We start from the raw sequence: 72,089 nt of genomic DNA, 5'->3' as shown, positions 1-72,089 counted from the left end.
ACCTACCTACTCGTAATAGTTTTGACGAACACATCTGTATACATGACTCATCGAAGAATCAATTCATCTTTCACAGGATAATATTTTCGATTCTATAACTAAATCAAGCAGATATTCTTTGATATTTACTAAGAAATAACTAATATTTTAGAAAATTACAGACGAGGTACTAACTTATATAAACAGTGTACACTTCGTATTCGTTGCATTTCATGCAGAATGCAAAATTTAGTTCTAAATATTATTTTAACTACTGTTAATTGTGTGAAAAGTGCATTATTCCATATTAACATACATATCTGTAATAATTACGGAGTTCCACGTCGGTTTTTATCGGTGGAATCGAAGTTAAAAACTGACGGTAGTTTCATTATAAAAAATTTCACTTGTAAAATTATGATTAAAAAGTGCTTGTAAAGGCTACCTTAACCAAATATATTCTGATTTGAGCCTTTAATTAGAAAATTCCATTTAACTCGAATTCAATTCAAATCAATTATTACGTAATTTATGATGCTTTAAGCGATGTTTTCGAATGCATACAATATCTATATTTAAAAAAAAAAAAAAAAACAATATAATAGATAGCCCACTTAGATTTTCTGTAATTATCTGTATAAAAAGCATATAAGTTAGTATATAACATAAGCTGTGACATACACACAATGCTATATATATAAATGTATAGATTACATAATTACATAACGAAGTTTTTGTACGCTTATATTTCGACGTTCGGTTACAAGGTCACCAATGTTGGTTTAGTCATATCTTTTCTTTTACTTTTTTCTTATACTTTTGCTTTGTGTTAATAATATCAATGTTACATGAATGACACTTAGTTTTTGTTGATTTATATGACTTTACATATCAAATAATTATAAAGAAGTTTTTTTCTTTACAATGACTTGTGCAAAAACGTTAAGAAAAATAATAAAAAATACCACTTTTTCTTATTTTCCTTCGTTGCCATCTAACACGGAGTTATTCAAAATCTCTACATCGTCAGGAAGTTAGTGAAAAATCAATTACAAAATTTTGCCTACAATTTTATAAGACGAGCTAGCATAAAAAAAGGGAAAACGTAAAAAAGTAACATTACTGTTGATATAAATTACAATAACATGCTTATATATAATATATGTATCAGCCTGCATATGTCCTTGTTTGATAAAGGCTTCTTTGGAGAAAGTTTGTTGCTCATTCCATCACTCAGTTGCCGCTTGACGAGACAGGATTTTATTCGATGCATGCAGCTTTCTGGACAATGTTTTCGTTCATGAGTCATGTGTTTCGTCTCCTGGACCATCCCGACATTTATGATGATAGCATGGGAGAAAATTTCAAACATATCAGAAATAAATTTGACATGAAATACTTTTATGACATACTTTTATATTTATGTGACATACTTTTATGCAATCCTGCTTAAAGCTTATGTTGCTTCTATTTTTATTGAAAGTATATTTTTAAATCGATTCGATTAGGCAGTTGATCAACTACAATCGAATCAAGCATACGGCCATAGATAGAATCAAATATTCTTTTACGTGACTTATATTGTGATACACGTTTTATTTAATAATAATGCACTTAGAGCTTATATAATTGGACGTGTGTATGCACGTGTCATAATTAAAAGGAAAACAGTTACATGAGACCGTTTGTCCAGTAAAGGGTTTCCAAGTGATCCCAAACTAAGTAGAGCTTGTACTATGGAAACCAGACAACTGATATACTACATATACTGCTTTTCTTTTGTAAATACATACTTATATAGATAATTACACCCAGACTCAGGACAAACAGACATGTTCATGCACACAAATATCTGTCCTGGGTGGGAATCGAACCCACAACCTTCGGCGTGAAAGGCAAGTATCTACCAACCACGCCAACCGGCTCATCATACATCATATTTAGTATTGTTGTGTTCCGGTTTGAAGCCAGTGTAACTACAGTCACAAGGATCACCTTAATTCTTAAGATTGGTGAAGAATTTGTTACGTATGGGATTGTTAATATTTCTTACATTGCCAATGTCTATCGCCAGTGGTGGCCATTTACCAACATTTGCCAGTATGCGTTCTAATTTTAAATAAAAAAAAACATAGTTGAAAAACTATTAGTTATTAAGATGGATGGAACAGCTAAAAAAGATTAAGCTGATTCGTTGCAAAGGTGTCTCGGTACATTAAAATTGTTCAATAAAACTTCGAACAAGTGTCGATAAAATTAAAACCTAACTTAGACAAGTTACATATAATTTTTTTTTGAGTATAATAACATTGTGTCAATTTAAATTTGTAGCAATACGAGTATATTATTTACCTATCGATTATGACCTAAAGATTTTTGCAATTATATATACAAATAACTAATATGAAGAAATATACTACAAAAACTTACTACAAATACTAATATGAAGAAATAAATAACGCCCCGATTTATTGCTTCTATTGGTAACAGGTGTCTGGTTAATTTTTCGCTCAGAAGATCGGAATTGTGATCCAAAGGGGAAATGCTGGCATTCTTGCTACAATTTTGCGCGTTCAATTTTTTTTCAATGATTTTTTAAATTTTGATTGTATCAATTTTAGGCTTCAATTTAAATTTATGCAATATTTATGTAATAAAAATGCTGTAATGCGACAGTTAAATAAAGACTATTGTTTGTTTTTGTTGCTTTTATTTCGCAAATGTCACGTGTGATGTTGTAAACACGAAGAATTTAGAGAATTGATCGGTGCGGTCGAGGACAGACTTAACTAAATTTGGAAGACATAATACTAGCAGATTATTTGTAAAGCCTCAGTTTAAAACATCTCAAACATAAATAATTAAATAAGAATAAGTTTTAAGTATAATAACGGTAATAATATAGAATAATAGGAAAATCACAAAACTATTAATAACTTAATTTGATTACGCCCAATGAACATATTTACATAAAAATGTACAATGTTTTAAATGATGACGGAGTTAGGGATAAGCAAATAGAACGGGATAAGGAACCTTCGTATAGGCTACATTAACATAGAGAGTGATCTCTAATCCTAATTTAGTTCGTGTATGTGTAAGGCGTAAATAACAAATAGTTCAAGCACCGTTAAAGTGACCTAACGATTAGCCTCTAAAAAAGGTAGTACGTCTCGGAATGTCTTGTTGTAACGATGCATAAAAACTTTGAATTTTGATGAAACTTTCCAAACAAAGTACAGAGAGAGAGAGAAAGAGAAACAGTGAGTTTTCGCTATAGGACGCACCTTTTTAATCGATTTTTTAATGGATCCATTAGTCAGTTATACTAGAATGACCTGGTATCTACACCTGCAAAAATAGCAACCGTTTTCCCTAACATAAAAACAATGCATTCCTGATCTTTAAAAAAAAACTCCTCCCACTAATAAATTACTGTTACAAGGGCTTAATTCTATCATCATTGAGCCTGGTCGCTTAATATTACAATGTACGCTTCTTTTATCGTATATTATGTCTATATGTAATTTATTAATTGTAAAATAATAAAACATACATTTGCGTCAAACTTGTTTCAAATAACCCTGTGATCTCTGATAATAGCTTGAGCATTTAATCCTTATATAAACAAATATTAACGTGTGATATTATAGGTATATAAGAAACACATATAATCATAAATATTAGTATAAATTGAATTTAGAATAAGGATTTTCTATCATCATTTAACCGTTGTAAAAATTGACCGGAAATATTCAGATATTTTTTGTCTGTTGAACATGTTTGCTCTTGTTTTTTTATTAGCTTGCTCTCTTCATATAGATGGAATAAAATTGATTGATTGCTTTGTTTTACATTAGCATATAAAGTAATTTCAAGTAAATTAAATTTTAGAATAGGAACCAAATGTTAAGCGTTCCTATATGCTTAAAGCGGCCGATTCCTTTACTCTACTTTAGAGCTGATTGCTTTAAAAACATTGTATGACTAAAATACAAAGGCTATAACGTCAATGCTGAAAATGTAGAACTTATTGACGTAAAATATGTCGTGGAATCCATATCGTCTTTTAAATCTTATCCAATGTGATTATAATCTCTTTGTTATTCACCAAACTTGTCAGACATTTGCAAATATTGCAATTGTAAGCATTGTCCTGAACTTAAAATACCTCTTGAAAAATACAGTTTGATTATAAAACTAGTTTCTAAAACTCTTTTTTAAATCTATTATTTACTACTAATTTATGTTTTGGAATACAAACATGTAGATTTTGTGGTGATACACTAGTCTTTCTACGAAACCGGACATATTGTATTCGAAATTTTATACGCAGAATATTCTTCTATTCTTTGATTTATTTGACTTTAAAATTATAATATTGCAATAAAATAGTAGCTACGTGACGCAGCAGTATCATGATACAAGGATTATTACAATCGATACAAAATAGGTCTTTTGTCCGCTTACGAGTCATTTAGACATTTTGTTCCAGTCACGTTTCGTCTACACTAGTTTGTACCTAACAGTGTTGCAGTTGTCATAATACATCTAGAGTTACCTGTATAATGATTACATGACAAAATTAGAAAATCAACTCAATTTAAATATATTTAGCATCCGGAATTGAAATGGATTTAACAAAGACCTCGAATTGTTCTTTATAAAAAAAGAACACCAAATAATACAAACTGTTATATTATTAATCATATACATATACCTATATTAATAATCATAATTACTCTTAAATATCCAAATAACACAATTTAATATTCCACAAATCACAAGTCACGACAATAATATGATTTCATTCATTGTGTCCACCAACATGATGGCTTGACGGTTTGAAATTAGCGCGCGTTCTTTTTTTTTGTAAGAAATCAACCTCTAGAATCAGCATTAATATGTGCAATAACCCATTACATGGTTACGTCACCTAATTCGGAATCTGTATAACTGTTTTTGTCCAGCAGATTCGAAGATGATCCCATAAGATTTCCGTTTTTTCAAAGGATGTAAGGGTGGGTACCAGTTACCACCCTAACCAACGTAAAATGAAGAGATTTTAAAGAATAGTTAAAACACTGTCGTAATGATAGGTTGTCTAAATAAGCTTTTTTTAATATAAAATAGGAAGACGGACGAGCATATGGGCCACCTGATGGTAAGTGGTTACCAAATGCCCTTAGACATTGGCATTGTAAGAAATGTCAACCATCGCTTACATAGCCAATGCGCCACCAACCTTGGGAACTAAGATTGTATGTCCCTTGTGCCTGTAATTACACTGGCTCACTCACCCTTCAAACCGGAACACAACAATAATAAGTACTGCTGTTTTGCGGTAGAATATCTGATGAGTGGGTGGTACCTACCCAGACGAGCTTGCACAAAGCTCTACCACCAGTAATTTACTTAACTTAACTCGATTATCGAATTATCTACTTACACGAACACACTGCTGAACATAGGCCTCTCCCAAGGTGCGCCAAAGCTCCCTGTCCTCCGCCTTCCGCATCCAGTTGGTGCCCGCCACCTTCTTTAAGGTCGTCGGTCCACCTGGCTGGAGGGCGCCCTACGCTGCGCTTGCCGATACGCGGTCTCCACTCTAGGACTCGTCTGCTCCAACGGCCATCGGTCCTACGACATACGTGACCAGCCCACTGTTACTTCAGCCTTCTAATTTTGTAAGCTATGTCGGTGACTCCGATTCTTTTTCGGATAATCTCATTTCTGATCTTATCCTTCAAAGATATTCCGAGCATAGCGCGCTCCATAGCACACTGAGCGACTTTGAATTTATGGACTAGTCCCGCAGTTAGTGTCCACGTTTTGGCACCGTATGTCATGGCAGGTAAGACGCATTGGTTGAAGACTTTTGTCTTCAAAAATTGCGACTTGACGAAGGTTGCCAAATGCTGCCCATCTCAAGCGAATTCTTCGATCGGCTTCCTTCTCGAAGTTGTTCCTACCGACTTGTATTATCTTTCCTAGGTAGGTATATTCGCTAACAACTTCGAGAGGTTTTCCCTCGACGTATATCGGTCCCGGCACGACATGCCTATTGAACATGACCTTGGTCTTGTCCAAGTTTATACCGAGACCGACACACCGGGAAGACTCGCCTAGGCTACGCAGCATTTCGGTGAGTTGTTCCAGCGACTCTGCTATGATGACGATATCGTCGGCAAATCGAAGGTGTGAGATGTACTCGCCGTTTACATTGACTCCGTACCTAGTCCAATCCAGCGTCTTGAAAACGTCTTTCAACGCGTTGGTGAACAGTTTCGGGGATATTACACCCCCCTGTCTCACCCCTCTGCGCAGTTGGATCGCCTTCGTCTTACAGTCCTGGATGTGGACAGTCATTGTAGCGGCGTTGTACAGACATCTCAGTACCTCGATATATCTCCAGTCGATATGACATCTCTGCAATGAGTCGAGCACTGCCCAGGTTTCGATGGAGTCGAAGGCTTTCTCGTAGTCCACAAATGCCATACACAGTGGCTGATTGTACTCTTCGGTCTTCTGCACAACTTTTTTCTTGTCACGTTAATAGTTTTAATTTAAGGAAAGTGAAACTGAGAATTGCTGTCACGGCTTATTTACTAAATAAGTATAGGTATAAGAGTTTGTATGTCGGTGGGTACTGTAGTATTTTGTTCTTATAATTATTCTCGTTTACCTTGTTGAAAACATTTTTAGGAAACCTTCGTGTGCAGGGTGGTATTCAGCCACATATCTATCCACAATCCTCACTAGAGCAGATTGGTGAAAAAGACTCAAGCCTCCTCTTTAAGATGGGAGGAATGAAACATTGTTTTGTTTTCTATTCAGAAATATACCTACCTAGAAAAATGTAAAGTATGGAAATATTTATTCTATTCGCTAACGTATCAAGACAACATGGTAAAACAATTTTTATTAGTCATGAGATTCATAGTATGAACTATGAATGCAACGCAAATGCAGTTGTTTACCATCCGTGACCCGCTTGTATAAGGCAAGCTTATACACATACCCTGTCATTGTCATACGATCCGCTAATATTGGCAATATCATTATATAAAAATTTAAATTGCCTTTGTTGTTACTCGACTCCGAGGCAGTCACGGAGATTGGAGTTTCTTGAAATTAATATAGATTCGAGTGAGGTTTCGGCAGAGTCGAATATCCTGAGAATAAGAATAAAAGAATCCTAATAATAAAACATGACTAAGCATGTGTGCGTTACACAAAAGTGCTATCCTACCAGCACTTAAAGAAAGAACTCGGTATGTACATCGCAAACTCGGATTGGAACGTCTATTAGTTGCAAACGAAGTCTTTTGGCTTGGCTTTTGTGGCCTGATCCCACACGTTATGACTTGTCATTTCTGAAGTGAAGTCCAATGAGGTCGATATCCCTATCGTACGTACGACGTACCCAGAGAGCAAAATTGCATTTTCTAAATCCTGTCCCAGGCGAAGCATTCTTGTGCGTTCTTTCTGGCTTTGACTTATGACGTCACAAGAAATGAATGAATATGGCCGACAGCAGCAGGCGGCGTAGTTTATAACAGGTTATTGAGGACTGGTTAATTTTTTTTTTGGTGAATATTTTAAATATACTTTTGTGGAGTGTTTTTTAAATACACTTTGGCATACATTTATTTTAATTTTATTATTTTTTCAATAAAATTAATATTTTCATCTCTTTTGTTTGGATGGTAGATTTAAAACTTTTGTTCAAAAACAATGAAGTTCTCTAAAATAGAAATCTATTACATTGCAAGGTAAACTGTTTAACAGAAACATTGTTATATTGAATCAACGTTTATAAGCAGGAATATCAGGTTTTCAAAACTTCATTATTAACGAGAAATTGTTAAGCTGTTATGATTCTTGTGCCAAAACAAGACTTAAATAATATATCAAGCTTGTATTTGATACCAAAACATTTATATTTTATTTCAGTAATCATACAATTTGCTCGATTTTTAAAATAATATTAAATTTTCTCTAAGTTTGTGTGTCCTCTCAGTATCTCAAATGTTGGCTAGAAAATATCTCTCAGTTCTCGTTGTACCATTTAAGTACAATATAGAGATTACAACAACAACGATTAACAATTTTGTTAGAACTCTTTTATTAGTTTTTTTTTTTTTAATCTAAAATAATAAACTATTCCTTATTACCGAAACTTCAGCTATTTACCATACGTAAGACGTTTTATAGCCCTAGATTTACGATAGATTCTTGAATAATTTATGTACGAAGACTCACGATTACTTACCTACTTTTTAATGTATTCGTTGTATGACTAGCACTCGGTAAATACAGAGCAAAGATATATCAAGGTTAACGAAGATTTGCACAACACTAATATTCGGTACTTATATACCTTCGTATATAATGTACTCTGGAGAAACACAAACGTCAAGCGTTCGATGAAGTATCGATAATCGAATTTTTGATGAAGATTTTACGATAATATACATAATACTGATTTTACATAATATGTGGTCAGTTTTACGCGATTGTGTGTGTGTGCGAATATTTCCGAATAGTGAATTGTTCTCGAATACAAATTAAGATTTGTCAAGGTCAGTATGTTTATTCGAAATTTTGCGAATTGTTGCGTTAATGTGTTAATTAATTTACATTAAATATTGTACGAAATATTCTAAAGATTTAATACCATAGATGACTGTGATAATGATTAAATGAGGATATATGTCAATTTAAAATTGACTTGTATATATTATTCAATAATATTTACGTAGCTATGGACAGGAAGTCAAAATAATTTTGATAGGTACATTTTAAAATGAATAGGTATTATGAATTATAGTTATTTTGTCAGAGTTGCCATATTCATGATAATATATTATCAATGTAGTAGTTATATTATAAAAAATATATTATTGCCATTATTATTTAATTGACAACCATTGCCTATTTATAAAAAAAAAACAAGTTTCTATATATAGATGTATTTTATTTATTTTTTTCGCTTTTCAAATGTTGTAGTATGTTTGAGTTACATGTATTACTTAAAATCAGATAAAAACTGTTGAAAGTGATATTTTTTGAAAAAAAATTGTGAATGTGATGTTAAACATTTATTGGTGTACTTATTTTAAAATCTTGGCATATACCTCCTAAGATATTTTGGGCATTGTCATTTTTTTAGCAAATATCAATCTTGAAAAATGGAGCGGGCGCTCTTATTGACATTTGGCGCAACTGCAGCTATCGACGTAAATACGTCAGTGCAAAATCTAGCCGCCTTACTTATATACGTATATAGTGAGAGATCACTTAAATACTGATATCTCTCTTTCTGTCATAATTGTTTTGCAATTTGAAAGAAAAAGACATGAATTGTTTAGCTAATTAATCCCTAAGCAATATGAAACCGTAGTTATCTAATGTCGACTACGTCAATCAGTCGCTACGCTAATGTGTGAGATACTGGCCTTATAGTAATGTATTTATGTTTGAATCTAGGGTACCGCTGTACTGAACTGTTACGCAATGATTCGAGAAAACAAACACTATACAACGTAACCAAATGTAAACATTCAACTGAAAGTGTTTGCCACACAATTTTGTTTGTGATTTTCCGTTTTGCAGTCTTATCATCAGTTGTCACCCAATAATAGATGTTATTCAAACATGTAGATATCGAATCACATAAACTTTTATTATTTATATATTAAAAGTATTTTTTTTTTTAGATTTTTTATCTTATTTTTAAGTAAGTACTACTAAATTTTAGTGATAAGTTAATAAAAATGGCAGCAATTTATTAATGATTTTTCTTAAGCTACTCCTGGAGTTTTAAGGAGTTTTAAGGGCAACAGCAATCATTCTCACCGAAGACTATCTGTGAACCACGAAGGTGATATTATCGTGTATAAGTTTGTGCGCAAACACAGGTGCACTCTATAGTCCCTCTCATAATCAGACGGCAATCCGACGCCACCGGAGAAAGATCAGTCTACGAATTTTCTAAGGCATGGGTTGCAAACAAACACCCAATCAGCGATTTTGTGCCCAGGTCTTCTGTGTCTGCAGCAATATGAACTACTAGACCAACGAGGTACTCAAACAAGTAACTATAAGGATATTTTTATTTAATAAACTACACTAACAATGGAAATTTATGTGTGGATGAAGGTCAATGTTTTTTTAATAGTCTGATGACAGAATACCTATTGACATTTAATGGTGACCTTACCTTCTGTTAAATATTTCAATCATACATTTTTTGTATTGTTGTATGTCTTGTATTGTTCCGTGATTTTTTTAATTTAAGCCTACAGATAACTAAACGTTATAACGAAGTATATAGGCAGGCTTGCGAATGGGCCACCCTGTGGTTGTCAGCATCATTCATAGACATTGGTACTGTAAGAAATATTAACAATTCCTTACTACGACAATGCTCCAGCAACTTTGGGAACTAAGATGTTATATCTTATGTCCCTGTTGTTACATTGCCTCACTCACTAGGTGAACGTAAGCGGTGGTGTTCACTTACCATCATTCGGCTGTACGCCAGCCTATTTTATAAAAAAAACAACCTTCTTAATAATAAGAATAATTTATTATACAATAGATTAAATCGTGTTAAGTACATTCTATCATTGCAGCCTACTAGCATCTTCTAAGATGTGACTAACAAAGCTGCAGCATTCAGCTGGGATCCGACACTTTATATAACTTATTTTAAGCGACAGTTTAACTCATTTAGTTCAGTGAGTTCATTTAATACCAGTTCTACTAACAAATTGTCACTTTATCGCAATCGAATCAGCGCAATCATTGCAGTGTAACCGTTTCCTTATTATTCTTTAATTTAGTTACAGAGTATTGGTATAAAAGTTAACAATTAAATTTGATTTTGACATAACGGTATAATGTTAACATCATATCGGTTCGGTTCCGATACGAATAAATATAGAATAATAAAAGATGGATTGGAATTGAATCGGGAACGTATCGTAATCGTTATAGATTGGTAGAATTGGCCCTCTGTTTTTGCTAAGTGCCGGGCGGGATATAGCTTAATGCGATTGATATGTCGGTAGATATTATTTAGTTTGTAGTCTGTATTAAGATATATATGTTATTAAATTGTTATAACATTGTCACTAAAGTTGTTGTAAATAATAAAAATAACATATTTATAATCTACGATACCATTTTTATCTGTTTTTTTTATCTGTTTCATGTTTTTTTAAACATTATATGTAACCTGTGTTGTGTAAGGATTATCATGTGTGGGTTCGGTCGTGATTATATTGTTTTTTTTTATTCATATTACTTGATAATATAATATTTTTATCCATGTATAATGCAGATCGAGAGATTCGATTATGAACATGATAATAATAATAACATACTATGTTTAGCTATTAATAATATTTTTATCGTACGTAAAATTGTCAAAGGTTTTGTTGGATTTGCGCAATAATAATTTTTTATCATAAATGTTGAATACATATCGATTAATAGCAAGAGAGTTAGCAGCCGCTTTATAATTACTTTCAAAGTTGTTTGTTTTGTTATTTCTAACAATATTAAGCGAAACATATTAAAAATTAAATACCTATGTCACTTTTCTGACTTACGCGTCAAAGTCTTACCTGCGATGATTTTTTTGACAGAAATCGGAGAGGCTACAGAGTCGTGTCAATATAATGCATATACCGCCCGTGCTGTGCTCCGCTTGCAGCTAAGTGGAACTCTTCTCAAATTATGGAAGTAGGTCTAGTCATCAAACTTTCAATATATTTAAGTAACTAAGAGAATATTTCCTCCAAAAGTCTGTTTTATATAAGTACATTACGCACACATTAGTACAGTTCACGCAGTAGGTATTTGTAGCTTTATATGATTCTCTTAATCATCAATCACATTGTTTCCAATTTTAAAATGTTATATTTGAATATATACGCTCATGTTTAAATTAGAATGATAGGGGATAGTAACAGAGCCAAGTCACTCAGATCATGAGGATTTTTAAGAGTATTGAATGCAGTATAAAAAGCTTTGGCCTCGCGCTTCACACGATAACCAAAGTGGTCGTCAGTTCTCAGTACATACAGTCATGAATCGGCAAAGTTGTAACAAAAAATATGTAACAGTCCAACAGATCCGTTATATATTTTTGTAAATAGATAACAAATCAAATAATTAATAATCTAACTGGATTTTAATATTGAAATGTATCCTTTTTTAATTATCGCTCAATTACGATCAAATATAATTTTAAAGCATTTAAATTATACAAACAAAATAGAATATCTAAAGAGAACACGCTACAAATGAATTTTATCATTGCTGATTTTGTTATAAAGCTTTTAATAAACCACTTTTAGACAGTTATCCTTGACCGAAATGAAATCGTGATCGAGTTAAATATCAAGCTTTTTGTTGGTATCGACTAAAAAAAACCTTACTTCACTACTCAACAGTGTAACATTTCTAACGTATAACAGGATTTGCTTATTATCATTCGCTATGATTTTAAATAGGATACCTATTCAATCGATGTAGGTGTTGAGGTAACGCGATTTAAATTTTAAAAACGTTAGCTCGTGGAACTTTCCACCCAGGGTCGTACAGCCTTTAGGTCATATTAATATTTTCTTAGCTATTTCATCTTTAATCTTGATACCTGGTGATCTGTAATACAGATCGATTCGTATAATTGACACAAGCTTCGCATACACTTATATCTATACGGGACTTGTAAGTTAATTTTCTTTATTTCGTTATTTTTAAATTGTAACATAATGTCTTGTTTTTCGTGGATATATAAAGACTTATTTATAATCGTAATGTTGTTTGTTGTAAATCGATGATACAGACGTATTCGTAAAAATTTCATTGTTTTTTTTTTGTTTCATTTTCAAACACCAAAAAATTATATATAGCCTGTATTAATTTTATTATTTACTTTATATATAAAATTGGCAAAGGTCATATTTCCATACAAGCTGAAATCATTTGAATTATTAAAGATAAATTTATAGGTTTACTTCGATACAGCGGGCTGATTGTTGATATATTTGCTTATGTAATAAGAATGACATCATCCAAAAAACTAAAACGTGACACTAACGCGAGTCGGTTATCGCATAGAACCGGTTTCATTTCTCGTTATTACTTTTTTGTTTTTTTTTAGTTAGTTCTTAACAGACTTATATTTTTTTCTTATTTATTTGCGGAAGGCAGGCGATAAAATAATAAAATCAAAGTATTCTTTATTCAAATAAGCTTCTTATTAGTAATTTTGAATCTCCACTTTACAGGATTAAATTAAATCAAAGGTACTCCTGGTTCCGAATGTTATTATTTATTTTTGTTTAAAAGATCCTTGTTTTTTTTATTAAGTATCTATTTTTATGGTTTTTTGTCAATAAATAAGCCTTTAGCAATATTTTTTATCGTACAATTAAAATTTATTGATAGGCAAGGTTAAGGCATAAGGGCTACAAGCAGGTGATGGTAATCGTCCCCTTGTCAAATATACACTGGCTTTGTAAGAACTAATTATATTATTATTACTAATTTTATCATTCTTATAGAAGTATAAATGTTTATTGGTAGTATAATTGATGAGTGGGTGGTACTTATCCTTGATTGTCTCTTTGAGCTAGTGGCTAGATATAAGACCGCAGACCCCGAGGCCCTGGATTCAAATTCCAGGTCGAGTCAGTAAAAAGCTATCGGAGTCTGGAAGTTGGAAGGGAATACACTCCCGTACCCCAGAAAGCACGTGAAGCCGTTGCGCCTGAACTCTTTCCGGTCGTATCGGATTGCCGTCCCATCAGATGATGAGAGTTAATAATATAGAATAGATAGGGAATAGAAAGTGCGCCAGCGTGGGCCCACACACTTCTGCACTATAATATGTCCTGCGCAGTTGGCTAATCTCTCTTTATATTGGCCGCCGTGGATGAAATCGGTCTGGAGGACATTATTATTATTTATTATTCCTAATACAATTTTGATTTCACCTCCAAATTACATCAACACTGTACTTATAAATCTGCGTCTCCATATTAAGAAAATGTCAAAAACTGTTTTCTCAAAATGGATTTGTATCAATATATGTAATTAGAGTTTGTCAACACAAATTGATACAATTTTGTTTCATTCTCGGTGTCTAGTTGACAACGTAATCAAATACACAGAATTAACTTCTTTCGTGGAATCGCACCCTTATAAAAAAAACACGATACATCTTAAAACACAAAGCCGAAATACTTAATACATATTTGAAGATCAAGCTTAGTTTACTCGTGGCCGTTGAATCACTCAACAATGTCGTTGAACTCGCTATTGTATTCGAATATCATTGCACACGGGACACGGGATGTCGTTTTGGTAATCTAAATTGCGGATCACCCTGTCCTTGAACAAGCCTCGTGGAAGACAGCAGGTGAAAAAACATATAACTTTAGATTGTATCGATTCGAATAGTACAAATTCGAGCGTGTAGAATGAATTTTAAATGTTTTTGTACGCTATAAGTACTTTTTTGACTTTTAATTTTTATTTGATAGAATGAACAAGGCCAAACATCCCAAATGTTGCAGATGTCTATGAGCAAAGGTGCCATAGACTAGCCACACATTTGCTCACTTTAAAATATATTTAATATAATTACGTCAATGATGATGACAGGTGCCTGGTTGTTGACAACTTTTGTACCTTTTTTAATTTATAAAGTTTAACATGAATACGATTTCGGGAGATCTTTGTCGCTTAATCATTTAGAGCATTTTAATAATTGGATGTGGGGATCTCAGTTTACCAAATCCAATTACGTACAGTAACAGTAACAGCCTGTTAATGTCCCACTGCTGGGCTAAGACCTCCTCTCCCTTTTTGAGGAGAAGGTTCGGAGCTTATTCCACCACGCTGCTTCAATGAGGGTTGGTAGAATACACATGTGGCAGAATTTTAATAAAATTAGACACATGCAGGTTTCCTCACGATGTTTTCCTTCACCGTCAAGCACGCGTTCTAACCACTAGGCCATCTCGGCTTTTTACGTACACTAAGGTTTAAAAAAGAAAGTACAGCCATTATATATTCTTTTGTGTAATTTACGAGAAATCGCTAATGTTAACTCTAGATTATGTTTAGTTCAGTTGTTTTCTCACTAGCCAATAGCATTACGAGTATAAATAAAAATATGATTTATTCAATCGAGATTTTATGTATTTTATCTACCACTGGTGGTAGGGCTTAGTGCAAGCCCGTCTGGGTAGGTACCACCCACTCATCAAATATTCTACCGCAAAACAGCAATACTTGATATTGTTGTGTTCCGGTTTGAAGGGTGAGTGAGCCAGTGTAATTACAGGCACAAGGGACATAAAATCTTAGTTCCCAAGGTTGGTGGCGCATTGGATATGTAAGCGATGGTTGACATTTCTTACAATGCCAATGTCTAAGAGCGTTGGTGACCACTTACCATCAGGTGGCCCATATGCTCGTCCGCCTTCCTATTCTATAAAAAAAAATTTAATCATGCTCGACCCTTGAAATTATGATTTAAAAAAAAAAAAGTATTTTTTTTTATATGAAGCTGAATTTACCCAAAATCAAGTCGAACATTAGTAATTTTGCTTATATATACGCTCTCAATATCCCGTTTCCTACAAGCTACCAGCTCGTTTCGGCTCTTGAAGATGGATCCTTATCATAATTTAAATAAGTGTCCCGAGTGTATTACGAACCAGATCAAAATAAACATTATTATATAAGTGTTTATTGAGCCTCTTTATATCTAACTACAATATAACGAAAATAATAATTGTTAAAAAGAAATCGTATTGATTCGAGACAATAATAAGCGTACAAATGTAAGGTATCTGTATGTACATAACTTTATTATTAATTTACGTTTATCCTAAAAACAGTCTACAGATAAGTTGGTATCTTTGGTAAAGGCTTTTCTATTTACTTTTCCTTGAAATGAATGAAATACAAAATACACACAAAACAAACTTACATTTTACTTATGTAACGCAGCAAGGAAGTCCTTTTATATATTGAATATTGTTATTATTGCTTAAACGTCAGTAGTGCGCTGAGATGACACGGGTTTTAATAAACATAAACATGCAGTGTGCGTAGACTCCTATTTATTCGTCAACATCAGCAGGTTATCAAACTTTGTTAACCACGGTTTATAATTATAATCTGTCGCTTATTGTTTATGTCGGTCGACTGTTGTGGCTAACCGCAGCCATCGTGACCCAATTTATGATTGATTAAAATATAAAATGTGCATTAACTTCGCATGTTATATTTTTATCGCATAATATTAATTAAGGCGAACAAGATATTATAAAGTGGCATCAAGTTAATTATATACTTAATTAACATATAAAAATTAAAAATAAATTTAAAAAATACAGAAATTCATGAAATTGCTTATTAATTGCGTTTTTAAATGTATTTAAATTGTGTTATGTATATAAGCTGACGATGAAATGTCATCTGTCTACTAAGATATAACACGTTATTTATAATGCTTTGGCGTGCAAAAATTGTCTTTAATAAAATAAAAATACGCCTAATCACTATACGCTTGTGTATTCTTCTATAAGTTTAATATGATATGGTACAAGGATTAAAAAAGCTTCTTGTATTTTTTATAGCAAATAGTTGTTTCTTATGTTTTCAGCTTACAATCAAAGATATAATATTTAGATATCGCCATGAGGTTGACGGCACTATCTCACCGGGCCTCATATGTATAAAACATAAGCCCAAGCATCGCAAAAACTGAATAAGCAATGTTAATTTATTTTTCCGTAACCTTGGTTCCGGTGACCGCACTAGAAGCGGACGAAGAAAACATTCGATATTTTTCCGTTCGGTCAAAGTAACTGTTTATATTTAAACTCCTACTTATAATATTATTTACTTTAAAAATATAACTGTAAGGTAAAATACTTATATGTAATTATTTAATATTATATCGTCAAATAATAAAATTTTATCCATGTAGTGACGGAGAAAGAATACATTTCACTGCCCCTCTCGTTCCCATGGGTGTCGTAAGAGGCGACTATATCTGAGCGACCATCTGCTCATCTGGTGGTAGGATGTTAAACATCCGCCTGGCTTGTTATTACCGTACGCATGGTGAAAAACTCGTGAAGTGGCTTGCAGCCGCGTTTCGAAGTCAGCCAGCGTACAGCCAGTGCCCGAGCGAGAATTGCCGCGATGGGTGTTGGTCCAATGGAGACGGCTGTTGAACCAATGCCGGGGGAAACTGTATTGACCTGTCGGACAGGGAGACCCGAAGAAACGGCTGTTCCGCTGGCCGCCCGTGCCGTACAGGAGCCCGAGCGTGCCTAACCACCTCGCGAGGCTGCCCCACCAGGCCACGCATAATCTCGGGGAGGACCGTCGTGCTGGTTGGTGACCGGAAGGTGGGGTCCCGGCGGCCACTTCCGGGGGGGTCCGGGGGCCCTTCCGTCCGGCGGGTCAGTGTATTTTTCCTTTTGGCAACCACTTGGGGAAACACGCCTCCACACTATGCCCATCCCTATCGTGGCAATACGTCGCTCGCTTCACGTCTCTTTTCCATTTTTTTTCCCAAATGGTAGCGCAACAAAACAGAAAAAACGGTCGTACAGCGGTGCATATCACCCCCCCCATACCCTCGCTGTTTGAGGTCGAGTTCTCTAACATCCGTGGACTCCACGCTAACCTCAACGCTGTCCACCACCATCTCGAGACTGCACGGCCAGCAATGTTGTTTCTCACGGAGACACAAATACTCCGTCCTGCCGATACTAGCTACCTTAATTATCCCGGCTACACGCTTGAAGAATGTTTCAAAGCGAAAGCCGGAGTATGCTTGTTCATCAGGACGGATGTTTGCTGTCACCGACTGCGCTGCTTGGAGGACCCCTCCTTCTCCATGTTGGCGGTACGTGTGGACCTGGTTCGTCAGAGTCGAGTCTACGTGTGCCTCTACAGATCCCACAATGGTGACTTGGAGACAAGCCGATTATTTGACCATCTTAGTCGGGTGGCAGATGCTGCGCAAGAGCAGTTTCCTAACGTGGCATTGGTGTTTTTGGGGGATTTTAATGCTCACCACGAATCATGGTTGAAATCCCTCAAAACTATCCATGCTGCAAGGACTGCTCATGCTTTTGCTCTCACACATGACTTGACCCAACTGGTTGATCAGCCCACCAGGATCCCAGACATTGATGGGCAAGGACCTTCTCTACTGGACCTTCTGCTGACTTCTCACCCGGTGGAATATCAGGTTGTGGTTCAGGCTCCTCTTGGCTCTTCGGATCACAGCCTTATATCTACCAGAGGGCCACAGGCCAAGCTGCCGCCACTAGCGGTATGCAAACGTCGCGTTTGGCACTATAAGTCGGCAGAATGGGACGGTATGCCCGATTACTATGCGTTGGTCCCTTGGAAGGAACGTTGCTTCAGTGGGAATAACCTGACAGCTGGTGCCGCTGCTGTTGCTGACGAGATCATGTTGGGAATGGAATACTACATTCCTAGCTCAGATCTCGTCAGTAGGGGTACGCGTATCCGTTGGTTCACTCGTGAATGTACCGATGCTGTATCATCTAAGCAGGCGGCATATCGCAAGTGGATCAACGGCTGCATTAGCGGGCCATCTAACATTGACTCACTGAAAGCAAACTACAATAAAAATTTCAAGTCCTGTAGAAAGGCATACACGAGAGCGGATGCACAGCGCATTGTACAGATTGGTCATGACCTTGTTTCGCATCCTAGGGGCTCCCGTAGCTTCTGGCGTCTGACCAAGTCTTTGCAAAACAATTTCTGCCAACCTTCGCTGCCACCGCACAGAAATCCGGACGGATCGCTAGCTCACAGTCCGCAAGAGCAAGCTGATCTCCTGCCTAAACTCTTTGCCGACAATTCCGTCATCGATGATTGTAGTGCGCTGCCCCCTACAATACCTTCATGTGGCCATACGATGCCTGACATCAAAATCAGGCAACGTGATGTGCGTGCGGAGCTGCAAACACTTGATGTACGGAAAGCTAGCGGTCCCGATGGAATACCAGCCATAGTGCTGAAGAAGTGCGCAGCGGAGCTGTCTCCTGTGTTAACGCGCCTGTTTCAACGTTCTCTCTCTTCGGGATGTGTGCCGGAGGCTTGTAGAAGAGCTAATGTGCAAGCGGTTCCCAAAAAAGGGGATCGGTCTGACCCGGCAAATTATCGGCCAATAGCTATCACCTCAGTACTTTGTAAGGTGATGGAACGGATTTTAAACAACCAACTGATCCATTACCTAGAAGATCACTGTCTGATTAATGATCGTCAGTACGGGTTTCGACCAAAACGGTCCACAGGTGATCTTCTAGCGTACGTAACACACCTCTGGGGTGAAGCTATCGACAAGCATGGAGAATCGTTGGCTGTCAGCCTCAATATCTCCAAGGCTTTCGACAGGGTCTGGCACAGAAGTCTTCTCTCCAAGCTACCGGCATATGGTCTGCCTGCTCAGCTATGCACCTGGATTGCCAGCTTCCTACACAAGCGTAGCCTTCGTGTTTTAGTAGATGGTTGCGCTTCACAATTCTATGTAGTGAATGCTGGCGTCCCCCAGGGATCTGTGCTATCTCCCACACTCTTTCTTCTGCATATCAATGATATGCTCTCTCTTGGGAACATACATTGCTATGCAGACGATAGTACAGTGCATGGTGGATACCACAGACGCGCAGTGGCTGGGCGAGCGGAAATAGAGGAGAGGCGGAAGGATCTTGTCATTGAACTCGATAGGACATTAGAGGTCATCGCCAAATGGGGCTCTGATAATCTTGTTGAGTTGAATGCCAAGAAAACACAGGTATGCACTCTCACAGCGAAAAAGTCAGCATTTTCCCCTCTTCCCTCCCTCTGTGGTACTCCGCTGGTGATACAAAGCAAAATCGCCATGCTGATTACATCGAGGATTACATCGAGGATTACATCGAGGATTACATCGAGGATTACATCGAGGATTACATCGAGGCTGTTATAAAACAGCTTCACGGAAACTCGGAGTTCTGAACAACTTGGACTGGTTGCAGCGACGTGCAGTACGCATTATTTGCGACGTAAAGGTCACAAACACCCTTGAACCTTTACAATTGCGTCGTGAGATAGCAGCACTAGTGGTAGGGCTTTGTGCAAGCTCGTCTGGGTAGGTACCACCCACTCATCAGATATTCTACCGCAAAACAGCAATACTTGATATTGTTGTGTTCCGGTTTGAAGGGTGAGTGAGCCAGTGTAATTACAGGCACAAGGGACATAAAATCTTAGTTCCCAAGGTTGGTGGCGCATTGGATATGTAAGCGATGGTTGACATTTCTTACAATGCCAATGTCTAAGAGCGTTGGTGACCACTTACCATCAGGTGGCCCATATGCTCGTCCGCCTTCCTATTCTATAAAAAAAAAAAAAATCGACTGTCTTTGTCGCACTTCCAAAAAATGGAATTCCTTACCCGCTCACGTGTTCCCCTCCTCTTACAACCCGGGTTCCTTCAAACGAGGCGTGAAGAGGCATCTTGCGGACCGGCAAGGCGAAGGCGGCTAGTGCAGAACGTTTTTCCCGCCTGTACCGGCCGTCGTCGCGCTTGGACTCTACTACCACTTACCATCAGGTGGAGTAGAGTCATTTGCCCTCCCGGCGAATTTAAAAAAAAAAATTATAATAAGAGCGAATAGGTATTTCCTTGAGTATTTATTTTTTTATAAATTAAAAAAATTAACACTGTCTTACTGTGTACTTTTTTATTATGAGCTTTAATAATAAAATAAACATAATTTTATTTAAATTATAATCACAAACAGACATTAAAAATACCTAGTTAAATAAAAATGTGTTTATAGGTTTGCTCGTACAAATTAAGAATTGCCAAAAACGCTGGCTTGCAAGCTAATAAATTCTTTAGCAACAAATTGTGTTTATACGCTAGCGTTCTGAGAATCATTCAAAATATTTACAATTCACTTGGTTTTTTTTACATATTGATGATAAAAAAGTAAATAGCTAACACGTTTTATTGCCATTAGTTATGCTCGAATGCATTCATTGGCCATTTCTGAACTTTTACAACTTAAAGAATTCGTTATTTAACAATTACAAATCTTTCTGACGTAGTCAGTTTAATACATTGTTATTGGCCGACTAATCTTAAGTTCTATATAAAATGGAGGTTTTCTTTCTGTCAACACTTATAGAATATTATAATGTTTTTCATCTATATTTAGGAGGAAATATTTTACTGAATGTTTTTATTGTTTTATGGGATTTATCGATCGTCCGTTATCAGAGTCGCTACGTTTGCAGCTGTAGATCCCAGGTTCGAATCTCAGGTCGGACCAATTGGAAGTATTCTCAGCCCAGTCCGTAGTTAGGAAGTTACAATTTATTACAGAACCGTACATTACACCGTACCGTATCGTACCGTAACCGTACATTCCGTACATCGGTTGCTATTTTAGAATGATCTTAGCCGTATTGGATTCAAATAAACTATTTCAGAGTATGAGACTGAATTAGTGGCCGAGTAGCAGTTTGCTAGTCCTTGAGATCGGTCGGTGTGACCGTATTTCGGTTACGAGGCCACCGCTGCCATTATCTTTTTCATCATCATCATCGTTAAGATTAATTTAAAAGCATATAATCAACGCGGAAAAAATATTCTGTCTAAATTAGTGTTCGCCCAGTAGGGAAAATTTGACCATAATCGTTATTAAAAATTAGAATTGAAACATTAATTTTAAAATCATATTTCGAACATTTTTTTTCTACTCTTAATTTTTTTATATTGATAACACGTTTCACGTAATTAATTTAAAAAAAAAATCGGTTGAATAACAGAGATAAAAAGGTACGAGATATTCTATAAGAAAAAAATCGAGACTCGACGCAGAAATCGGTCGTGAAATGTCAAATGTGATATGCGATATTGACCATAATAATTATAACATTTCAAGAATACACCTATCAGAATACTATATCACCCTAATTCGGTTGACAGCTTTTCACGAATGAAATAAACTCTTACAGAATAGCACAGCTGTTTTGTCTTTGCTTATCTTTACATAGATTTAATTCATTTAAATTAATTATCTCATTGCCAAGTACCGTTCTATTATGATTTGACAGATTTATTTGACTATTGTAAACAGGCTTTAAATAATAATATGAATACATCTTACACACACAATAACGATTGTGGTTCAAATGCCTAGCCACCAACGCAATACCTTCGCTTTATTAACATAAATATTTGGAATCTTTCTGGGTCAACGTAGGCTTACTGGTTTTGATGGAATTTTAGTTGCACTCTGGTTTTAATAGTACACAGTGTATACCGGTTTTATATTATTCCTAGCAGCCCGTTCCGACTTCAAACGGGTAAAATTCGTAAAAAGTTAGCCCAAGTTCGTTAAAGTAATATTTCTTATCAAATGCTTATTTTACAAACTAAATATATGTTTCAAAAAGTTCTAGACTTAAAAGTTTTGGCAGTACGTTGATAGTAACTCAGCACAAAAGATTTTATCGAAACTATATAAATGCGATAAAATTAAAAACGCAAAAGTAGTAAAGTCAATATTGAAGTAAGCTTGAACCCCTAAGGAGTCCGTCCTACTAAGACTACTTTAATATATACTATAGACAACTAGTCTATAGTATAATTAAATCTAACAGCCCATCTCCTTCAAACACGGGCGACAAATCAAGTAAGTATTTATTTCATTCATTATTGAACTTTGTGTGATCTGTTGTTTATTGATGTAAATTTGATTATTTAGGACTAACTTAACCGTAGCTTTTCAAGTCCTTACGCTTCAAAGGAAAGGGTTATAAAAATATTAATAATTCTATGAAAACAAGGTAATGCTTGTATTTTTTTAATGTCGGTTTTTACATAACATGTCATGTGTATATAATAGTTAATTCTGGAACGATACAAAATTTAATATACTTAACGCAAAACAGATTCATAGTATTGTTTTAAAACTCCAAAAGTAACGTTATTACAGATAACAAAATATTATGTTATGACATTTAATATTTCAATTTAATAACGAAATTTTATATCATTTGTATTTATCTACTAAATGTATTTTTTATATTATATAAGCTTACGTCAATGCAAAAAAAAAACATTCGCAAGATTAATCTGTTTACTCCACGTAACGTTTACTTATACGGGAGGGTACCAAGTGGGAAATGGACGAGTTTAACACGGGTTCTGTATAATATTGCCATTTTGTATAATAGTCTTAAAGTAATAATTTATCTTACATCTTTAATTTCAATAATAGACGACACAAATATGTTCCAAAATGACATAATTGCTCTTTTAAAGCCGTGATAGTCCAGTGGAGAGATGTGTAAATCTTTACGGTTGCGGGTTCCAATACGGGCTAGCATCACTAAAGTTTCAATTGGTAATAATTGTGATTATAATTTATCTTATTCTAGGCGGTGAAGGAAAACATATTGCATCTTGTTTTTACTTTTTATTCTTGTAAAAGAAATGTTAACAATATACAATGCCACTACCAGTCATTGCTACAAACCACTGTAAATCGTTCGTTATAAGCTAAATGTACGTAATTCTAAAATTAATTGTAATTTTTATATACATTTTTAGGTATGTATCTTATCTAAACGAATATTATACATGTGAAAATACGCGTTTATTTAAACGTGCTAATCTCAGTCAGGATCTAAAAGCCGGATTTGAAAAACTATTTTTGCGTTACATGGCCTTTTTATTGAGAAAAATTACTAGGTTACTAATTTTCGCTTGAGATTCAGCCCGCGTATTGGGGGGAAGAAATTTTTCGGTAACACCTTTATAAAAAAATCCTTGTCTTACTTTACTCCTTCAAAGACGGTTCAGTGTTTTAGAGTGAAAGCGCAACTGACAAGCATACATTACATTCGCATTTATAATATAAATAGAGAAGTAGAGATAGAGATTTATCATCATGTAGAGCAGAAACGTTTAACGCTAAATCGTTCTGAAACATGACTTGAAAACGATTTCGCGTGACAAGCAAAGTATAACGCGCCTCTTTAATTGCGAAAAATATTAAACGCGCGTTAACATGTTCGATAAGAAATATCGTGGGATGATAACATTAATGTTAGTATTGTTGAACTATAATTAAAATAAAATCGCGGAGTCAGTGTTACAGCCGCGAAAGTACGAACTGGCGATAACGGGGCAGCGTTCGTGACGATTTATTCATAAATGTAATATTGTTCTCAAGTTCTCACTAGAAGTTTTTTCTACTAATTCTTGCAATACTAGTTATATAGGCAATTATAACCATTTAACATCGGGCGATCTATTACTCATCTGGATTAATTAAAATAAAATACAATCATATTCATAGACCTAGAGTTTTAGATGTGCGCGACAAAATCGTTAGTTTTGTTTTACAAATAAACTGAAACTAGCAATTTCTCATAAAACCTTTAAATTATATAACACGGGAGATATGTTAGGTTAGCAAAATTTAATGATGATCAATTACGACGTGAAAATGTAACAAACAAATAAATAAATTAATTAATAAACAAAAAACTCACCTTCACATTTATAAAATTATTAAGAATATCTTTATCTTTAGGATTTTTGTATAAATTTCATTCATATTTAATTTAAAGAGAACGATTGTGAATAGTACACCTAATGTCTAAACCTTCGTTATGAATCATTCCGTACATTGGTGAAAACCTTATGAAAATCCGTCCGGTGGTTTTTGTGTTTATCGCAGACAGACAAACAAACGCGAGGTTCTTTGTTTTACAGTATGTAATGAAGTATGGATATTGATTAAAGATGAAATAATTAAATATTGTATACATAATGAGTAAATAAACAATGGGTGTGTCAGGTGTGACCACTTGTAACGATTACAATTACAAGAACTTGTCTTGTTTATTACTGCGTACTTATATATTTGTAGACGATAATGTTGTTTGTTCCTACTTGACTTAAATGTATCTATTTTAAATATTAATATAATTACGTAGTTTCCTTTATTATCTATTCAATTCATGTTCTATTTATAACGTTCCAGTATGATTTGAAATGTATTTATTCACTCACATAATTATTTTAACTAATATAATAAATCTATATGATACAGATAAAAAATATTGGCATAATAACTAATCATAAAACATATATTTTTTATTCTGTTGACAGCGAAGGCTTGCCAAACTAGTTTTTTAGATAGGTATCTAACTAACCCACGATATAATAACTTTATTATAAACTTACCAAATATTAATTAATCACATTTATTATTTTGTTGACATATAAAGAAAAAGATACCTACTATAGCAGTTACATTACTTTTAGAATCATTAAACTAGTTGATTTTTAATAAATTACAATTTTACATAATGTATATTAAATGAATATGTAATGTAAATACAACTACCATATTTTCACACTTATGTAACGATATTAACATTTATGTAACTAATAAGCTAAACTAAGCCGCAATGCCTTACTTCGGTAACTATATTAGTATACTGAGGCGGTAATTACATAGCGAAAATGCTTTCATATTGTAGAAAATAGCTCTTTCGGCGATATCATTTACAGTCGACATATTCCCTGGTAAGCCCATTTCTTCCTCAGGACTCGTAAAATTATTTGAATAAATATTAATTTATATGTAAAAAGCGTACATGATGTTATAAGTTGTTAAGGATTCATTTCGAAGATTTTTATTATTTTGTATGCATTCTTCATATATTTTTCATTTAAACGAGACACCGCTGGCCGCTGCACCATTATTAAAGAGACGACTGTCTAAATCTTCAGTGCCCGCCGGTTGTGTTCAGATATCCAGCAGACAATGTCGTTGCTTACATTGCCTTAGCTATTTTTGCAACCATTAACTTATAGCGATGTTGCATAGAAGGTCAACCACCAAATATGTTGAGCCTCTCCGACCCTCTATTAATCAATAAAATATAACAACTCTACGTTTTCAAAGGATTAAATTAGTCATTATTAATGATACTTTCTCAAGTTTGTTATTTAAAATTAATGAATAATATCCTTATAAAAGTAATCAAGATTTAAACCTAGGGCATTCATAACTTGTTCCTCTAACCAACGCTTTATTTGACCATCGCGTTTGTAATGGGCGCGTATTTTAATATGCATAACAGTTGCATATATCAGCCAAAGCAGGGCTGGCCAATACATATGAACGACTTCTAAAGTAACTGTTTAGGTTTTGTAAATATTTGAATTACAATATTTATTTATTATTATCGTTATAAGCTTTTCTGCGACGTAATTAATTAATATTTTTTTATCGGTTTTATTCCATGCTAAAGAACATTTACATACACGTGCCTTTTCTGTAATTATACAGCGACAAGGCTACATATTTTTATAAATAAAAAAAATATAATTAAATAAATAATACTTTTTTCAATTCCTTCTTAATAATTTAAGTTCAATTCGTTCATTTTCTAGCCTAAATACGTAAATGAATAATTATTTTTAAAAATATTATTAATCTGTTAAAAAAAATGGGATACTGGCTGGTTATTTTTTAATTTTTGAATATTTACTAATTACGATATCTATGTTCCAATAAGTCTTTTATTTATAAAGATATATTTGTGACATGACTGTCGATAAAAACTTGTTTGCCGTTCCAAGCTCACAGGAAGTAGGTAATTTACGTTGCATTAAAATTACTAATAAAACATAACTGACACTTGTATAATAAGGACAGTGTAATTAAAGAATCTCAATAAATATTATTAGATTTCACAAGTAATACATTTTATTATTTGTTAATTGTAATATAATTAAGCATATGAAATCTTTATTAATTTAAACAAAATATCATATATCGTTAATTCGATGACAGTCGTTCTCTTTTTTATAAAAGCGCGGAAAAACTATGTTTTATCTTTACGCAATACCAATAACGTTTTGAAACTGATTATGTTTTTATTAAAATGGAATACAATATAAAATCATATAATTATTAAAAACATAATATTAACAATAAGTATTTCTAAAACACGTTTAAAAAATACAAGCATATCAGTAATCTGATGCTGTTATTTAATTCTTAAACACAGTTAAGTTCACCTGATCGAATTTCGGCTACGACGGCCAATTGCACACATGTGCGCAAATACAGGTGCACTCTAACTCGCTTTCGTAATCCGATGGGACGGCCAACTGACACGATTATTGAGGTTAGACTCAGGACCAATGGCTAATACGTGCTTTTCGAGACACGGAAGTGTAACTGCCAACTATCTTACTCCAAGTTGCCACTTAGACTTTCTTTACAGACAAAATTGACGTCTTTTTATTGGCTTTAGAAACAATAAACATTGTTTAAACTGTAGCAAAATAAATACTAACTATATAAACGATAAATATTGTCGCTATAACATTATATTTCAATATATATACATATATATAATATAGTTACCCAGACAGGCTTGCACCACTTTCATTAGTCTCTTGACTAATGAAATATATATTATATATTATATGACATTAGTCAAGAGACTAATGAAAGTGGTGCAAGCCTGTCTGGGTAACTATTATATTCATCAGATATTATACCGCTAAGCAGCAAAACTTATATTGTTGTGTTCCGGTTTTCTGGGTTTTCGATACAAGCGAGATAACATCTTAGTTCTCAAGGTTGGTGACGCATTGGCGATATCAGGAACGGTTAATATTTTTTCAGCGCCAATGTCTATGCGCAATGGCGACCACGTACGATCGGGTGGTCCATTTGCCCGTCCGCATGTACAATATCATTTATTATTTAATATTGTACATGCACAAGAACTTAATTCGGTTGTTAAAAGCCTCAAATAAGTTTTTTATATAATAAATTCGACTTATTAACCCATATAAGTGCTACTTGGTAATACGACTCATCCTGACACACTATTGGTCACGTTCATATAAGTGTGAAAATTTCGCATACTTCGCAATCTACATTTATATATATAAGCACAGAACGTTAACGGCTCACTTATAAACGTTGTTTATCGGATAATCAGGTAAACAATACTGTCCCTAGAGAATGGAGGCCCGCATAGGCGAGCCGGCCATCAGAGCGCCACGGTAGCATGCGAAAGCGATCCCGTGGTGCTCCTCGTTAAGACGGAAAGGGTACCGCTGGTTTTTTAGTGGGTATTCCGATTATCGGGGCGCACTCGGCGTCTTGGACATCGGCGAGTCTCACATACCCCCCCACTGTTCCCGTGGGGGAAACGCGTAATGCGTTTTTCCAGCGTTAAAAAAAAAGAAAAGGTAAGCAATACTGTGTCTTCTTCTTTCGAAAGTCAAATCAATAATGACAGAAAGAGACAAACCACTGTTTAACGAAACAGTCGCTAAGCAACGTTCACATATAAGTAAAGCCGTTGGTAGTAAACGAATTACAATTTTATTAACTATTTTTTATTTAGATTTTTTTTAAGCAGCCCCAACAAATTTTTATTGGACGTTAATATTTTATATACAAAGTTCGTACGTCGTTGTTTACATTACAAACTTTCATTTTGACCTGTGGGGCTAGTTCTACTAATTTGTAAAGTTTACGATATGTTCCCGATTCAATTCCTCACAAAAATAAACCTTAGCTGAATCGAAACTGAGGACCAATCAAAGAACTAAACTGTTTTACCTTGGCCTATTAATGTAGACACCCGTAGATTTAAGAAAATAAACAGTCAATTTTTTATTTCATAATGGATGCTATATTATAATAATAATGAGTGACGTTGTAAAATTCGTTGCTCGCCAGATTAGTGAAATAATTTCGATTCGTATCAATGGTTTCAAATCTATGATTACCAAATAAACAATCGAAGCTTCAAATATCAAAAGGTATAAAACAAAATACTGTTGTTATTGCAACTGTATTTCATAAGTAGCCTGATTAAGATAATATAAATAATTATATCTAATTTCAGTAAGATGATATGTAAATAATTTTATCGTATATTTATATAACGTACTACATATTCTATGAGTACGTATGTCTTGCACTCTTGTTTATGGCATACTTAGTTCATAATAATGCTCTATTGCTTGTCAATTAAAATAATTATCTGCAATGTACATATATACATATATATTCGAAATTATTTGTATAACAACAAACATTTTTTACCAATTTAAGAGGCTTTTACTATTTATATGTACTATAAAATCCAAGTATTAAAAAAAATACATAAAACTGAGTTTTTATAGTATCAGGTGCGACTCGTAGGTACGTGACGCGGTTATAGGGCAACGAACACAAAGGAGGCAGAAAAAATTGATCCACGGGAATACCCTCGCGCAATCCTAATATTCCTGCCTCTTAAAATATAACAATAGATAGAACACCCCTAGTTCAAAGAAAAAACGACACTATTACTACAATAATAGAATGTTTATTCTATTGTTGTAATAAATTTCACAAGGCGAGGGCTGCTTAATTTCTCGATGAGTACGTAGTAGCTAGGCTTATTTTGACGCTGCGGCGGAGGGAGAGTGAGAGTGAATCGATTATGCAATTGCGTAATTGTGTAGTGGAGCAATTAATATATGCGCCTAACGCAATCTTTATATATGCACGCTTGGCCTATTATCGTTTGGAATTGTCATAATGTATTCGTCGAGTCGATAGCTCGCAGTGGCTCGTCATTTAAGACTTTAAAAGGTCGTTGTCCGACGAATATAGTCGCCTGATGTGACGCAAGTTATTTTTCGTCGGTTTTAATGCAAATATGTCGACAGAAAACCGGATGATATTTTCATACTGTTAAAAATAAGCGAAATTATGTTAATTTGTGAATGTTTGCCACTTGATGAACAAAAACAAAGCTTCGACGTTATCTTCTCGGTGTAAATTTTTACTGCCGCTCATAAATTTTGATCAGTCGACGTCGTACATTCAGCGAATAAAGTTCTGTCTTTTATCTCAGAATTTATTCTATATTAGGCTTAGCCGAGATATTTAAAATAATTTCAGGCGATGACTTTGTTTACATATTGTAAAATAAAAAAAAAAAACTTGGATCTTCTATTTAAATTTTTGTGTATGTAAAAGCGAAAATTTAAGAAACATAATTTATATTTTTATATAATATTTTAGATTTTTCCGTTTTAATAAAAACTGGCCTTACCTCATTATTTTTTGATTTACGCTATAATTAAGAAATACACATTTCAATTCTTAAGTACAGCGGCGGAATTTACCTGCTTATATTATTACTATTTATATTGAAATATTATTTTATTAATTAAGCGATCGAACAAAACGTCTTAACTCTTTAGAAGTGTATTCATAAAAACATTTTTTTTCAAGCAGTTCCCACAGTCGAGCAGAGGAGCTAAGGAGTTTAAACTATTGTGTGTATAGTTTGGGTACAAAGGAACTACCGTTTAGTAATAACAATGACAAAAGTGGCAACTTGTTCAAAAAGTTAATAAACACCAATTGTATTCAATTCTTTTCAATTAATAACTCTGCTACCGTAAAAACATTTTTACACGATTTATTATGTAAGCTCATTTAAATATAAAAAAATCAATGTGAACAAATCTAGGAAGGCAATGGAACCGACTTCTGACTGTCGTATCGTTTCGAAACTGCGTCGCATGTGGACGATAGTCAAGAATTTGGTGCCATCGCGCTGAGCTGATGATGGAGTCCATAGGTGGTTAGTATATTTCTTCAATGCTATTAGTAAACTGTGGAGCCGTTAACACGTTTGACTTGTCGCATACGTGACACTTACAAAAGTGTACGTATGTTGTATGTGTAGTATCTATTTATATCTCTACGTTGCAGCATTTTCAACTACATACTAATAAAGATTAAATAGTCGATTTTGAAGTAGTTCCTTTACCTTAAGAAGTGCTTTTATTTATTTTGATAAATAAGCTTAATGTATCTATAGCGTCATTTGTGACTCACAAGTAATGTAAAACGATCGAAGTAGGTGATTTGCTGTCTGGCGACGGTCTTAATATAAAAAAAAACTTGTCTTCACACTGCGTAAGGTTTCCCTAAACACGTAGCACCCAAAACACCCAACGTATTGCGTAATTCTTCGAATTCGTCTTTATTTTTTCTCGGAACTTAATTTTTTTTTTCCAAGGAATTGTATTCTCTTTCTGCGTAAATTTGTAATTCAAGGGGATTCCTCCTTTTTTTTTGTATTGTCGATACATATTAAAGTCTTATAAGTTAAAACGTTCTAAAGGTATAGCCTTTATATAAACATATAGATGTTTAATATTAAAAAAAGTTTTATATAAATTTATGAGTAAATAAACAAATACATCAAAATAAATATGAACTTTATTTAAAAAATAACAAACAGGCTTCTATTGTCATTTTATAAGATTTTTGCATCGTATTCAAGCAAGCTGTGTCGTTTTACGAGATCAATTAAACGTAAAGCTACCACTAATTCGGCATAAATATGCTATTGAAAAAATTAGCAAGAAACTCAGTCGTTACTCTTTTATGCGTTACGGCCAACTCAAATCCGTTGACTGAAAGAGCCGACTACAGATTTTTTATTAATCCATCAATCGATTTATGTGAATAAACCTCTAAGTCAACTATTGTGCCGGGGTATCATCAGTAAAACCGATTCCAAAGAGATTTGGCGATTTGGCTAACCTGAGATCCTTTTTTAACGCAGGTTACACACTGCGTGATCAAAACAAGTGGCATAAGGGCGAGCATATGATTTTGAGATCAATAGTATTTTTAGGACTTTATCACTTTGCTTGTCCTTTGTTTTTTTTTCAAACATACGTAAAGTATACGATACCATGAATAATAATACACTTAGTGTCATGTCGTTATGTATTACGTATCGTTAAAAGTGAAAAACATGTTTATTATAAGATTAAATAAGCGCACTAATTTTAGTAGAGAAAAATTAATGAGCTATTAAAATCACCTGAATTGAGACAAAGACAGCAAGGTTTTACTACACACATATCATAAAATTTGTTCTAGTTGGTATATGCAATTATTGTAAGTTTTTTGGAAAAAGCGTAACGATTATTACGTATTATTAGGCACCTAATCCTATATGTACGTTTGTCATAATCGCAAATAATAATATGAAATTTATAAATCACTAGTTTTAAAAAAAAATAGATGGCGATGGTATCATGCCTAGTAAATGTAAGTTTTCTATTCTAAAAACTTTTTATCTTCATATTGGCGTCCTTACGAGCGAAGTCGTCAGTGTTTGGTCGGTAATAATATCGTTGAATTGCCTACCTAGGTATATTCTTATAATCCATGGAGTTCGCGTAGCATTCAACCTTTGTTCGAGTATCGTAAAAAAAAGACATTTTTTTTTGTAGATCAATTTAATCATATCATCTTATTTATTCTGTATTATTGCGCGATGGTTGCGTGGATTTTTCTGTTTCATTTAATTCCTAATTTTACACCGAAGATCGTGTCTTGTTTATTACCACTTTGTTTTGGCATCAAGTTCGCTTTTTGATTTATCTATTTATTATGACATGTTTTCGACGATATCAATTCTGTATCGTAGCATCATCCGATGCTTATATTTATACCGAACAAACAATGCTACTTCGCTTTCTCATATAAAAAGTTTCGTAGCAAATGTTATAAGTCGTAGCGAGACATAAGTTGAATATGTACTATAATGTTTTGGTTTTATATTTGCTTGGTGTTTGTTATGTTATTCTCGGTCACGTAGGCCCAAGAGTGAGAGGTCCGATGTTTGAGTGAATAGTACGGATTAGAGGAGTGTAGATGGAAGTTAGAGCAAGACGGAAGAGTGGCGTGACAACAAACATGGCGACGCCGGTTGCCGGTCGAACCGGTTCAGCTGTACCACGTGCTTACTGCGCCGTTTACCCGCTCCCGTACTATGTTTGTCAACAAACGCCCTGTGAAGGTCATTCTTGAAGGGTTGGAAAACAAAGGACTCCGTATTACATAATGTCATAAACAAAAGATTTTTTTTAGCGAAACGGGACTATTTGTACGGCTCTTTTAGGATAATTTTATAATAATAGAAAATTTTGCTTAGGATGGATTATCTTTTTTTTATGATTTAAGTAGATTCAAGTGATTTTATGATTCAATTATAATTTTTTTTAGGAATATCACCCATTACTAAACTTATGCAATAATTAGAATAATAGCATAACTGAATAATAACATAATTGGCATTTATTATATTTTAATTTTATTTAAGTTACGAAAAGTTAATCCCAACAAAAAGGCCACAAAATTTTAAAAACAAATTTATTTATCGCTATTGATAAAAAATAGGTCTATATAAATTGTACAACTGTTTTTTTTAATTGTGATATATACATATAATGTATGAATAATAAAATTACGAACGTTCAATATATTAAAAGGCATGATTACGTGGTTTTTGGCGTATCTTAGATGATGCAATGACGCGCAAATGGTAAACAATATATGAAAACAAAATCACATGTCTTTATAATTTTTTTATTAAACTACTTCGATTATTTCTTTTATTTCTTAGTGAGGTTAAACAAGAACATCTGGTTTCTATATGCGTACCGAAAAGCTATGAATGCTATGCTATACATCGCACATATAAGAAAAAATAAACGAAAAAAATGTAAACACGTCAGCGGAGTGAGCGAGAACGCATGCGCGGGCGAGAGGCCACAACATCAACGACGCACTAGTTAGCGGGGTGAAAGGTAGGGGGAGGTGATACGATGTGCGCCGCTCTGAGTTGAGCCGGCAACTCCTCAGTTGGATTTTAGAACATCGAACGGGCGGGCGTGTGTAGGATGGATCGCTAACGACACCAGTAGTTTTTTTCATTCCGCCTTCTAACAGTGTTTGTTTATTATCTTCAAGCACACTTTCCGTAAATCCTTCTCGACGGTGGTGCTTATAATTTCTTTAGTTTAAGCATTTTTAAGTTTTTATCTTGTCTTAAAGCGCCGTTCCGATTTCACGTCGAAAAGGCAGCCGCACAAGTTTGAAAGCGGCTTTTTGAGAGTAGTAACACCTACTCGTAATTTTGTTATCATTTAACAACACATCAGGCAACAAATAAAAATGGTGAAGAAGATATCAGAAGAAAGTGTAGACAGCGGTAAGTGATCAATTTCTTATATTTTTATTATGAGCCATATGTTTAACGTTTTCATTACTATTTTAAGAATGCTCTGCAACTTTAGTTGAACTTAAGTTGCAGGTGTCTTATAAATATAGTTAAGTTCAAATAAGATCGCAACGTCAATTTCATCATTATAATAAATTGCTTTCTTGCTATAGTATTTAGAGACGTAAACATAGATAAATAAATAGATAGGTAGGCTTTTAATTAAAAATTGCTAGTAGTTCAATATTTCTCTTATTAAAATTTTGAAGGTAGTCTAAAAAATTATGTTAAAAATTAAATTATATTCTTTTACTGTTGTTTCATTTACCGGAATTATGTCTTGAGGACTACAAATACCTAAATTTTGAGCATTAATATGTGTAATTGCATCATCGCTTGTGAGTAACGCTCACGAGTCATTTTTTTTTTGCATCATTCTGAAATTTAACTCTTTAATAAAAAGTAAACAACGATATGGACCATCTGCTTATTAATATGAAATAAATTTTCTTATCAGTATTTTCCATTATTTTTTGCAAATAAGAATCTGTTATGATTCTCGTAACGCTGACCATCCTAACATTGTATTCCTTTGAAAGTTTACGGACTTTGACGCATCATTGTATATGTGGTAATTGCTGTTCTATTTAGAACTTTTATTGGCATTTAAATATTCTAAATGCTTTCTTCGTGGCTTTCGTGGCTTACTTTTTGTGAAACCTTTAATGTTGTACATATTTAATTTTTTTTCCTATCATTGTATATTCAAAATTGATGAATTTCATACCTAATAAAATTAAATGTTTGAAATTTATAAGCTTAATTCATAATATTGGTACTCAATTCTATCAATCGAAATATGTATATTACATATACAAGTGATTAAAAATATAATAAATATATAAAAATAATAATCAAATGTCCTATATAGAGGACATTTACTTGTATTTGTATACGCAAGTGTAGAATTACAAATTCAAAATCGAGGTATATGTCGTAACTAATATCATTTTACCATATTATGATTTAAATATTTTTTTTAAATTATAAGTTGTTAAAAATATTTCAATATATTTTTTATAGCGTTTATTTACTTTTTCCCATGAATGCGTTGATAATTTAATGCAATTTCTTTATTATCCACACTTGTATTTCAACATGGCCGCTGAAGCGCGACGCCCCGCGGCGTTCATTGTCAAGGTCACCTAACATCAAACTGCGCAACGGGCTTGGGCACATACATATTATATTGTCTGTAGGTACACACTGTACCGATATGAACAAAAACAAAAATGATTCGTCACTGTTATATTTAGAAAACTTAAAAATCACTAGTAAACAATTAATGAATGAAGTAGGTAGATACACCGGCTAAATGTTATTTGAAAAGTTCGTTGACAAGTTTATATCTTGATCATATTTCGAATATGTTTTATGAACACAGCTATATTACATGCAGAATGCATAATATTGAATGAATCTTGAAGTAATTAATTCAAAGATATACAAATAGAAGCACAATATTGCAAAATGTAATTTACGACTTCTATTTTATGACCTTCGTTGATTAAACTTAGCAATTTGCTTTATCAAATCGGAGTAACCTTGACCGTGACGAATTTTATGGTAATTAAAGTGTAATAAAAATGTTTGCTTTCCTTTCTACACCTACTGCTTAAGAAGTAAATATGAAAACATTTAATACCATGCATGCAAGTAACTCAATGTTTTGGTTATGTTTATAGATAAGAAGAATTTTGATTAATGATCATTAATAAAAATATTATAGACCACAGGAAATGTACTTTTGATAAAGTTCTATACAAGAATATTGAAATATAATTGTGGGCATATATGCTTACATAATACATCGTTCGATATGGAACTAATACTGTGACCAGTGAAAGCGGTTAGTTAAATTGCACAAATAGCTTCGCCCTCATCGAGATTTCACTCTGATAACTATCTGGTTTAGTGACAGTGCCAGGTCGAGCTGGCAATTTATTCAACATTGCTCTGCATTTAGTTTAACCAAGTCGACTTTGATCTTTGAATATAGTTATTATAACTGCTTGCGGGTTTAATTTAGTGCAGAACAGTAACTCGTTCACCTCAGTAGCTACCAGATTTTTGTTCCAGAGAAATTATCTTGTCTAAGCATTTTATGGTAAGGGCAATAGAAAGTTGGTCGTTTGTTGCTAGCTCGAGGGTATATAAAAATATTGAATTCTTTATTCAAACTAAAGATCGTGGCCAAGATTAATATCAACGATGTATTAGAAAGCAGAAACTTTACCGAATAGGGCGCCTGCCTTTTTTGGAGAAACATAAAAAGTTTTATAAGATTATTCGTTGAATGATTTTATAAACTCACTAATTATGACTTCACAGAGTTTTCAATATTTAGATTTATACCATGACATTTACGATACTGTGATGAGAGTATATTATTCTTATTTGGAACTTGGTGTTACAAAGTACAGCAAGCAAATTTGCATTAGCCAAGTTTAAAAGGTTGGTGACTTTGATTGACTATTGTAGGTGTACTTATAATGTTAATATGTATTAATATCATTATATATTTGATATACTACATACATTTGATAGCATTCTCCATAAACCTCAGCGCTGGTCATCGGTATAATCAATTCTGTTTACGTTTCGTAAAAAAAGAGTAAACAGAAAAAATGAGTGGATTCATTATTACAATCATATTAATTTGTACCCACGTGAGCACTACGATTCTCTTCCTCTAACTACGGAAAGATGTAGGCGGATCTTTTTACGTATCTAGATTTCTCTACTACTTGATTACCGCTTTATGAATCACATTTCATTAATAAAAGGATAATTTAATTGGAGGTTTATTAAGTATACTGCCCGCGTGTTTGTAAACAACACATTGAACAGTATCTGTTCGGATGTATTTTATAAACAGGAAATTATTGCATTTAAAAAGGCGATTGTATGTGTGGGTGTGCCTCCCGATTGTTGTAGTCGCATTTTATTGCGCGTTTGCTACGTATCCTGTGTTTTGTTGACTGACTCTAAGCTTTATTATTTTGCAAACAATATTGTTCCCTATTCCATTACCTTAAAGGCTACAACTGATCCTTCAAATTTATAGGCATATCATGTAGCGTTCTATTCCGAGGTCATTGCGAGTAATTATTAACTATCAAGCTCCACTGAACTTTAACTATGATAAACATCAGACAATGTTAAGTTTTAGATTAAAAGTAATTGAAGTTATTTTTTATGGCAATTGTGAAGTTTAACCGATTAGATTTATCTTACTTTTAATGTCTTTTTTAAACCAACTTTTATATTACTATATAAAAAGAAGACGAAGAAGTTCGTACTTTTGTTATGCGGGCAACACGTAAATATTAGTAACACATCGCACACTCATCGAGACAGTATCAATAAGGAAGTCAGTCTGAATAATTATTATTTTACGGAACTCGTCGCACACACGATTTGAGTTCACAACAGCAAAACTTTAATTAAGTTAAAATATTATAATACAAAATTGTCAAGAAGGTCGACTGGTTATAAGATAAGTTTAAATGGTCGACAGAAAACTGATACGTCGTAAAATTTAACGATGAGTATCAAATGTGTATTCGATGAGTTTTATATTAAAATAACTGAATAAAAGGTTACTTCTCAGTTGCTGTAGGAAAGAATTCATAGACCTCGAGTTGAAATGATCGCGTAACGTGGGCGCAGTGCGCACAGTCGCACACGCAGCGATGGGTGCGGCCATGTAGGTCGTTGAACCGGCTTTGTTTGCCAACTCAGCTGCACTCACGTCTCCCGTCTGAATAATATTATCGATGACATAGCGTTCCCAATAGATACAAAGGGCCGATTACTACTAGTCATTAGCAAAATGTACGTTAACTGCTTTTTTGTACGAATGTATTCAAATACAAACTACATACTTGGTGAAAACGTAATAACAATGGCTTTGCAGAAAGCGCAGTGAGAGCTATCCACCTGGGTCACTATTGTTTTCGATATGTTTTAAATGATTTTAAAATAATATTTTAAAAAAGAAATTTAAAATTTTGATTAATTAAGATTTCTTTTAAGTCCTCGGAAGTTTGAGAAATGTTGAATATTTTTTTGTTACACAATCGTTGCTGTTATAGCGGATAATGTCCCTTTAGGTGTAAAATATATTGTGAACGGATGTGAAAGCTGTTTGGCTTCAACGTTTAGTTACACGTCGGAAGGCTACTGTTGGAGATAAGATAAGGACGGGTCACGTTCTACTAATATTATTTATGTTCACCAAGTGTAAACTACTCTTAAGAATTAAGATGAATCTTGGCCGTATGAATTAAATAAAGGCAGACATTTCGCAATCGATCCTCTGTGCTGAAGACGACCTCGTAACATTTTGAATTTATTGTTTTGACCTGAAAAGGGATTATAATCAAGTATCAGTAGATATTTTATCTGTTCCTATATCTTGCTGTCAATTTATTGACAGATAAGTTATTATTTCAATAACAAATTATAATAATATGTGAAGACATTAAATAAATTGTTCAGAAAAATATTTTTAAAAAGGTATGGGTTATATTTATTTCTCCAATTAAATATTTTAATTTTATACTGAACATCAGATAATCCACATTGGTGATTGAAGTATGTTAATAAAATGGCTGTTTTGTTTATATATTATAAGAAAATTTAGTATAGACGTAATCAGTCAATTACTAAAAATATTAGGAGTTACATTCGTAAATATTCTATATGAATACCTAAGGATTAGAATAATGATTTTCTAGAACAATATAATCATGATTTCTATCGATTACAAAAATAATATGTTAAATACTTACGTATCACTTTAAACTCGTATAATTTTTTCTAATCTACTACATTTATAATTTTTTTTTCGTAATTTTTCGTTGACCTGCGCGGCATACATTGCCTCGCAGAATCGTATTAGCAGTTTTCCCGAATTTCCTAAAAACCTTATTACTAATCTATTTACACCATTTTACTATATTTTTTGGGAAATAATGACAATATCAACCTCGCGCTTAAGTTAAGTTTTTCTTATATTTAAATCAGTAGTCCGGAAATCGCAAATGGTGTGGAGTATCAAACCAATTAAATGTCGGAGCAATTCTTGACGGAATATGGCATCCAGTACAGCTTGTACTTATATTATTAGCAAATTATTTAACGAGAAATTATAATTTGTCAACAGGCGTCGGCCGCGGCAGTAGTCAGTCAGGGAGTGAGCGAGAAACAGACGATATTCCACGCGGGCCGGAGGCGTCCGCGCCGGTGCCCATCCCCGACAGCGAGGACCTGCAGCGGCGCAAGGAAGAGGCGCGTAGGAAACGTCGCAGGAAGAAGCGCTCCGGCAGCTCGGTGGTCACATCATGTTTCCAAGGTAAGAGGTTCATCATTCGTATATCACCTGATAGTAGTAGATTTCATGTTTCATTAAAAACGGTACAGCTTGTACTTATATTATTAGCAAAACAAATCAAGTCTTTGGAAGTTCTACTTAGCTGGTTCTATTGCGATCTGATCTTATATTTAATTTGAATAAACAATTTTGTAAAATGAAGATAAAAACAGTAAGTAAAATTTAGTGTAATAAGTTTCCATGATACGATAATAAATATCTAAATGTAACATGTGCATGGCAAGTCAGTCTGCGCTTAAAAGGTTTCTATGACACGCGCATACTGAAATTGTACAAATAAAATCCCTTTACTTGATGCATGACGCACAGAGGAAGAACGTTACGTAAGAAACGTAAGAAGTCACATCGTTTATTAGATTTGTCTTACACTATCGTTAGGCTTGTATATCGAGCAATAAACGAATGCCATAATATAAATATTGTAGCAAACAAATATTGTAACATTCTAAATCACTTGCTAGCTATTTCTATCGTCATAAAATGACGATTTATTTGAATGGTCTACCGAAAAGAATCGATTGTTACGGGCATTTTCATTAATTATATTTGCAGTTAAATTTTTGTATATCTTCCATGAAAATTGACGAATCCTTATTAAACTACTAGTGGTATTATGCTTAATTTGATTGCATGTTATTTCAAAAGTTGTAACTTGTAATATGGCATTGCTATTTGGTTTACAAATATTATTACTTAACCGTTAACCTAAGTATTGATTAAAATTATCCATTTCTTTCAGACCTTTACAAGCTCACGGGCGAGGTTCTGGGCGAAGGGGCATATGCCTCGGTTCAGACGTGTGTCAACATATACACGGGACAGGAGTTTGCTGTAAAGATCATTGATAAAGTGCCGGGGCACGCCCGCGCCCGGGTCTTCCGCGAAGTGGAAACCTTCCACTATTGCCAAGGACACCCAAACATAATCCAGCTCATTGAATTCTTTGAGGACACGGACAAGTTTTATCTTGTCTTCGAGAAGGTAAGAGAGCTCGTTCTTATCGATATTTAGTTATCTTTTATCGCTCAAATTGTATGATTATATTATGAAGAAATTTTATGCTGGTATGAATTTAATAATAATTCGTGTTTTTATTATCAGGCGTAACGAATAGCTAACATTTAAACTCTATAATTATATTCGTTTAACTTATTATGAATGTAATAAAATTATCATAAGAAAAGTTCGTTATACGTTCTAGATAATTCTGTTGTTATTTTTTTTTTATTATGTCGGCTACGTATTATTTTACGGGGAATGAGTTTCGAATAAACATTAAATTATAAATTCAAGATTTATATAACTATTTCAAAGTTGTATTTCTTTGAAATTGCATTTGCATTTATAGATTTGTTCTTACGTCCAAACTATTCTAATACCGATTGATGATTTTTTTTTTAATGGCCAAGTTACAGAACGGTCGAAGGTCATAACAATTAACATGGTCTTAAAAGCTTAGTCTTATATTATAAACTCAGTCGTTTCGAGTCAGCCTACGTGTCTGACTACGAGGGCTTAGTAAATATAAATCTCGTTAAGGCGTCACATTGCTTTAGCTGTTGACTTAAAATATTACAAGTTTGTTTAATTATATACTTAGTTTAACATTTTTACAATGAATCATTGTAAGATGGTCACTTTTATTGCTTTAGTTGTTATTTTTTAAGCAATTATAATGGCGTCCATATTTTAGTAAGGCTTTACACTCGTCAATGAATCGCGGCTATCGAAAAATATGACCCTTTACCAATCACAGCGCTCCCTTCACACCCTTTGTAGCGGGACTATAAATCGACACCGCACCGAGGAAAGCTGCGAACTCTCGACACTATCTTGCGATTCACGATTTTCGCGCCGCGAATATTGAGAGTAAAAAGGGATTGTATGTTAACTCATTTTGCAGCAGTTTTGTCTTGAGCAGGATAATCTGAAAAAAGTAAAAAAGTTGCAAAAAAAAAAACGAATAAAATAACGTTGTGTATATCATTGTTTTACAGAATGTATAATTCTGTTTAAATGCGTTTTAAATATTTACACTGCATTTGTAATACGTCAAAGTTATAATTACCAGTACCTACCGTCGAACCAAACAAAAACAAATATTTTAATGTGTGCAAAATAACATACGGATTGTTATTTTAACTTACACATACATACTTATATGTAATACGTATTCGCTTATCACGAGTTCGCAGGTTCGTTAGATTAAAATATGAGCTTACACGTTTATTAATCGTAAGGTCATTCAAGCTCAAATCACAAGCTTGGTATCTAAAAAGTTATTCAACATTTCGTTTGCAATTATCCCCTGACAGTTATGTAAATTGTATTTTAAAAGTATTTTAGGCAAAGGCAGACTGTCTGTCGTCTTCTTGACGTCAAATATTGCTTGGAAATGGTTTTTGTTAATGGATTGGTTTCCCGCGACAATACTTTTTCGATTACATTCTTGCGACAAACACGGGTTGATTTCGTTCTTCTCTCTTCTGTGGTCTAATTATTTATAAAATACATAAAAAGGACATTATTTAACAAAATGCTTACAAAATTATATTATCTATGCTGTTAATTTCCTTATTAATTGTGCGGATATAAAAATTAATTTATTTAAATTAAAACTCTCGAGAAGTTCTCTTGTTTTATATTGCTTTTTATTTTTGTAAATAAAACTCATATGATATTTTTATAATTACGTTATTAGCGGAGTTAAAAAAAAGTTCCAAAGATGCTATGAGAAAATATATATTTATCGACATAAAATAATTAATCATTGGAGTGAATATTTATGGTCAATAAACTAATCTATCTAGTTAATAGTGATTCAATCAGGTTAAGGCGGGCAGGGAAGCCGGTTTGTACCAGCGCATGTTAAGCTGTTCACAAGGCCAGTTGCCACAAATGTTTTAACGTAATAGACCATACGCGAACTTGGCCAGTCATCGACAATTATACAGCATTTATATTTAGCTCGCTTCCATTTATTTATTCGTCTAGGTACTTTATTGCATCAATAAAAAATGTCATTACACAAAAGGACAGCTTAATGCTACTGCATTCTTTGTCGAGTGCGAGACATCCTTAAGACGCATCTACACTAAGGATAGTTATTTATTAGAAGCGCAAAATGAAAAGGTATTATAATAAATGAAATGTTAAATAGTAAAAAAAAAATGAAACACATACATACAAATTATATCTATAAGACGAAATAGCCTATGTATATTACACGGATACATTGTTATTCATAAGTATGAATCAACTGTCAGGAAAAACAATTGGTTTTGTTTGAAGCTAACGTGCGATACATTTATAATGATAGGGGTGGAGTAAATAAGTGGAAATTTAAAGAAGGAACTTCCTTCTTGTAATTTATAAAACGAATGGTTCTTCAAAAATCTCAGAGGAAAATGTAACGGCTAATGTAACACTTTATTTGTTACAGATCAACGGCGGTCAGCTTCTATCACGAATACAGGAGCATCATTACTTCTCAGAGCCGCAAGCGGCGGAGATTGTACGCGAGATTGCGAACGCATTACACTTCCTTCACGGCAAAGGCGTGGCTCACCGCGACCTGAAGCCCGAGAACATTCTATGCGTTAACCGCGACAGTCTCTGCCCGGTCAAAATTTGTGACTTTGATCTTGGGAGTGGGATCAGTTTTACTTCGAGTCTCGCGAGCCCACTGGCGACTCCTCAACTTATGACGCCAGTAAGTCGTTTCAAACTGTCATTTATTTAATAGGCGTTTTTATTATAAGCAACAAAAGATATATTTTCGTCTAAATTTAAAATTTAAAAAAATAAGTAGTAGCAAATATTAAATAGAATGTTATCAATTAGGTGGGCAGTGCGGAATTCATGGCGCCGGAAGTTGTATCTCTTTTCGCGGGTTCGGCTGCGACGCATTACGACAAGCGCTGCGACCTGTGGTCGCTGGGCGTAATCGCGTACATTCTGCTGTGCGGCTACCCGCCCTTCCGCGCCGACTGCGGCGCCGACTGCGGCTGGGAGCGCGGCGACAACTGCCGCGCTTGCCAGGACCTGCTCTTCACTTCCATTCAGGTTTGTACCCAATATATTCGTCAGTTAACAACCAATAGTACCTCTCGACAATTTATACACTAAAAATACAAGATGAAATCAGTTTAACTTGTAAAGATATTGTTAATACAATACGGATCTCTTTGTTTAACAACAATATTTTCATACCACGGGAAAATGTTTCGATGTTCATGTAATGACATTTCTAGAAAACAAAAGGATGACAATGTTAATGACACTGTAGTTTCTCATAACAAAACATCTGATGTTCTTTAAAGCAAACGAGGAGTATAAATATTTATATTATACGTTCATAAGTATCGCAACATCATCGGGCTACTCGTTTCGATTATTTTGTGACATTATGATAAGTAAGGTCATAGTACATCGCTGAATGAATTTAAGTAACATTATAAAAATATCTGTGGATCGGAAACTCTGCCAGGTTCTTCCGGGTCCGGTATCATTAGCATACTCGACAAAAGTGTAGGCATAAGATAAAAGGTGAACGGCAAGAACCGTCACCTGGCGCCGATAAAACAATATATAAAACAATAGATAAAAGTGAAATAGCATTTAGATAATATATTTTAGTTAATACAAAAGCATATTTTGATCGGTATAAGAGTTTATTATTCAATACGAATAAGAAAAGGTAAACGAGTATTGTCAGAGCATCAGGTGACCAAAGCGTTGTTCGAACAGGAGGGGCGATATTCATTCCCGGAGGAGGAGTGGTCGCACATATCGCGCGAGGCGAAGGACCTAATCGCGCAGCTGCTGGTGCGCGAGGCGTCGCACCGGCTGAGCGCGGAGCGGGTGCTACAGCACGCGTGGCTGCGGCGCGCCGACCCCGCCGCGCTCTACCCGCCGCTGCACACTCCGCATAACATCAAACGGTAAGGCGACACATCAGACTGTAGCACTGCCAACTTCTTAACCTACGTACGAAGCGCTTCGAATCCACATTTATTATTCGCATTCCAAACTGTGGAATACTTTGCACGAGTCTGTATTTCCTGATAGGTACACCGTTGGTATCTTCAAATCCAGAGTAAACAGGTTTGTTCTAGGCAAGCCTGCTATCTCCTAGACCGTGTCGATGCTTAACATTAGACAAGTCAACTATCAAACGCTGGCTTATAAGAGCTAAAAAAACTCCGAACTGCTTCTAAAACCCGACAAAAAACCCAGTAACCTTAGTGGCCGTGTGATGTGAAGCACAGACAGGCAGACATTAAAAAAATACAGTAGTTCTTTATTAGTCTATTATAAAATTTGGATACTAGCTATTGTTTTGTACATAGGTGATTGTGCTGATCTAGATAATACTGTAATCGATTTAAAGCATTAATAAGTATATACAGTATATCAGAATAACGATAAAAGATTAAAAAGTTTTTCTTTTATCTAAATTATTTTATCGGCGTATTTATTCCGTGCAGTATCGGTCGCAATAAATTAATTAGCGTTATAGGTAATTCACTTTTGTATTTTTATGATAATGTTAACTGATAAAACATCAGAATAAATGCGATCAATTATTTTATCGAAACATTTCAAAAGTAGGAATGATTGAGACTTTCATATTACATTTATGAAATGACTAAAAAAAAAACTCGCTAAGTTTCTTTCAACGGCATAAACTACTCAGCATAAAAATACCCCAAGTAGTTTCTTTTCCGAACCGATCATAGAATTTGACAATGATCTAATAAGTGATTCTATATTGTATAAAGGAATTTAAATTTGAAATGTGAATTATTTATATAATGTAATACTGTAATTGACGGCAAATAACAAAGGTCAAGTGACAAAGTAATTTAATTAGATATACTTGAACAAAAACAGATACAGATAATTAATATACATATTACGTTCCCAAGGCTAAATAAACAAGTCTCTATTACTACTTACTAAATGTTAGGTTTATTAATAGATTTTTATTATTTCTTCTACGACGCTTCGGTATTTATAATATATCTTCAACCAATAAATATAATCCTTATATATATAAGTTTGTTTGAAAATGATTGTTAAAGGAAGGTAAACTTTCAGAATAAGTCATAAAATATTTCGAAAGACCTCCTTTGAAATTTTGTGGCAATTATAAATGCTTCTAAAATCTAAGAAATCTGAGATTACAAAATTTAAGATTTTGTGGTCGGCGAATCGAAATTAGTTGAAATAAGTAAGTTTCGACGCGTACCGAAAAAATTATTAAAGGTCCATCTCGTTGCCCACAGCAATATGTCGGCCCGCAACCTGTCCAACTTCGCGGAGTCGGCGATGGCCGTGAACCGAGTGATCCAGCAGCACTTCTCCATGAACTACTCGTACATGGAGCGGCCGCCGACGGCGCTGCGCAGCAGCAAGTCGTGCCAGCCCAGCCCCGACGGCATCCTGGAGGACGAGCTGGAGCGCACGGGCGTGGCGCTGCAGGCCATGGCCGTGCGCGAGCGCCGCTGCGCCGACGACTACTGCCCGCCCTTCGGCCTGTCGCCACCCACCGACTCGCAGCTGCTGCGCCGGCGCCTGCAGCACTCCGACGAGCCTCTCCCCGTGCACTAGCCGCCCCGGACCTCCGAAACCGATTAGAACTTATCGATTGTAACATTTCAAACGAACACTCAGGAGTCGCGCTAGTGATCACGATTGCGAGGAAGAGAATTTGGACATTTTGCGATAGTGTGTTACCGGTGCCCTAGACACCCGCCGATTTGCGAGTCAACATTGTGCGGCTGTGCTTGCTACGGCCTCTGCTGTGTCGGACCTGGCGATCCTTCGTCATAATTTTTCGCGTGTGACAGTGTATCCCGATCGAGTGTGCTTCGTTCCGAGCGATCACTCGCACGCTTACCCAGTTGTATAGTTAGTGATAGGGGCTGCGGACACGGCTGGCCCGTCACATTCCACCGAGCGCCACAGTACAATGACTGGAGCTACCTCGTCGCGTGTGTTGCGAGGTCGAGTGTTGTTTACGGTTGCAGCGAAAAATGGTCAACATCGGCTAGAGACTGTGCCAATGGATACTAATACCTCCAGTAATAGATCCGATCGCAATAACACTGTGAACGGTACTTAGAGCTGTAACAGTTTTATTTGAGCCTTTTAAAGATATATTTTTATGAATAAATAAAAACGACTGAATAGTTTTTATCGATATGTAGAGTATTTGTGAGTTTATGTTGAGGCGGTCACGCCGAGACCGAGACCGGTCGATAAAACCGTATTATATTGAGATAGTTGTGCTGAACTACATACTTTATTAAATATTACAGATTAAATATTATTTTGGATTTATAAAATCCGATGTTTTAAATTTTAGCTTATATTGTGTGATTGCCTTTTGTTCGTGACCTATCCTTTGCAATTAAAATTTGTTACTTTCGATAGAGTTTTCGGATACTAGTCTGTTTATGTGATTGCTTTTGCATTTTTTTTGCATCAACTGGAAAACCACATCTCATTAATTAAGAATGAATCAAGCTAAGATTTATATGAAAGTTAAGGACAATATGTGACATTTTCGCTGAGAGGTTCAATTGTAAGTATGTAAACGCGCATAATTACAAACTAATAAGAATTAAATTCGCTTTGTTATTTTCTGTCTAAAGGGCACTCGTGAACTGATTGTATGAAATGTCATATATTTTTGACCTGAACTGTGTTGGTTAAGAGTTGCATGGGGTTCCATGGGACTGCCATAAAATTGTGATCAGTTTGAATACTTTTATATTGCTGAAGAATGAAGTGTTATAATAATGTTAAGTGTAGACTTGCTAGACTGTAACCTTGCGTACACATTGATTGGAAAAGGTACACGTAGCGCCACCCGTAATTGTTCTGTTTTATTTTTGATTTTACAAAATTTATATTATTTTTCCATATTAATTACAAAGTCTAACTTATTCTTTATATACCTGGTGGCTTTATCCAATCAATTCTAAACTTACGCAGTACTTTGTTAAAATTTTGTTTTCAACTTAATTATTGATTTGAACTGTCATTTGAAATACAGATGTTTGAATTTTCAGTTTGATTTTTATTTTTAAACCCGTTTAGTCACATAGTTGTAGTAAATCGTATAAAATAAAAGGTACGACATGATGATAATGTCCTCCTGACCGATTTTAACGGCGACCAATCTCAAGAGAGATAAGTTGCATAGGACATATTGTGCTAGAACGATGAGTGCTTGCGCAAAAACACAGGTGCACTCTCATAATCCGATGGGACGGTAATCCGAGAAGACCGGAAGGAGTTCATGCGCAGGATCAACAGTTTTCCGAGGCACGGGAGTGTAAATACAACTTTAATCTTTCAGACTCAAGGCTGCTACTGCAAATCTAACAAAAAAAACCCAATATTTTTTTATTGGCCCGACCTGAAGTTTCAAAAACTTTGGTATCTATGGCCTAATATCTAGCCACTAGACCAATGAGGTAGTCAAAATAAGTACTACTGCTCCCTAATAATTTAAATATATTATATGTATAATTCAAACGGGCATTATGTACGTTAAAATGACACATTTAAAGGGTTGTCACAAACTGATCTTTTATCTGGCGAAGCCGCGGATTTTGTTAGTTGCTACGTAAAAAAAAGAGTTTATTAAACAAATTTGTGACAAATACTCATGCTTCATTTGTTTATCCTCCAATCCTTATATAATATAGAAGGTACAATGGTGCATTGTCGTATTATTTCATGTTCAAGCAATAGCAATAAAGAAAATTACCGGCGAGTGTTTTCACGCGATTTTCCAGTTTTTATCATTTATAACTTATAATTATTATTTATCATGTAAGTGCTGCCAGCGTCAATAAAATGTTCCGATTTTCGATAAAAATATCGACTCGTCGACAATATAAACAAATAAATACGGAGTCCAATAATAGTCTAAAGTGCTTCGTTGTTTATAAATATGTTATTTTACTTTATTCGTTCTCTTATTTATAATTTCCTAATGACAACATTATTAAAGATTCTTCATGAATTCATAATATTATTAGATTTCGATTTAAGAGGTTAACGTAGAAATATATGTAGCAACCACTCTTTATTAATAATTTAATTAAGTGTTTTAGATTTCAACTCTGAGGAGAATGCTAAACCAGTACCATGTAAAGATACTGAAGTACTATTGATAACGGAAACAAAAACAAACAATGCAACAGTTTTTGTGTGTAGTTGGAAAACAAAAAATATTTTAATTAAAAAAATGTATAATAAATATTAAAAAGTAAAATTTAACAACCTTATTTTGTTTTAATTAAATCCTAAAAAATATTTATCTCCCTAAACAGGGAATGCAGTTAGTATGGCAACATTATACGCACACATTGACAAACTATCGCGGTCTTAATCACGGCTTCACGGTCCCTTGTCCTTGTCTATTAGTTTCTCTGTCTACGCCTATTCTAATCAGCAGATTATTAACACATAAAATTTGGTGTTTGCTATTGAATTGTTTGGTCGACTTCTTGAATAATCTGTGGTATTCATTTTGAAATCGTGAAAAAATGGCATTTTAAATGTCAGTCGTAGACGGAAAATCTAATGTCTACGATGTCAGCATATTCAAAGTTTGACAGTAAAATTAAAGCTATAAATGATATAAATTATTAGGTCTAATAAATCTAATAATAAGGTATTATAGAGTTTATGTATATGTACATACACATAATTTTTTTTTTTTTTTTTTTTATTTAAGTTTACAAAACTGACTTACAACTAGTACATACAAAATAAAATCTACGCTAAACAGAGTGTTAATAAGTTGCAGTCTTCTGGATGTAAACCTAGCATGCTTTAAAAAAACATATTTAACAAGAACAGTACTTGTGCAATTACTAACTAGTTAATTATTTAATTATTACATAAACTAATGTGATTTTGTTTTAAGTTTATTCTTAAGAGAACCAACAGATTCACTAAAGACATCTAGGTGTTGACGACTACAATTCGCAAGCGAGCAAATACGGTAAATTGGCGAATGTTGACCAAGATTTGATTTGACATCAGGTAGGCTAAATATTTTACGATTTTGTAAACGGCTACCTTGACGCGGAATGTAGAAACTAATTTTAGCAAGTAGATCAGGTGCATCAATATATCCGTGCAATAATTTGTATAAAAAAAGAAAGTCAGCAGCTTCTCTTCTATATTTAAGAGTTTGCACTTTATAATTAATTAGGCGTGCATCGTAAGAGTTAAAATTCTTAGCATTTAGATCTGTGTACGCTAAGTAATATAGAAAACGTTTTTGTACACGTTCTATTCTATCAGAGTGCACCTCATACCCAGGACTCCAAGCAACTGAACAATATTCTAGGATACTCCTTATTATACTATTGAAAACTAATATTGTCAAGCTTGGATCTTTAAAGATTTTCATTAATCTTAACACCAGACCAGATACTTGCGAGGCTTTTGATATGATGTAATCAATGTGATCTCTAAAGCTTAAGGTGTTATCTATTATCACCCCGAGATCCCTTACACTCGTTGACTCCGTAAGGGGCGTACCGTCGATGTAGTAAGTGTGTTTTAGTGGTTTTCGTTTTCTACAAAATGTAATATGAACACATTTATCCTTATTTAGAGTCATACGCTTTGCAAGACACCAACAAACAAGGTTGTCGATGTCACTTTGCAGGATTTCTATATCCTCTGGTGATTTAATTTCCCTGTATATTTTTAAATCATCTGCGTATATTTGATATTTGGATTTAAGTATTATACTTGAATACAACTGTTTTTTTCAATATTAAACGACACAACAACGTACAATATTATTTTATTATTATATATACTAACTATTTCGTAGGTCGTATCTATTATTATGAAGAAAAGTAATTCAGTCATAGATAGACTTGAGCAAAATATAATCAGATTAATTATTAACGATTACAATCAATCATGATTGTAGATTATTTTTAGGCGCGTAGCACTAATTTGACTCACTTACTTAATTTTTTTTGGTTTTCGTTTCACTGTAATCATGATTGATGATTACATTCACATTGTAATTGTATTCGGTAATCATTAATCTGATTCCATTTTGCTCAAGCCTGGACTAATAGATGTCAACAATGTTAATATAGAATGATGAGCAATGTGAGTTTGTAAGCACTCATTGCCTTTAATGCTGTAATGTGTAAAAATATATAAATTAAAGTGAGATTTGTCGTAGGCCACTTTTCGCTTTTTTTAAATGAAAAATGAAAGCATTTGCACAAGCATATAATATAACATAGATTTATTATTATAGGTACATTATTATAATGTTTGAATAAAGAATAAATTACAGTTAATAAATTTCAATGCTCAGAGATAACAAAAAATAATATTACAACATATTTGATGCAACTTTCAATAATCATAACGAAACGCATTTGACGTCAAAAGTCAAAAATCAATCCTTGTCACCAGTAGAGGGCGCTCAAAATCGCTCAGCCACGTAAGTCAGGGTCGTATTTTTCTTCCCAGATTTATTCTACAAAGTTATTTCTTCGTTCTGTGATAATATGTGAGAATGGTATAACAACGCAGACTTGTGCCTAAAGTTTTTTTGTGTTTAAACATCGTCCTGCCAGCGGTAAGTCCAAAAGTGCGTTTGCCCTTCCGTCATTCTTAGTGAATTAGCATTAATTAAACATCATTTTCGATATCAAGTTTATTATCGTAATACAAACAATGCTTAATTTTACTTAAAGTAATAGTAATAGAGGAATGGATTATTATATATTTTAACTACTGTTACAGATTGAAAACCATGGCTCACATACCAAATCAATATAATAATGTTCCTGGACAACAAACTTCAATGCCTGGGACATTCCCACAGTATAATCAAATTCCTCCGAACCAAGTTTCCGGGCCCGTAAAACAGGATGGAAATTTTAACCCAGCACCAATCGCAGCAATGAATAGTCAAACAAATCATTTCAATCAAAGTACGAATAGTTCGCCAGCTTTCAATCATCCTGGAATGGTGCCACCCCCACTTACAAGCTTACAGTCATCGCCTATGAGACCAATCAAACCAACAGTGGCACAAAACCCAATGCAAAATATCCAGAACATTCCACCTAATTCAGGAAGCCCCTGTGTGTCTAATCCGTCACCATTCCCTCCTAATATCCAACGGCCCCAAATAAATAACAATGCTCCACCTCTTATTTCGTCTAGTCAATATAATCAACCTTTTATGAATGGACCAACATCTGGGCCTGTTGGACATGTAAACAATTATCCACCAAACTCTAGCTCATTTAGTCCCATTCCACCAACAAATTTGCCTCCTACAAGCTATGGTCCAACATCCTTAAATTCAACTTTTGGAGGAAATCAGAGGGTTCCAATGACATCTATGCCACCAGGTTACAGTCAGCCAAATGTTCCAATAAGTGGTCCTCCATTGAATGGGCCTCCACTTACTGGCCCTAGAAACAGTCCTCTGACAACTGGACCTCCTGGTAACTTACCCATGTCAAATGTGCCTAATTTGTCTGGGCCACTGGTATCTGGACCTCCTGTAGGTCCACCTAGAAGCAATGCAATAAATGGGCCAACTATGATGGGACCACCTACGGCTTCTGTACACGGTCAAATGGGGCCACCAAAAGGACTACCAAGTGGGCCATCATCTTTGCCAGCTGGCCCTCAGCTCAGACAACCTATGCCTCCAAATATAAATCCACCACAGCAACAACTAAACAATGGGCCTATAGAACAGCAAGGTTATATTTCAAGCCCACCAAATATGCCAGCTGGCTTACAAAGTGGGCCAGTCCAGCCTGCCCCTGGACCTGCAAGTGGAATTAGTGCACAGAATACCAATATTCAGAGTAGATATCCACCAATGCCATATACAAATTTGAGTCCACAACAACAAATGCAGGTACAACAGAATATAGCAAAACAGTTTCCTACTCATAATCTCTATGGTGTAAATCAACAAATGAGTAATTTGAGTGTTACAAGACAAGGGTTTGACCAGCTGTGGGGACACCAAATGATTGACCTTTTGCAGAGTAAGAATATTTTACCAGAGTACCCCGAGGAACCCCCAGAAATAAAACTTGCACATCAATTTGCCGAGTCACCCAATTGTAGTTCAGAGTAAGTGCTTTTTAAATTTTGTTCTATTATATTATTTTTATCTTTTTGGTTAAATTATTCATAAAAATAATCTTGATTAAGATTTTTATTCCGTGCATCATATTTTTATTATTATTATAAACTAAATATGCATTTTGCAAGCCGAAAATATTTATACATTCATTGGGTGTAATGTTGCAACAACAATACAAACTTTCTCCTTTATAAAACTAAAGTTAAAGTATATCTCCAAATAGAAAGGCTCTTCAGTATTTTATTAATATTTCATATAAAGTAATACAACTTGACATCAGAACAGAATATTCCAAAGATTGAGACCCTAAAATAGTAGAAGCCATATACTTGAAAAGATAACAGTAACCTTATCATTGCTATCTCATTCCTTACTCTATAAATCTTATTCGTAGACTGTATTGTAAGGTCAACTGTCTCACATTTTTGTGACATTGATTATTGGCCTCTTAATAAATTATTTTGTATTATAAAATCTAATTTTTGTATTGATATCTGCAATCCGTCAACATAATATAATTAAATGACTTGTAATAGATATAGAATGTCATATTGAAAGTTTTTAAGTGTTGAATGCAATATAAATAAGTAGCAATATACTTTTGTTGAAATAACAATAACATGTTTTCAGTTGTTCCTATGTATTTTTTTAAATTTAAAATCAACTCATTCTTTATTCAAGTGTTCAGTATTGAATGCAAAGCTGCAATTAATTCAATTTAATTTCAATTCGATTTTTATTTTATTTTATACTGTGGCCTAATATTATTATAATAGCCTACATTTTCCAAATTTATTGTACAAGTTTTTATTGAATAACATGTGATTCTTTCAAAAAATATTTCTTATTAGTTTTATCTTTGCAAGAACTAATAGTTTCATCAGCTTATAAGCTAAACTAAATCACCAACATCGACATTTGTAAATGTAGATCTGTGACATTGTATTTTATTACATATATTACTATAACTGGGTCATGTGTATCATGACTATAATTAGTTCCTGCTTAAGTTCTTGCATAAATTTTGTAAATCAAATAAATATCATTTAAAAATTAAAAAAAAAACAAACAAGGAATAATATGTCGTAGATTATGATATAGATAATAAATATATCTTTAGTATTCATTATCTTTTATGTATTTTTTTTATAGAATAGGAAGGCGGACGAGCATATGGGCCACCTGATATTAAGTGGTCACCAACGCTCTTAGACATTGGCATTGTAAGAAATGTCAACCATCGCTTACATATCCAATGCGCCACCAACCTTGGGAACTAAGATTTTATGTCCCTTGTGCCTGTAATTACACTGGCTCACTCACCCTTCAAACCGGAACACAACAATATCAAGTATTGCTGTTTTGCGGTAGAATATCTGATGAGTGGGTGGTACCTACCCAGACGAGTTTGCACAAAGCCCTACCACCAGTATATGGCTTATGCCACCACGCTGCTCCAATGCGGGTTGGGGACACAAAGTTAACAGTTAGTTCTATTAGTTGTGTGTTTTAGGTTTAAGCCGAGATGATCCAGTAGTTAAAATGCGTTAATCTTAACCGATAATCGTGGCTTCTAACCCACACAAGCACCATTGAATTATCATGTAATTAATATGTGATTATATAATTCATCTCATGCTCGGCTTTTACTCGCTCGGCTTTCTGTTAGTTTAATTCAATGTATTATAAATTCAGGCGGTAGAATAACTTTTTAGCTGGTAGCACCTATGTAAAGGATGCAGAAAGTTCTACCACAAGTAATATCAAATAATTAATTAATGATATGTCTGCTGTTTTCCTAGAAATCTAGTTGTCTTTATATAATCAAATACAGACTTACATTTGAAACAAAATAACAATTATAATTGATATTATACAAAGATAGCACAAATTCTAAACAATGTAGTTTGTACTTAGAAATTAACATATGAACCATTTATATAATGTGAACTATTGAAATTATTTAATGTCGTAGTTAATTATTACTCAACTACACATAACTAAACATATGCAAACGTTGATTGTTTTTATTAGTATACACTCCTAGGCATAATACTAATATGCGTAGCTAATCAAATATTTAGTAAATAGTTACATGCACAAACTTTCATTTGCTATATAATGTTTCATATGAATCGAAGTGAAAGGAAAAACCTCGATCACTATACGTTTTCAAGAATTAAAGGACAGTGATAATTATTCATTTATTTTATAAAGCGATACAAAAAAAAATATACTCTTCAATTAGGTTCTCACGAGCATGTTCACGTTGTACTTCCCTATGCAAGATTAATATATAAAAACCGATTCAGGATCTAGATTCTGCCGAGAATAATAAGTAACACAGTTGTTACGCTTTTCCGATAGTTAAATTAGTATTTATCCTCTATGTAAATCAACAAACTAACAACATGATTTTTTGTCATTCATATAATCCTCGATCGCGGATTACGCCTTCTTAATCAAAGTTAATAACACGAAGTATTAATGTATTACAATTTACAATTGGCAAAACTAAAGGTATATGTGTGAAATATTTTATGATATAATAATTTATTATTAAATGTTTAGTGAGTAGTTATTGATAAGTCTCATTGACCTTATTGTTAACTTAAACTACTGCTGATACGCACTTGCGTTGCGGGCATTGCACCTATATTGATAGTAAAAGCGCGTCTGCGTACGCAGTACTAAATAAAGTAGATAAATACTAGTAAACATAATCACAACAAAGCAAGTTTTTTTTTTTAAATTTATTTTTAACGTTTTAGTTATACCGCAATCTTATTTATTCGGCCAATGATTTTTTTTATAATGAAAGCTACACATAAAAAGTCTTACCATCAATTATATATATAAGCATTGAATTAATTTTTTATACGCAATTTATGCTTTAGCAACAAAATGTTTTTTTTTTTTTTTTGCTTAAATACTACTTTGTGATAAAAGACCGTTAAGCCTATATCGTCTGTATGTTCTATTGTTTTATATACTGTCCCAGTTAAAAAACACGCTGTATATATCTGAAAAATATTTAACTATTATTATATATCATAGTTTTCGCACGTTTCGTTATGTTTTTATATCAAACACGTCCATCTCAGGTATAAAAAGTAGCCATGTCATTCGTTGAGTTTCAAACTCATACCAAATTTCATCAATAGTGATTCAGCTGTGAAAGCGTAACAGATAGTCAGACACAGCTGCTTTCGCATTTATAATTTTAGTATAGATAACGTGTTATGCAGTAAAAGTTCGAATATGTAAAATTATTTTAAAGTTAAATCAATGATTAATATTATAATATAATCTATTTAAAAAAAAAAAACAGTTAACGACATTATATTTTTTGTAATATATAACTATGCTTTCATAATATCTTATTCTAATTATTTACTGTCTACTTCATTTTTCGCATTGGCTCTATAACAGTAAGTCATTGCCTGCCTTTGTCTAGTGCTAGATATAAGGTCGTAGATCCCGAGGTACTGGGTTCGAAACCCCGGTCCGGTTATTGGGATTTTCTGTCGAAAAAATCGTGTTTGATTTGCCGCCTAATCGGATTATCAGAGTAAGAGAATCGAGAGAGCACCCGTGTTTGCGCACACACTTGTGCAATATATTATGTCCTGCGCAATTGGCTAGTTTCTCTTGAGAATGGCCGCCTGGCCGAAATCGGTATAGATGACATCATCATAAATATGTCATTTAATAATGTTAAACATTTAATATTAATGTTGTGTAAATTTACGACTTCTATTGCAGGATCTTCAGGTGTACAGTGAACCGCATTCCCGAGACAAACTCACTATTGCAAAAGTCTAGATTGCCTTTAGGTATACTGATACATCCATTCAAAGACCTAAATGTAAGTATAAGTTTCATAATACATAAGTATGTAATATACCGTAACCGTAACAGCCTGTGAATGTCCCACTGCTGGGCTAAAGGCCTCCTCTTCTCTTTTTGAGGAGAAGGTTTGGAGCTTATTCCACCACGCTGCTCCAATGCGGGTTGGTGGAATACACGTGGCAGAGTTTCAGTGAAATTAGACACATGCAGGTTTCCTCACGATGTTTTCCTTCACCGTAAAGCACGAGAAGAATTATAATCACAAATTAAGCACATGAAAATTCAGTGGTGCTTGCCCGGGTTTGAACCCACGATCATTGGTTAAGATTCACATGTTCTTACCACTGGGCCATCTCGGCTCTTATGTAATATGTATATTAGTAATATGACTGCCTCGTTGGTCTAATGGCTTGATATAAGGCCGCAGACCCGGAGGTCCTGGGTTCAATTCCCAGGTCGGGCCAATAAAAAGTTATTGGGTTTTTCTGTCAGGAAAATTCTCAGTAGCAGTGGAAATTGGAAGTGTGTACAGTCCCGTGCCTCGGAAAGCACGTAAAGCCGATAGTCCTGCGCCTGAATTCTTTCCGGTCGTGTCGGATTGCCGTCCCATCGGATTATGAGAGTTAGGGAATAGAGAGTGCACCTGTGTTTGCGCTCACACTTGTGCACTATAATATCTCCTGCGTAGTTGGCTAATCTCTCTTGAGATTGGCCGCCGTGGCCGAAATCGGTCTGGAGGACATTATTATAAGTAATATGAGTCGAAAACAGATTCACTTTTTAAACAGTTTCATATTATTCTACTAAGTACAAATGATTCATAATATATATGTGTGTAAACAAATATTACACGTGCGGTATTTGTTTACTTGAAAATGAACTTCATTGTAACGGAAAAGAAATCAAAATCGCATATTTGTATAAAATATTGTGACGTTTCGATTCTATTTCATATTACGTAAATGAATATAAATTCAATTTATTGTTATCGCTCTATAGTGTTAAATAATGAGTTAATTATTTTTGCTAATTATTATAAAATTTAACTATCTTATTGTATAAGTTGCACGGGTCTCATAAAAAGAAATTGATTTTAAAGCGATGCAAAGCGAATATTTATATATGTTATTTTAAGATTTTTACTTGTGTCGTATTCATGCCTACACTTTGCAGTCAATTTTCATTAAAATTAATATTTATCGTCTTGCGTCTGTTATCAACCGAGCTCAATATAGAAATACATCAAATATATATTGTTAGGTATTGAGTTTCGAAACATATATATATATATATACATATACATTGACGGACCGGTTGCCGTGGTTGGTAAATACTTGCCTTTCACGCCGAAGGTAGGTTCGATTCCCACTCAGGATAGAAATTTGTGTGCATGAACAAGTCTGTTTGTCGTAAGTCTGGGTGTAATTATGTAAATAAGTATGTATTTACAAAAGAAAAGTAGCATATGTAGTATATCAGTTGTCTGGTTTCCAAAGTACAAGCTCTGCTTAGTTTAGGATCAGATGGCCGTGTGTGAATAATGTCCCAGGATATTATTATTAACACATATATACATTATGTAATTATTATGTTAAATCTATAAACGTTTGTTCATAGCATCTACCAGTGATTCAGTGTACAACGATAGTGCGTTGCCGAGCGTGTAGGACCTACATAAACCCCTTTGTCTACTTCGTCGATTCGAAACGTTGGAAATGCAATCTTTGCTACAGAGTTAACGATTGTGAGTAAAGTTTTCATAGCAAATACGATTCGAGAGTGTACGTCAACCATTATAATTTTATTGTACAGATAAAAAAGAATGAAGGATGAAAAAAATCATAGTGTTTTTTCGATCCGAAAATTAGAAAAATATTTAATTTATATTGTTTATGTTTTTTTTATGTTTAAAAATATTTAATGTATTATAAAGGTGCATTTGTTTGTAATTATTTTAGAACATCTGTATGTTATGTTCTCGTCACTCTTACTTATATAGATTACATTTAAAAAATGGAAGTCACATCAAATAATTTTGGTTTTTTGGTTTTTGAAAGTTTCATATTCTGTTTAAATGAATATTTTTCTAGAAACTTTCAAACTTTCAAATCTAATGTGATGCTTACAGTACCAGATGAATTCCAATACGATCCGTTAAGCAAGTCCTACGGCGATCCGTCCAGACGGCCCGAGATCAAGTCGGCCACGATAGAGTTCATTGCGCCCAGCGAGTACATGCTCCGCCCGCCGCAGCCAGCCGTCTACCTGTTCCTTCTGGACGTTTCTCAGATCGCGAGAGATTCAGGATATTTACAGGTAATAAATATAAATAATATAAGGTATTGACACAGATTATAAAAGTTTTTTCTTTTTTTTTTAAATAAGCTAATCGTTAGTTGAGTTTTATTTTATTAACTATTGATTTAATGTTGACTTAGAATAGTTTGAACAATGTTCGTAACAGCAACATCTTATTCAAAGACTAAGGTAAAGTCGGTCGCCGATTGTCAGCGAGCGTTACGCAGTTTCCTATTTTTTCACACATATAAAACTTTTTGTTCACACCAAACCGCTGCGTAAATTCTCTCGGCGGTCTATTGTAACAATTAGCGCCGCGGATATTGATGGGCCACTTAGCAGAACTTCTCGTCAGTCAGCCGATAAGCTTACGCAAAGTATGCACGAAAATGGAGTTTCTCTCTACTCATACTAGGGCTGAAAGTGAATAGTTACGGTAGCATGCGAAAGCGATCCCGTGGCGCTCCTCGTTAAGACGGAAAGGGTACCGTTGGTTTTTTAGTGGGTAGTCCCGATGTTCGGGGCGAACTCGGCGCCTTGGACACCGGCGAGCCCCACATACCCCCCCCAATGTTCCCGTGGGGGAAACGCGTTGCGCGTTTTTCCATCGTTAAAAAAAGGGCTGAAACTGAGCCTGCTTACAGTCAGTGGCAGTCTAGCAACATTACGCTATGTATGAACGCTTGATAAGTATTTCACTCGCTTTAAACGTCACTGCTCCGCCCCCGTGGCTCGTAGCGTGATGTTACGTCTCAAAAAATGATTTTCAAACGACATAAGTTTTATTTGTATATACTGAGATTAGTGCGTTCAAACGAACGGACAAATTCGTCAGCTTTGTAATATTAGTAAAAAAACATATGTATATGTACTATTATATGCATCAACGTGTAAATTTTGATAACAAACGATAACTGAAGCTGTTCGAAATTTACAACATCAGGTGACAGGGCAATATTTTTATCACTGTCCAATTTGATTTAGTTTAATTTATTTGGTACTAAATGGTAAAATATTTTTAGTGTCTTCTTGCGTTTCTAGAATTCTGACTAATCGGTTCCTTAATTATAAATATGATTTGACCGGTGTTAGAAACAGGATCGAATGCTTTTGCTGACCGTACTATTGTCTCAGAATCTATGATGACCCATTAATTAGTGAGTCCTATTGTTGGAAATTCATAGATAATCTCTTTTGACCTATTACTCTCTCTTCGAGGAATTATTCACTCTAATTCCTGCTTCCTCCTTCCTCCATAAGTCTACGCGTGCTGGCTCTCGATGTCACCGCCTAACTGTGACATCAATTCCATCGTGCACAAAGAAATTTGGCAACTCCTTTCTTTGTCGCACTTCCAAAAAATGGAATTCCTTACCGGCTCACGTGTTCCCCTCCTCTTACAACCCGGGTTCCTTCAAACGAGGCGTGAAGAGGCATCTTCACGCCTCGTTTGAAGGAATCTTTTACTGGTGGTAGGGCTTTGTGCAAGCTCGTCTGGGTAGGTACCACCCACTCATCAGATATTCTACCGCAAAACAGCAATACTTGATATTGTTGTGTTCCGGTTTGAAGGGTGAGTGAGCCAGTGTAATTACAGGCACAAGGGACATAAAATCTTAGTTCCCAAGGTTGGTGGCGCATTGGATATGTAAGCGATGGTTGACATTTCTTACAATGCCAATGTCTAAGAGCGTTGGTGACCACTTACCATCAGGTGGCCCATATGCTCGTCCGCCTTCCTTTTCTATAAAAAAAATATAAAAAAAAAAAAAAAAAAAAAAAAAAAAAAAAATCTTGCGGGCCGGAAAGGCGAAGGCGGCTAGTGCAGAACATTCTTCCCGACTGTACTGGCCGTCGTCGCATTTGGACTCTACTACCACTTACCATCAGGTGGCCTAGAGTGATTTGCCCTCCCGGCAAATATAAAAAAAATACCAGTTGCTACAGTCGTGACGGTAGTTCGCCTCGAAAATCCATCTTAATTTTCAATCCTGTATACAATAGGTAATATGAGTCATATCATATTTGTTTATATAATAAACATAATCAAAATATGATTTCATATTTGGTCTGACAACCTATTTTGGACTTTGTTGAAGATTTGTTTTTATAAGATTGTTCTATCCACAAAACACGTGAATTCATTCAATACGGCGACCATAATTTGTGAAAATTTCACAACAATTCACAGCAATATGACCGCTATAATGGTCGATTTCTGTTTATATGTGCAAATTCTAAACAAAAATTTCGTGAAATTTAAAACATGTAATTGTTTTTGAAGTAAAAATTCCGCCGAACGGAGAAATCGAGAAGAATTGATGAAAGCGTCGAATGTAACATTGTTACATATAAATGTTCTCTTTAAGAAGCCTTTTCTGCAGATAGTTACCAGATTTGTTAGTCCAATAAATTAATTAATTTTATAACTTACTTATGAACTATTATTGAACATAATAAATCAAAAACAGTGTATTGATAGTCAAACTCTGCATGGAAGACATTTTGAATTTATATTTGTTTCGTCGTGTCGCAGGTCGTGTGTGAAACTCTCAAGGCTAACTTGGAGCAGCTGCCGGGCGACGCGCGCACGCAGATCGGCTTCATCTGCTACGACGCCCACGTGCACTACTACCTCATGAACGAGGGGCTCACCAGGCCCAAGGAGATGACCGTACTAGATATCGATGGTATATATATAGTTCATTATTTATATGTATATATTTCAATGTATCTTAGAATATGTAGATATATTTACCATTGACTGCCTCGTTGGTCTAGTGGCTTGATGTAAGGCCGCCGACCCGGGGGTCCTGGGTTCAATATCCAGGTCGGGCCAATAAAAGGTTATTGGGCTTTTCTGTCAGAAAATTCTCAGTAGCAGCCCGGAGTCAGGAAGTTGGAAGTGTGTACATTCCCGTGCCTCGGAAAGCACGTAAAGCCGTTGGTCTTGCGCCTGAACTCTTTCCGGTCGTTTCGGATTGCCGTCCATCGGATTATGAGAGTTAGGGAATAGAGAGTGTACCTGTGTTTGCGCACACACTTGTGCACTATAATATCTCCTACGTCGTAGGCTAATCTCTCTTGAGATTGGCCGCCGTGGCCTAAATCGGTCTGGAGGACATTATTATATTTACCATTATCATATTGATTTTAATGCTACATTGATCAAACCAGATTACACGATATTATATACATATGCAAATTAAACTTTAAATCGTATCCCTTAAGGTATATGTTTCTTTGCAGATATATTTCTTCCATCACCGGAATCCTTGCTAGTGAACTTGGGTGAATACAAAGATATGGTCAAGGAGCTGCTAACTATATTACCGCAGCGTTACTCCACTCCCGGCGTCCCGGCGTCCGCGCTCGGCGCAGCCCTGCAGGCCGCCTACAAGCTTATGGTGAATATACATTTACACACCTATGTTATTTAATTGGTGGAAAGCAGAAACTGCTGAGTTTATAGCCGATACTCGCTAATATCGTCACTCGGAACCGGCGGCATCTTTACATTATATATATATAGTAGTATACTAGCTGATCCGTGCCCACTTTGTTGGGCAGTAAATATTTTTACTTGTAATGAAATTATGATTTTGGTTCAAAATCGGTTCAGTAGTTCCAGAGATGCTCCCTTCAACCTCACAAACTTTACCTCTTTATGATATTAGTATACATATAATGACGATTCATAAGTGCTTGTAAGAGTACATAATGAATTATATTTTGATAAATATGTTCTTAGTTTTTTACTATTTTCTTGTTATTTAAAATCATATAAAGTCTTCTCATATTGAAGAATTGAGGAAACAGAAGTTAGAAACTATTTTTAGTACACTAAAGTACAGTACTAAAGTGGTTTTTAGTGAATATAAGTATATTCCAAAGGAGTTTACAAGATTATTTCAAGTTTGTGTATTACATGCGTAATGTGAGTCATTTGTACTATAAATATTAAAAAAAAAAAATTAATAGCAGAATACAATAAATAAATAATTATTTTTCTATTCCAGGCTCCCACAGGGGGACGTGTTACAGTTTTCCAAACCTGTCTACCTAATATTGGTCCAGGAGGATTACATTCAAGGTAAACTTTTTATTTACTCTAAGTAATAAATTTTAAATACTTACAAGTACCGAGATGGCCCAGTGGTTGAACAGTGGGTACAAATCTGGGCAAGCACCACCGAATTTTCATGTACTTGATTTGTGTTTATAATTCATCTCGTGTTGGACGGTGAAAGAAATTTTCCCGAGGAAACCTGCATACCGTAACCGTAACAGCCTGTGAATGTCCCACTGCTGGGCTAAAGGCCTCCTCTCCTCTTTTTGATGAGAAGGTTTTTTTTTTTTTTTTAAAAACCTGCATGTGCCTGTCAATTTCACTGAAATTCTGCCACATTTACATTCGACCGACCCGCATTGGAGCAGCGCAGTGGAATAAGCTCTAAACCTTCTCCTCAAAAAAAAAAAGGAAAGGAAGCCTTAGCCCAGCAGTGGGACATTCACATGCTGTTACTGATACTGTCTTACATGTGACTCAAGAGATAAAATTAATTTGTTACCAATTTTAGCAAATACTTCATCACAGAAAAATTACTATTATAGAAAAATTACTATTATTTCAGAGAGGATCCAAATGCTCGCTCTTCTAAAGATGTGGCCCATCTGAATCCAGCGACTGATTTTTACAAAAGGCTCGCTTTGGATTGTAGTGGGGCACAAGTTGCTGTAGATCTGTTCCTACTAAGCTCACAATACTGTGACCTGGCAACACTCAGTAAGTCACATAGAAATTATATTTATTAAAAAAATACTAGATCACTTATTACTTATTCGATTACTTATTAAATTTAAAAGGTTGTGATTACAATTTTTGTACAATGATTGGAGTAAAAACCACTTCTAAAGTACTCGCTGAATATTAAAATAGGTGTTCGTAAAACACTAAAATATATACAGGCGAGGTCGTGGGCTATCTTCTAACTATTTTAATATTAACGAAATTATCCAATAAGAGTTACAATATAGCATCTATCAATTCACGTTTCAATGTAATAATCTAAAATTAATTTATTGAGTATTTGGCGCAATTTAAATAATCTTTTAGTAATATTTAAACACAAAATTTTAAATTAAAATAACTGGTATGATATATATTCAATAAATCTCAGATTTTCTATTGGTTTAATGTTTGGTAGTTTGATGCGCATGCATGTTTTGATTTCCAAACAGCATCACAATTAAAACTTTTGAATTGCAATTTTTTTTTGTTTTGCTGACATCCAGTTTTGTGTCCATTTGATATTAATGGGATTCCGGATTCCTAGGCTGGTCTGGATGATGCTCAGCCAGCCAGAGTTATGAAGAAAAACTAACTATATTTATTGTTTTTAGGTGGAATGAGTAAATTCAGCGCAGGCACCGTCTACCATATCCCACTGTTCCGTGCGCAGCGGCCGTGGCAAGCGGAGCAGTTAACGCAAATGTTCACGAGGTATCTCACTAGGAAGATAGGCTTTGAAGCCGTTATGCGGGTTAGGTGTACTAGGTAAGACTATGAATATTTTATTTCTAATTATAAGTGTGGTTTACAGTAGAGTTGAATATATCAACCCCGTCCACTATAAGCTCCTCAACGATTCGTATGGTAGCGGAAAACCAATCTATAAGTAAACCGACGGGCCGGTTGACTTGCCTTTCACGCCGAAGGTTGTGGGTTCGATTTCCACACAGGACAGACATTTGTGTGCATGAACATGTCTGATTGTCCTGAGTCTGGGTGTAATTTTCTATATAAGTATGTATTTGCAAAAGAAAAGTAGTATATGTAGTATATTAGTTGTCTGGTTTCCATAGTACGAGCTCTGCTTAGATTGGGATCAGATAGCCGTGTGTGAATAATGTCCCAGGATATTATTATTATTTTGATGATTGTTGGCTTAAAGCACAGGTAATAAAATTAAATGCAATAAAACACATTGCGACAACGATCTTAAATAAATGAGGTAAGGTCAAGCGAATTATAAATCATATTTATTGTAAACTATATATATAAACTAGGGCCTGTCCATGCATTGCATTTCGTTTTTAAACTTGATTTCATAACATATTCAAGAGTATCAACTCGGCTGGGTTAACAACGCATGGACGATAGAATACGCACAAAAAAATAAACATTAGATAATTGTAAAATTACTGTGTTCTACTTTCCTTACCTTATAATTTGATATCATATTCGAAATACACTAAACTCTTTTAAAATTATATTTTATAATGTTTAAAGTCAATATCAAGGTTAGTTATTATGTATCGTGTTGTAGGGGTATAACGATTCACACGTTCCACGGCAACTTCTTCGTGCGGTCGACGGACCTGCTGTCGCTCCCCAACGTGTCTCCTGACGCGGGCTTCGGCATGCAGCTCACGATAGAGGAGTCGTTATCGGATCTGCAGCAAGTCTGCTTCCAGGCTGCTCTACTTTATACTAGTAGTAAAGGTATTTTATCTAATTTATATACATTACTAGCGCTTTACTAGCGCTTTTTTAATTCAGAATTACTAAATGCTAATTTCCACAGCTCTTTCATCAAAAATTAAGCATTTTCATACAATATTTTGTCCCCTTTATCACTATCTCAGGATGTCAATTAAAAAAAAAACTTTTATAGTACTAACCTGCTTTGTACTAGCACTAGTAGTTTGCGCTGTGCATTGGTATGTATATAAAAGAATAACGGACTGATTATTGGTTAAAACGAGCTGAATCAATATAAAGATTTCCAATATAATAAATTGTTCTTGCAAATAATTGTTTTTGTTACTTCTTGCAGGCGAACGAAGGATACGTGTCCATACATTAGCTTTACCGATAGGAAACACCTTGCCAGATATTTTACACTCAGCGGACCAACAATGTATAATAGGATTACTCAGTAAAATGGGTGAGTTTACCGAAGGAATTTTTAAAACATTTATTTTAATATCTCAAACTAAACTAATATTAATAAATTGAATTAATCTATTTTCTGATATATGTATATATATATCTACACAATTCACACAAGAGTGTCGAATGCTTGCTTCCCTGACGATCGATCACGGTTCCCTGGTGAGTTTCTCGCCGGGTCGAGAATGATCAGAATCTACATTCTGAACGGAGCTTGACAATCAATCGAATTCTGTAACGCGACAAGTACAGTCAGTCCCCTCTCGAACGAGTAATGTACCGTTGTGCCCGCGAGCAGCCGTCGACCGCTGCGTGTCGGCGTCCATGTCGGAGGCGAAGGAGGCGCTCATCAACGCGGCCGTGGACATGCTGAGCGCGCACCGCCTGGCGCAGAACCTGCCCGCCGGCGCCGCCAGCGCCGCGCTGCACGCGCCGCACCCGCTGCGCCTGCTGCCGCTCTACATCCTGGCGCTGCTCAAGCGGGTGAGTGTCCATTGAGCGATGCGCCACTTGGTATGGGATTCCACCGTTTTGGAATCGAAATATATATAGCCGGGTCCGGTACGGACGGACGTTACTCTCTATATAAAAATATGTGAGCAGCGAACTTTGGATCACGTCCGATACTATAATTTAAAATAATTGTCAAACCCCTCGGAGGAATCCAGTGGCCACGATTCTTATTCCGAGTAGTAACGAGCGTGTTGGCATCGGTTTCAGAAAGCGTTCCGCACGGGCACGTCGACGCGGCTGGACGAGCGCGTGGCCGACATGTGCGTCATGAAGTGCGCGCCGCTGGCCGCGCTGCTGCGCGCCGTGCACCCCGACCTGTACGCGCTGCACGTGCGGCCCGAGCCCGACGCGCCGCTGCCGCCGCGCCTGCAGCTGTCCGCCGAGAGGTACTTTTTTTATAGAATAGGAAGGCGGACAAGCATCATAAGTGGTCACCAACGCCCCTAGACATTGACATTGTAAGAAATGTTAACCATCGCTTACATCACCAATGCGCCACCAACCTTGGGAACTAAGATGTTACATCCCTTGTGCCTGTACCCGTAACCCGTAACAGCCTGTGAATGTCCCACTGCTGGGCTAAAGGCCTCCTCTCCTCTTTTTGAGGAGAAGGTTTGGAGCTTATTCCACCACGCTGCTCCAATGCGGGTTGGTGGAATACACATGTGACAGAATTTCAGTGAAATTAGACACATGCAGGTTTCCTCACGATGTTTTCCTTCACCGTAAAGCACGAGATGAATTATAATCACAAATTAACCACATGAAAATTCAGTGGTGCTTGCCCGGGTTTGAACCCACGATCATCGGTTAAGATTCACGCGTTCTTACCACTGGGCCATCTCAGCTTCAAATCGAAACACAACAATACCAAGTACTGCTGTTTTGCGGTAGAGTATCTGATGAGTGGGTGGTATCTACCCAGACGAGCTTGCACAAAGCTCTACCACCAGTAAAATATTTAATATTCAAAAGCTTCTATACGGACATTCATTTAGCTAACATACATTTTTCCTTCCACGTCGATGGTGTCCTAAGCCGGGGTTCGCACAGGAGCCCTTAAGTGGGCTCCCAACGTCGGACTGTAGTATCTTAAATACTTGCCCTCCGTCCGGTGACACTGTCGAGGCCACTTAGGCCAACAGTGACATATCAATTCGAAAAAAAAACACAACACAACATTTGTTAGTATTAAGCCGCAACGGACGACACGATGAATAAAAAATATAATTGTTACAGGATAAGTTTACATGGGGCGTATCTCTTGGACGACGGTGAAACGATGATAATATACGTGTGTCACGGCGTCAGTCCCGCCTTCCTGTCGGAAACCTTCGGGGTGGCCGCCTTCAGTCAGCTACCGGACGAAGCTAGAAGTTTACCCAAAATAGAAAGCGAAGGAAACGAACAGCTACACGCGCTTATAGAAAAACTAAACGACGACCGACCTTATCCAGCTAGTATACTTATTCTTAGGTGAGTGATGGCATACTATGTGGAAGTTTTACGTATATAAAGTCACGCCACCCTATCCTAGTAAGTGGATTTCGTTAAGCCGAATTTTTGAACCGGGAATTTTTTATAAGCGCATTTAAGTAACTTCCTCGTCCAATCGTATGGTGTCCGACTAAGGTTCCACTATCTCGCAGTTAGGCAGGTGGCCTGATGTAAGTCTACCAAATCCTTCCCATGTAGCTTATACACTGCGCTATCCAGAAGTAAATGGATAAAGAAATACTAATGATGAACAATGAATTGAAAGCATCTTGTAGCCCCATAGGCATGAGGATGGATGGGCTATCGAACCACATTTTGAGAAACGAAATCAATTTTTCTAGTAATTATGTATCATTTGCTGAAAATGAGGTAACAACAGGCACAAGGAATATAACATCTTATTTCCCAAGTTTGGCGTATTGACGATTTAAAGGATGAGTAATATTTCTCATAGTACTAATTTTTTATAGATGTTGAGATCCATGGTTACGTATTTGCCAGTCTGCCTACCCACTTTAAATTAAAAAACGTATTTTAATTGCAGGGATAATTCACCGTCACGCCAGCTATTCACAGAGCGTCTCATCGAAGACCGAGTGGAGTCCGCATTCTCTTATTACGAATTCTTACAGCATATTAAGACACAAGTGAAATGAGTGAGTAAGTGTGTGACTTGAGCCTTGGACGTTGCTCGAGTTGCCAGAGGTTAATGTGACACTGCCCTAACTTGTTAACAATTTCGGTATTCCGTTTCGATATGTTTCAGACATTGGATAAGGGGTACGGATCTTTAATTTAAGTTGTCGCGCGTTTCCCTTTTTGTTTTAAATTTATTTAATAATATATACTCGTTACAGGCTCGATCGATACAATTCTGTATTGAAGCGATTTATCACTCATTAAAAAAAATGGTATTTATTGTGCACTAATTCGAAAATGATGGCGCAAATAATTTGTAAGATATTGCCAAAAAATTAAGCTTATTGAACGACAACTAAGTAATTTGTTTGCTGAAACGTTCCTTTTTCTCTACAGAAATAAATTGTAAAAATTTGGAAATTATTATAAATACATGTCGTAGGAAATGATTCGCTTTGGGTGTGAGATTTAGATCAACGCAATATGTGACTTCAGTTTATTATGGGAATAAAAACATTTTTAAAAAAAGCTTTTATTTTCACTGTTAAATCAATCCATGTTATCAAGAAAGCTGTGAATATGATATATGAAATAAATTTTAAACGGACAATATTTTAACAGTAGCCATATAGTGAAAATATTATAACTGTGCCATTCCGAAATCAGCCTTAAAAATTATCTATGGGCAGACCTTTAACAATAATTAGGAAATAAATAAAGTTTATTGTTTTTTAATAGTTATTTGTTATGGGACGTCTTTTTTTTCGCCTAATTGCCTTTATCTGTGGCTTTACATTGCAATATCAATTATGCTGTTATTTAGGTCTAAAAGAATATCGCCTACACGACACTTGCTGCAACTTCAGGGAGGCATAGTTATAATATTTCCAACGAACCAAGCAGTAGCAATAAAATGTAATTAATGAATTTATATTTCTAGTTACATAGTTACAATTTCTTTCGTCACGTTATAAATGATATTTAATAATTATTTCATTAGTTTTTTTTTTTGTTGTTGATAATAGTAATTTTGCATCTTGGTGTGTGTGTAAATTAAATCGATATTTTATACAATGGTAATTTTTTTGCTTAATGTCAAAATGGAAATGGCTTCAAACAACCAGTGATACCATATTAGAAAATGTATCTAAATTTTGATTTAATTTTTCATCACCGTCAGTTTGAAACTTATATATAGATGAGAATACAGTAAATATATTTTGTAATTACGAATGAAATTATATTAATTACAATTGATTTCTATAATCTTCATGACGATCTATGATGATCTATTTTACACGGTATAGTATTATTAGGTAGATAATAATAATAAAAAAAATTATACCGAGAATTCGGGCGGAATGTCGATTTTCGTTTTTAACGGTCGTGTCTTATTTTTTTACTCGTTAAAATTACATTTCTTAGTTTGGTAATATTTGTATAGAACATTTTTTTTAAGTATGTTTACGGCTGTATCACGAATATTTCTTTAATGCAATAAAATATTCTCTATTGTAATATTGGTAAGTATATTATGTTGCTGTTATATGTAATTTTATAGTTATTTATGTGTATTCGATATACTATTGTAAATTGAATAACATTAATATAAACGAGTTGGCTCCTCAACGATTGGTCATATGTTTTTTATAATAATTTTCAACGTATCGCATATCAATTTTTTTTTTTAATAAGTGACCAATATCAGGTCGTTTGTTTGCTAAAATATTTCCGTTGCATTTACGAAATTTTTCCCAAACCACGAAGGAGCAATATACATGGAGCCAAAATTTATATCTTTTAGCAATATTTTAAGCCGACTTGAAGTTGAATTTTTTTTAACGTTCTTCTATATATCGTTTCAGCTAAACGTTACTTTACGTGTATTAGATAATGTTGTCATATGTAATTACACGTGCTGTCCGCTTTCTATTTTATATTTTCACGTTCTTGGAATTATAATAAGATATGAATGAAATGAAATTGGCTGGAGTTATGATAAAATTAGTAGCTCAATTTGCCGTTACAAGATTTCATGCGATATTATTTTTTCTCTAAGACATACAGAGAGAAATGTACACAAGGACAAGTCACTTGTTTTATAAAGAGTAGGCGGACGGGCAAATGGTCCTGATGGTAAATGGTGACCATCGGTAAATGTCACTGATCATGACCATTTGTCACTGTAAGAAATATTAACCATACCTTACATCGCGCATCCAATGCGTCACCAACGTTAGTGGCAAATATGTTATGTTACCTGTTCCTGTATCTGAACTGGCTAGATTTGTTACAAACCGGAAAACGTAAACAAAAGTATTGCTGTTTGGCGGTAGAATAATAAATATGAGTTAATCTAAACCGATACGACTCCCGCGCCAACTATTGTTCAGTAGTAAAAAAAAATAACAGCTTGTACATCTTTATTTATAATAAACCACTATTCCACACAATATCCACTTTAATTTTTCTCCAATGTTCCGATAACAACGCCATTTTTTCACGTTTTCTTTGTGTCAGATTATTTAGATGTCAACGCGTTCTCATGTCCATTAATTTACTTATCTTTACTTAGACCATGGGAATCAACTATATAAGGATTTACGAGATCAAGTAAATAATACGAATTACGCACTTTTTTATTAAATAGTGACTTGTTCTGTTCATTTTAAAACTGTATCGAATAATTATTTCCAAAGAAATTTACGATTGTCATTGGGTATGTTAATATTGTATATTTAAAACTTATTTCTACTATATTTTTCTTTGATTTTTCTAAACATTTTTGTTCCACTGAACTATTTCAAAATTAACCTCGTTGAAAATGAATTAGATATTTGTATAAATAACGTTTGTTCCGAAAGGACCATCAACAATGTAAATAAAAATGAAATTCTATGATCATTATTATACAATATTCAAAAAGTTTTAAAATGTATACATCACAGTATATTTGCTGGCTGAATGTAAATTTGCTATGAGAGTAAAGGATCCGATAGACTTGCGCGACCAAGCGAACTTGGAAATTGACGGAAGTTCTCACACATGTGACCCCTTCCGCTTCGTTTGATCGCGCAGGTGTTGTCGATCTATGGTTTTGTAATAAGATTGGTTAACTGTTGTCTGTTCGTGTTCGATGTATGATTTTAAATATAAAATAAATGTATTTAATTTATTGTTAGCGGACTGAACTCGGGAGCCTTGTAACTTGTTTCAATATAACAAATCGAAAATCATTGTTGTTTTATTTTTAATTACCTTAATTTTAGTTAAGGTTAATGTTTAGGTCGTGCGTAAAATTTTTAACGTCGAATTAGACTGCAAAGTTTTCAAACGTAACGTTTGTAACGTTAAATATTTATCAATACACTCCCGTGTACAAGATACCCAGATGGGCATCGACATGGCAACCGATGATCGCGAGTTGAAACCCGGGCAAGCACCACTGAATTTTCATGTGCTTAATTTGTGATTATAATTTATCTCGT

The 72,089-nt window shown here is 34.7% G+C and overlaps 2 protein-coding genes across 3 annotated transcripts; both read left to right on the top strand.

The window, feature by feature from the left end:
* The first annotated feature begins 33,828 nt into the window (after positions 1-33,828).
* LOC126768510 (MAP kinase-interacting serine/threonine-protein kinase 1-like) lies at positions 33,829-47,741 on the top strand. The gene is made up of 7 exons (XM_050486671.1): positions 33,829-34,194; positions 39,434-39,622; positions 40,401-40,642; positions 43,104-43,373; positions 43,505-43,726; positions 44,411-44,604; positions 45,952-47,741. Exons 1-7 carry the CDS (start codon positions 34,158-34,160, stop codon positions 46,274-46,276), a joined length of 1,479 nt encoding a protein of 492 aa, XP_050342628.1. The 5' UTR covers positions 33,829-34,157; the 3' UTR covers positions 46,277-47,741.
* A 3,415-nt stretch (positions 47,742-51,156) lies between these two features.
* Positions 51,157-71,837, top strand: LOC126768469 (protein transport protein Sec24A). 2 transcript variants are annotated; one of them, XM_050486595.1, is made up of 16 exons: positions 51,157-51,308; positions 51,476-52,834; positions 56,613-56,715; positions 58,317-58,443; positions 58,828-59,015; positions 61,534-61,687; positions 62,247-62,404; positions 63,017-63,090; positions 63,632-63,783; positions 64,401-64,554; positions 65,327-65,502; positions 65,837-65,947; positions 66,251-66,435; positions 66,673-66,851; positions 67,705-67,941; positions 68,507-71,837. In XM_050486595.1, the coding sequence occupies exons 2-16, from the start codon at positions 51,486-51,488 to the stop codon at positions 68,616-68,618; spliced, it is 3,459 nt and encodes a 1,152-aa protein (XP_050342552.1). In that variant the 5' UTR covers positions 51,157-51,308; positions 51,476-51,485; the 3' UTR covers positions 68,619-71,837. The 2 variants fall into 2 exon arrangements, with proteins under 2 accessions (XP_050342552.1, XP_050342553.1); XM_050486596.1 differs by having other exon boundaries at positions 51,157-51,320.
* Positions 71,838-72,089: the final 252 nt, after the last annotated feature.

The sequence above is a fragment of the Nymphalis io genome, chromosome 5 (genome assembly GCF_905147045.1).
Source record: "Nymphalis io chromosome 5, ilAglIoxx1.1, whole genome shotgun sequence".
Taxonomy (NCBI): Eukaryota; Metazoa; Arthropoda; class Insecta; order Lepidoptera; family Nymphalidae; genus Nymphalis; species Nymphalis io.
The sequence above is the reverse complement of the archived record's forward strand: the minus strand, read 5'-3'. Positions and strand labels throughout refer to the sequence as shown.

Bases quoted from the DNA above. Each gene is read 5' to 3' on its own strand.
- LOC126768510 (XM_050486671.1), top strand. From the start codon at position 34,158: ATGGTGAAGAAGATATCAGAAGAAAGTGTAGACAGCG. The intron at 40,643-43,103 runs GTAAGAGAGCTC...TATTTGTTACAG, and splicing joins TTTATCTTGTCTTCGAGAAG to ATCAACGGCGGTCAGCTTCT. The intron at 43,727-44,410 runs GTTTGTACCCAA...TTGTTCGAACAG, and splicing joins TGCTCTTCACTTCCATTCAG to GAGGGGCGATATTCATTCCC.
- LOC126768469 (XM_050486595.1), top strand. From the start codon at position 51,486: ATGGCTCACATACCAAATCAATATAATAATGTTCCTGGACAACAAACT. The intron at 59,016-61,533 runs GTAATAAATATA...GTCGTGTCGCAG, and splicing joins GAGATTCAGGATATTTACAG to GTCGTGTGTGAAACTCTCAA. The intron at 64,555-65,326 runs GTAAGACTATGA...ATCGTGTTGTAG, and splicing joins ATGCGGGTTAGGTGTACTAG to GGGTATAACGATTCACACGT.